Source organism: Miscanthus floridulus, chromosome 8 (assembly GCF_019320115.1).
Source record: "Miscanthus floridulus cultivar M001 chromosome 8, ASM1932011v1, whole genome shotgun sequence".
NCBI classification, from domain to species: Eukaryota; Viridiplantae; Streptophyta; class Magnoliopsida; order Poales; family Poaceae; genus Miscanthus; species Miscanthus floridulus.
In genome coordinates, this window is record NC_089587.1 from 52370404 (window position 1) to 52442492 (window position 72089).

Below are 72089 nucleotides of genomic sequence, written 5' to 3' on the forward strand. Positions count from 1 at the left end.
AACAAGGCCATTGCAGCAAGAACAATAATACTACTGCCACCACCACACCTCACCAAATTGAGTTCACAGCTAATGCAAAGTATCACATTACCAAACTGATGCAAAGTAAAGTTTACAGGAGCCAATTAAATAGCTAATCAACCATATTTCTAATAAACAAAGAAAGAAATACCATAATACCTACTATTTAGCTGCAAAAAAATAGCAGCTTTGGTTTAACTAGAAAAAGAACTATAATCTTAGCAAAATTTCTGATGTTCAAATTAACTGAAATTCAAGGAAGTTAATAATCAACATAGATGACCTCCATTCACACAATTATTTTAGTTTCATCATAAATTCACACAATTATTTCAGTTTAACTAGAAAAAGAACTATAAGTGCATGCTCTGTTCTTCCTAAGTAACCCATCACTACAGGAATGAAGGCGAAGGGGATAAATGTAGGCGAAGGGTTGGGGTTGGGGCATACCAAGGGGTATGGCGGCAGTCAAAGCTCGAGGTCGGAGAGGGAGCACCAGGGGAGGTCGAGGTCGCCGAGGGAGCGCCGGGAGAGGTCAGAGCACGCGGGCCGACGATGTCGTCGGAGATAGAGGTCGGTGAGGGAGCGCCGGTGGCGGAGGCAGAGCGCACGGCCAGGCCGGGGAGCACAAACCGTAGCCCCCGCGAGGTCGTCAGAGCGTGCGCGCAGGCTAGCGAGGTCGAGCATACAAAAATACATGGTCTCTGTTGTTATTTAGCATAATTGACATGTGATGCGTCTCTTATTCACCTTATTTACCCCTACAATGTCAAATACCTCTATTCCTGCTGTTGAATGAGTTGACATCCATTGTTAGCTATGTCAGGACCAATGATGTGTCTGATCATAAATTTCGTTCTATCAAATGTTTTTCTTTCATTTGTTTATGAGTGCTCAACAATAATTGAACCTTTTTTAAGCGTGTGATGATCTCTTGTGTCTATATATTTTTTGTGTAGTTGACTGCACATTCTTCTTAACTCATGTCATATGTCCTCTTTTTTTTAGGGGATGTCATATGTCCCCTTAAGAGTATTTGGGACATGCATAGAGCGAATCATTTGTACTAGCCGGCCGTAACATGATTGGAAAGTTCAGCTAGCAGTGGGATGATTTGTATGTCGTCATATGTCGAAATGAAGAGATAGAAACATGCGCTACGGTCCAATATATTGTACACTGTCATAGTGTCATCTTGTGTTCATAGTTTGTGTCCCCAGATGCTCTGGTAGGGCACCGCGAATTGAAGCGCGCTAATTTTTTTTATACTAGATGAGTGTCCGTGCGTTGTAACGGGTGTAACATAAATTGAATGAGATGTTTGTTAGCCAAGTCAAATTCAAGAATATATCAATTCAATTTTTCACGTGTATTATACCATGATAATGTCTAGAAACACATTCATTATCGTAATGAATCTGAAATAAAAGCTATGTTTGGAGCTTGTTGTCTGGAAGTTACGACAAACATCAGTTGCCTCAAAGGCTGAAAATTTATTGTTAGGCATCGAATTGAATTTATCCATGCTCTGCTTTGCCCAAAACATGTATACTCGGACTTACAATATCTTAGCTCGCATGAGGCATGTCAACAATTTATTTTTTGGGAAAAAAGTATTTGTTGTCAACACGCAACGCGAAGGACGACGAATGAGATTTGGATCACGATCATGATCATTGTGTGGTGATATTCCAATAAATTTCTTTCTCTTTCCATAATTCTCTTTTCGTTTTATTCTATTTTTTTACTTGCCTTCTTGTATCTCCATGCGGTGATTATTTGCCTACAGGTGATTCCATGAGTTTTATTCCATTTTATTTACTTGTCTTCTAGTGTCTCCATGCGGTAATTATTTGTCTGCCGGATATGGATCGCATGAGTGTTTTGGTCCTGCCGGGTAGATGTTGATAATCCGTATGTTTTAGTTGTAGAGATAGAGATTATGCATGTTCACATTGACTTCTCGTCTTATTTTCATAATACATCATTGATCAAGTTTAAGCAAGCACTTCATATACAAGTACTTGTATACGGCTAGCATTCCTATCTTGGCCTTGGACTAAGAGATGGCTGCCCATCCCAAGCTTGCTGCCTTGTGCTGCCTCCTTGCCGTCGCCTCGCGCCCGCTGCTCGCTGTCGCCGGCTGCGACTGTGAGCCCTCCAGCGATGAAGAAAATGACAAGTCGAGGGCGCTGACGCTCAAGATCGTCGCCATCTTCTGCATCCTCGTCGCGAGCTCCGTAGGCTGCGCGATCCCATCTCTCGGCCGGCGGTTCCCGGCCCTCCGCCCGGAGACCGACCTCTTCTTCGCCGTCAAGGCCTTCGCCGCGGGGGTCATCCTGGCCACGGCCTTCGTGCACATCCTCCCGGACGCCTTCGACAAGCTCGGCTCGCCGTGCCTCGTCGACGGCCCGTGGCAGAAGTTCCCGTTCACGGGCCTCATCGCCATGCTGGCCGCCATCGCCACGCTCGTCGTCGACACCATCGCCACGGGCTACTTCCAGCGCGCGCATCAGGCCAAGACAGCGGCGGTCGTCGGGGACGTGGAGACTACGGGCGGCCACGCGCACGGTGGGCATGGGCAGCATGATCACGGCCATGCGCACGGCATGTCGTCTGTAGTTGCGGCGGCGTCGACGTCCAACGGCGACGACAGCGGGCAGCTCATACGCCATCGCGTCATCTCTCAGGTCTCGATCGAGCAGCAGTGCATGCATCGAGCAAACTACTGCTTCTCCTACTACAAATTAAATAGAATTGGAGATTATATATATACATGTTCACCATTCACGCGTATGCTAATTTCCTCATGCGTTCTTACCTTGTGCTCGCATTTAATTAATGTTTTTCAAGGTGCTGGAGCTGGGGATCATAGTGCACTCGGTGATCATTGGGATGTCTGTAGGCGCATCTGAGAGTCCCAGCACGATCAGACCACTGGTGGCCGCGTTGACGTTTCACCAGTTCTTCGAAGGATTAGGGCTTGGTGGGTGCATTGTTCAGGTATGTTGTTGAGCCTGCCATCATAAAGTATGACATATCCAAGTCAAGGTTCTAAATCTCCCGCTATAACGTCGCTATCTCTACATATATATAGCTGTTTGCTTAGGGTAAAGCTATTTGCTTCTGTATACTCCGTATGTTTGATGAAATTATTGCTTAATTGGTTTGAACAGGCCAAATTCCGTCTAAAATCAGTGCTGACGATGACACTATTCTTCTCACTTACCACGCCAATTGGAGTCGTGATCGGCATTGGGATCTCCTCTGCTTACAACGAGAATAGCCCTAAGGCTTTGATCATTGAAGGAGTCCTCAATGCTGCGGCTGCGGGAATCCTGAACTATATGGCCCTCGTCGACCTTCTAGCCCAAGATTTCATGAACCCTAGGGTGCAGAACAATGGAAGGCTGCAGGTCATCATCAACATCTCGCTGCTGGTCGGGACGGCCCTGATGTCTATGCTTGCTATATGGGCGTGAACATCCATGTACAGTGCGTGCTTCTTCAATGTCTTTTTTTTAAGAAGAAGAAGGGTTTTTGGACTTGTTGGGCGAGCATGACATGACAGTTTATCATTTGTTGTGTGTATGTAAATAAAAAGAAGTAAATCAATGTAATAATTAAAAGTGTCGAGTATCCTCCTAAACGGCAAAACAATGAACAATTGTTGAGGAACGCAAAAGATGAAAGGCAGATTGCCAACAGTTGCAGTTGTTATTAGCCTTTTATGATAAGAAAAAGATGCCAACACTTGCCTCGATCAAATCCACTTGATAAAGCAAAATGCTGGTGAGCTTGATATAGGAGTATTTGTACCAACGTGAAAGCATGCAGCTGCTGTCTCTGTTGCGAGAGAGCTTCCGGATATGAATTAGTAGAAGAAAAGGAAACTATACGAAATGGCTAAGTTGAGTAGTTTTTCGAAAAGCCACAGACGAGAGAATCGCTGGGCACATATTGACAGAGAGGAAGAGCAAAATACAACAACGACATACACAAAAAAAAAACATAACACTCACGGTAGAAGCGATAGCTTGACAATACCACAGCAAAACAACCTGCTAAACCACGAAAGCATCTACAGGTAGATACCACCAAGCACGCGGTAGGAAACAAGCAAAGAGCTTGAGGGATTTGGGGGAGTTCTCATCAACGATGACTCCTAGAAGGGAAATGACATTCATAAATGCCGCCAAAGCCAAACAGAGAAACAAGGTGTGTATCAGTGTATGCATGATGCCACTACATTCCACATGTTACTAATAAATCATCAGGAACGATCATACCTGGTGTAGTAAGATCAGAATGCATGAGAGAAGGTCTACGGACGACCTCATGTTAGATGACGCGGAATGGCGACATGATGGCAACATGTCAAAATCTTCTGTATATCTTTTCTTTTAATCGCAAGCTAGCTAAGTCTTCTGTACATGACGTGTTCCACACGGTCCTCAAGAGTTAGATAATCTGGGTTGCTGTACTTCCCCTTGTTCTAGTTTATTTGTTAGGTTGATGGCATCGAGTCTATCGAGGCCACCCTAGAGCCGACTCCTCCGCTATAGTTTAGTCCACGAGTCCCGGCGGATTATTATCAAATAGTAGTGTACTACCAATTCGCTCTATTGTTTGAGGCTCTGAGCTAGCTACTGGTGCAGCACTCTCAGCGTAAAATGGATGGCTCGCCAATCGCCATGCATCTTCGGGTTCGGCCGGAGACGTAACAATCTGACTCGTGATCTGTTTAAGTTACTGTCATGCATGCAGTAAGTGCAGAAGGACCACGGGAAGACGTGCAAAGCGAGCAGGCGATGGGCAACCAAACCGTCAGAAGACCGCGCCTCAACTAGCTAGTGAACTAGCTAGACTCGGCACCAGTGCAACCCTCGCTACTATAAATAGGATTTCCAAAAACAGGCCTCACTAATTAAAGAGGCTGGTATTTCTGGTGCTGCCTCTAGAAATGGCCAGGGGCAGACCGCATGAAAAAAAAACAGACACCTTTATTAATCATTGACAGTGGTAGTCCATTAACGGTAGTAGGTAGCGGTCGTGTTAGGATGCTCGCCTATGATTCGGAAGTGCTTATAGGGATAGGGTGTATATGCGTGTGTTCATATAGGGGGGAGTGTGCGCTCGTATATGTGAGTGTTGCGTCTGTAACTGAGTCTCGCAAAAAATATATATATGGCTTTCTAACAACTATGACCACCTCTGTAAATAAATAGATCATTATCAGAGACGATCATGTTAGTACGTCCATCCCTCATCCCTGTAAAGTCTTTTCCTGCTACCTCTAAAAATGATTCAAGCAGGTAGATAAGTATAGTAATTATAGTACTATCACACCTAATTTTAAGGATAAAATGCAGTGCAAAATCTTATGTGTGCCCAGAGATCAGTCACACACATAAGCTGACAAATTATGAATAGTATCATCACAAGTGTTTATTACATCACAAATAAGACAGAGTTATCACATAAATATAGCAGAAATAATAAAAGATCTCTCACGGAAGCTCCAATTCACAGGGACGTCGACTGGTTGACCACAAGTCTAGTAATCCCCAGGAAAATCATCATATCCATAGCCATCTGTTACCCATCCGGGATTTTTATCCAAGTAATGAAAATAAACAAGCATAAGTACATGTCGTACTCAACAAGTATAACACGGGGTTCATGAGACTCAAAAGGCTTGACATAGGTTTAACAGCGTTCAGTTTTTAGTTGTCACAATTTTAGCATAAGAGTAGCACAAGTTGTTTCAATTCCCAATGCAAAACACATGATCAAATGTAAACATGAATAATTAATAGCATAAACAAGTAATACTTAGTGTTCATCTATTCTATAGATGTTCCAAGGCTGCTCGTGACCATGAGCACGGCTGATATACCAATTTTACACTCTGCAGAGGTTATACACTTTCACTGTGAGTCGTGATACCCATATGCCCGGGTTAATTACTCCCAAAACACTTTCAAGGTGAGCAGACATGGGTCACTATGAAGCCTTTCAAAGGTTCGTCTAACAAGTCAGGGCCATTAGATTCACTCGGCAAACAGATGTAGAGCCCTCCTTCCCGATGGCACATTAACACGCAGCCTATACACATGGAGACAGAGGCCGCTCTATATCTGATTCGTCAAGCCATTCTTACGTCAATAAAGATAACCACTAACAAGCTAGAAAAGGTCCTCATACTGAGCTAAAGCCAGAGCCATATAGCCCTCACAGCTGTACTGTAAGTGTTGGATGATCACTTACAGATAAGTCCTTAGGGAGAGGAATCTGAAGCATTTAGAAAGTAGCTAAATAATCCAGCCCCCTGTTTCCAAGTTGCTAAAAAGTCATATTTTAATGTTTATTACATATACCATTAGTCAAGTTATAAGATCATGGTGTTATTGAGCACTAGCAAAGCTACCCAATGCATAACCCGTAGGTAACAAGGTAACAGTTCAATTCTATAGAATTCCTATCAAGGTGACACATGCAACATGAATTTAATGAATTAAAGTGAATAGGAAACAAGGATGATCCCAAGCTATACTTGCCTTGAGCAAAATACTCCTGCTGGTCCTGCTCGTCAAAGTCGTACCCTTGATCTCCCACGAATTGCTCACCGTCTATACTCGATAACATAGCAACATACAAACATCCAGGAGCAATCATGCAAAGCAAACAAGGCTATAGATTAGAACAGTACACCAACAGCATAAAATCAAGTTGACAAGTTTGAAAAACGAATCTACGTCTTGCTACGAACACACAGACGCGAAGATCACCAAAATCGGAGCTAAAACGAAGAAGTTATGAATTAAACAAGTTTTTCTTTAGTAAAATAATAGATTAAATCTAATCTCGAATTTTAAAAGTTGAAAACCTACTTAACAGTAGTATAAACATGTAGATTACTTAATTACGAACCTAACGCAACTTGAACGGATCAAATCGGAGTTAAAACGGAGATTTTATGGCTAAAACAAGTTGAGTGGCAAAACTGTAAATAGCTGAAAACGTATTTTCAATCTAACTGAACCAAAATATGCTTTCAAAAGAAAGAAACGGAATCCAGAAAGGCGCTAGGAACGGCGGGTTCTAAAATTAAAAATCCGAGGGACCTATTTGCAAAACAACCAGCCGAATCAGTTCATTAGACAGCGGCCGTTGGATTCGGATCTAACGGTCCAAAACAAATCAAACGGAGGGGAGGTGACGCCGGCGAGGTGACGGACGGCGGCGCCATTGCTGGCTCGCCGGAGCTTCGGCTTTCGGCCAAAAACGCTCGGTTCAACGGAAAGAAAAAACACCGGAAGATAGAGGGAGCGACGACGGACTCACCGGACCCAAGAGGAAAGAGCGGGAGGGAGTAGAGGCGGCGCGACGCTCGGTGGTCGGCGACTGTCGCGGCAGCGCTAGGGCGAGGCGCGGCTGTGGGCTTGCGTGGGCGAAAAGCTTGCGTCAAGATGGGATAGGGAGGCGGCCGAGGCGGCTCCGGCTATTTATGAGGCGAAAATTGCTTGGGAGGCACGGCGCTGAGCTCGTGGCGGAGGCGGACACATGGCGACGGCGCGGTCGTGTCCGGTTCTATTACGGCGCGAAGAAGGGGAAGGCCTGACGGCTGGGCCCGGGACGTCAGCAGCCAGAGGGAGGAACGGGCGCGGGCACGGCATCTGGCTGGGCCGGCGATGCTAGGCCGCTGCGGTGCGATGCGCAAGGGAGTGAGGCGGCTGCAACGGGCAGGCCGACCAACCGGCCTTCGGCCCAAGCGGGAAGGAGAGGGAGAGCGACGGCCTGGGAACAAAAAAAGAATGGGCCGGCGCAAGGAAAACGGGCCAACAGGCCAAATGGAAAGAAAGAAAGAAGAATTCCCTTTTTTTCTTAAACATATTTCCAAAGCAAATTCAAAATACGAATTCAAATCGATTTAGACTCCGACTTCAAACCAAGCAATACAAAATATTATGCAATGGCATGAATGCACATACATGATTGTGACCTTATATTTGATTTTATTTTCAATAAAATTTATTATTTTCCTAAATTCAAATTCCCACAAAATGCATAATTAACCATTTTCTCCTATTTCAAAAATATGCAAAATTTAGGGTGTTACAAGTATATCATGGTTGATCATTAACCTCACCATCTATTACATTCCATGCATTAACTGTTGTACCACCCTAGAGTCTAAATGTCCTAGATCTACATATTAAGCTGGGCTTTTATGTGATGGTAAATGGGCTAGGCTGAAAATAGCCCGAAAAATTATAGTTGGGCCTAGGATGATTTGCGAAAGATGGCCTGCTTCATTTGAGAAAAAATAGGCCGATTTGGGACAAAAAATATGGGTTGAAATAAATGCGAACACAAGGTTGATATGTGCCCTTGTGGTTTGGATTTGTGATAAGTGATTGTTAATGTGATTTGCGTCTTGGGTTGTGTCGGGTTCATAAACCCGGGGTCCCTCGGGGACCGGCTTCCATGCCAAGGCTCGGCCCAAGCGAGCAGCACACAACTCATGGGCCGGCCCAAGGACCTAAAACGACAGGCCGAAAGAGCGGTCCAGTCACCGACCGGAAGGTCTGGCTGAAGAGGAACAGCGCCCGCTCGTCGTCCACTTCAGCCCCCCTCTCCTACCGGAGCGCTCGCTTCGGACTCCAGCCACCTCCGGATGGCCTCTCCGATCGGAAGGCTAGCCCAAAGCGCTACTTCTGACTCCGATCCTACGTCTCCGATCGGGGTTCGCAGAAACCCTGCTCACCACTCTTCTCCGACTAGCGCGACCAGGACCGACTGGGGCCATCCGAGCAGGAACGCCCGCTCGGAAGGAACCAGGCGACGAACAGAAAAAGCAAGGCAGGGCGCCCAGAGTCAAGCCACGACACCGGGGACCATACCCTATACGCCTGCAGGAACAATACTCTACAACCGTCCTGACACAAACAGTATTGTAGGCGCCGACATCTCCCTCTACAGTATTGTGGGCGCCATTAAACTCCCATACGATAAGGCCCCCCACATGCCTCTGGCATCAATAGTGTTGTGGGCGTCGAGATTTACCGTACCAGGTAAACGAGGTGGAACTCCTCACATGCCTCTAGGCATCAAACAGTATTTGCAGGTACCGACGTCTACCATTCCTGAAGAAGGCAACGCGACCTCCCACATGCATCTGACATTCTACAATGACATTAACAGTGTTGTAGGCGCCTATCATTATCTTGTACCCGTCGGCATGGGCAACAAAGCTCAGTAGCATGCGTACCCTCACCCTCTCACTTGTAAAGCTATTCCCTTTATCTATAAAAGGGGATGCGCCCCCTCCACCAAACGAGAGAGCTTCTTTAGTCCTTTTGAGAAAGCCAACATCGATCGAGTTCATCCGCTCACAACCACAGAACTGCCGGGTTCGTACCCCAAGCACACGCTTGAACACTTAGCTCATAGCGTAGCTCCTATCGCTCTTGGCCCTTCCGACCGGAGCCGACCGGGCCTCTTGTACACCCTATCTTTCTTCTTCTCATTTGTAACCCCGCTACAAACTTCGAGCACCTGGGCTCAGGAATAAAAGTCACTGACCGACCCAAACTGGACGTAGGGCATGTTGCCTGAACCAGTATAAACCCTGTGTTATTGAGTGCTAGGCCACCTCCGATCACAACGTACGGCAAAACTATAAATATTTACTAGTTGGTCACATTCTGCATCGACAGGTTGAGTTTGTGAACTAACCATGGCATGAGTTGGGTTGTGTAACATGTCTCTTGACTTGTGGTGCGCATGTGTGAAGCTCGGAGGTGGTGGTCGACGGCGAGGTGAAGGTCAAGTAGGGACGTGCCGTGCCGATGGACCGAGAGCGGTGAAGGACGGACGTGAGGCTTGGACTGATGGACCAGGAGGCCGGGTGACCAGCCGCGGTGGCTGACATCTGGGGACATCGACAAGCGCAAGTGTACATAGAGGAGTGACCGTGTTGACCGAGTCAAAACGACGGACGTGCAAGTCGAGTAAGGCTCTAGAAGACTTGGCGCCCGGGCGGTCGATGACGGAGGTGACACACGTCGAGTTGCGGGAGACGCGTATAGAGTACGGTACTCGTGGACGGTTCGGTGGTTTGGGCCTCAAAACCATCGGACGGACGGTTTCCGGGTTTGGGCCCCAAAACCCGGGTGGAGGTTCCGAGGAGGAACGCGGTGGCACGTTGCAGAATCACAGAGGTTGTGTCGAGACGAAGCAAATCTGTGCAGGAAGTGTGGCTGTCCGATCCACAGAAATCGAGTTGGACCATAATGCCCTCAGACTAGGTGGTTCGTCCTAAAATATCTAGGATCATTAGTAGAATTATGTAATAGACCTATAAATAAGATGGAGCTGCCACCACTCAGTCTCAACTCTTGAATATTTTTCATTTCATCCTTTAGTCCCCACCTAGGGTTTGTTGTTGAGGTCCACAAATTTAAAATTTGTGTAAGTAGAGTTTTTGAGTTGGAAATGGAGGCCCGAATCCTGCCGTTGTCCTCCGGCATTCCTCAATGGCGTCTGTGATTTTCGTTTTTCTCTGTGCTGTCTTCTTGTTCCTGTTTTTACCCTTTTCTCGTTCTTGCTCGAATTGTGCAGCCCCGGAGCTTGGATTGATCCCAAGCGATGATTTCTTAGGGATAGGTTTGTGCTAAGCTGAATTGCATCTCGGCATTTTTTGGGTTCGATTCATGGAGGTTTGGATCGGATTTTGGGGTTTCTTGCAGCCGTTTCTTTCCTGTTCTTGAGTTCGTTTTCTTTTGTCTGTTCGTTCTTCATCAGGTGCAGCGATCCAGCAGTCCAAAGGCAGCGCTACCAGCGCCGAGTGGTTAGGCACCGTGCGGGCTCCCTTGAGCAGTGCTTGCCATGGGGCCTCGTGGCTGGCTGCTTGTCCAGGTGCTCATCGCCTCTCCCTTCGTTCTTTGTTAGCGTGCGGTTTCTTCTCTGCTCCGGTCCTTTTCACAGTTCGTGCACGTGCAGACCCGTGCAGGAGCTCAGTCTCTGCACCGTTTGCCGCCGGTGAAGGCTGTGTCGGCTCTGTGCAGTCCCAGGCCACCAGCTGCCGCCCGCACCACCTCTTTCCCTCTCGTCTGGTCACCGGAGGCACCGGTGTACACCGGACGGGTCTCAGGCTGTGCACCGCCAGCACCCGACGGTGACCTTGTGAGGTGTCCGGTGCCTGCGTTCGCTCTCTCTCTCTCTCTCTCTCTCTCTCTCTCTCTGTTCTTTGCTGCAGTTCGTGAATCTTGTTTTTCAGCTCGCTGGTAGCTTTTGAGAAGCAAGTGCTTCAATTCGTGCATGATCTGGAATATTAATTTGTGAGTGGTCGCTTTCATCTACAGGAGCAAATCATCTCTCGGTACACCAATCCTTTTGATCATGTACGAAGTGAGCTGTTAGCACTTGTTTCTTTTGCGTGTCGCTGTTTTCTTTCTCCTGCAGTATTTCTGGCCCAAGCTCTTAGATTTTCCGGTTTGCGTGTTTGAGCTCCATTTTGAGTTCTATTTTTTTGTGTTGGCTTTGTGGTGTCCCTATGTTCTTAGGAAATATCCACCTACTCATTTGGGTTGTTGACATCACGTTGGTTGCTTCGCGTGTTTGGCGGTGAATTTGGAACAGTGGCCAAATATTTTGCGAAAAATTTTACGGCTCCTATTCACCCCTCCTCTGGTTGTCGTTTCCAGTCCTTCAATAAACTAAAAACAAAATGGGCCACAATGAAAAAAATAGCCCAAATAATAGTTGTGGCCCATTACAAGACTGCCTCTCATACAGGCCTTAACAGGCCAAAATTTAGTTTACGACTTTGTGGCCTTTTAGAAGCATGTCTCTCATATGCGTCAAAAAATGAAGGAGTTCTTGTAGTGTATGCACTCCCACGAAATCTGCTTACGCTATTGTCCTCTCTTCACATAAAAGGGTTAACTCTGGGATACTAGTATGGAGTCTAGAAGCCTTATATGTTGGTCTAATCCATTCTTCACAACCAAGGTGGGACTAAATTCCCACACTCACATCAACATACACATAGGGCACATGGGCCAAACCCAAACTAGTCCCGAATATCACATACACCCCTCCTCCTCGAAGGGCCTAACATCCTCGTCGGTCCTGCACACCCACAACGCAACCATGCAAACATTGACCGAGAACATTCCCTCTTGTCTCATGTGACCGTGCGTCTAGTGTCGGCACATGTGCCATGAGATGTGCCACACCAGGCCTGCATGCGCCATGTGCCCATGTCCTTACCCCTAACCCGCACATGCCCATGTTCGCAAAGTTTGGCTCTAATATCATTTGTAATTAACGCCCCCGAGTCCGAATGACTTAGATTACCTCTGCACCTTGAGTAAACCACATACTCCCACCAACCCACTTTAACTTTGGTCTTCGTGTCACATAAAAGAATTAATCCGGGGACGGTGGTATGAACTCTACAAACCTTATATGTTGATCTAACCCATCCTCAATAACTAAGGTGGAAATAAATCCCCACAATCTCACATCAACATACACATGCCCTACTATGGGCCAAATCAAAACTAGGATGGATATCACGGCTACGATGCTAGAAAGTGGCCAAGCAGTAATCATAACCGAGAAGTGTGGCAAATCAAATTATTGTACATAAAGTATAGGGCAACTCAAAACACACGACTTGTGCACCTTAGAGAGTCACGCACGCAACCTTTTCATCACTTGTTCACTAAGGTTGTGTTTGGATTGGAGACTAGATAGGATGGGATGGTCTCCCGTCCCTACTTTCTAAAATGGAAAGGTCCTAATTTGGTGTTTTGTTAGAAGATGGGGTTGTACTTATTTTTTATTTGGTTGCTGGCACCACAGGACATGGGATGACTCTTTTTTTCATCGTAGCACTAAGCATCCGTGGGTCTCACTTGTCATTCTCTCTCTTCCTTTTTTCTCCTGGTCCCATTATCTTCCCTGCATCTATGGCGAAGCAGCCTGCCACCATCAAAGCGGGCGCGTCGGAGCGACGCAGCACTGAGGTGCCAGACAACATGGCACGAGGCGGAGCAACGGTAGGGCATCGAACGCTGGGGTGTCAAGTGGAGCAGCGTCGAAACTGGGGCACGTGGTGGAGCATCGCCGGGACACCATGGCCACCACCACCCTTGCTCAGCTTGACCCACCATGGCCGCCACTATCCTCGGTCGGTTCAGCCTCAGAGCAACATTTGCAGAGCACGCAAGACATGAACAAGTGGAGTCACACGGCGTGATGAAGGGCTCGAACTTGTTTGCCTCTTTCTCAGTGGTGAAGTCATCCCTATCTAAGGGGTATATTCCCTGGGAAGAATGATTCTTCCTTTGCTATCCATAAACCAAACACTGTAGAAACTAAGATCGTTCCGTCCCGTCCCGCCCCACCTTATTCTTGGGTCGTCTTAAATCAACTCCTCGTGTCTAATTGCTAGCATCCTTATCCTTGAAAACTAAAGCAATCTCTGATTGATAGGAACATTCACGGTTTTTGACGTCTCTCCTAATTTCTCCTAAAAATCCTAGAATACAAAGGTATTTAGTAAGGAGAAGTATAATTAACATAACTGCATAATAGTAAAATATGTAGTAGGAAATATTAATTTTCTAATTGTCCTTTCATATAAGTTTATTAAAAATAATATATTAAATGAATGCTGACTCCAACATGGTACCCAAGCCTTTGACACCTGCACCCATGTCTCGGTAACACTGGTGCCATGGGCCATGGCCTATGGCCGCGCCGCCATGACCTCGCCATGGTGGAGTCCGTCAGGTACCTGCATGCGTCGACGTTTATTAAGCTTCGCAGAAATAAAATTGCCACCTTTAATTGGAAACGACGATCACCAACTAGACTCAAAGATTAGAATTATAGACTGTTATGGATCTTCAAAACCATGGATTAATTTGATATTCAACCATAACCACGGAAATTCTGTTAGTTTCAAAAAAAAATTGTGACGTAAATTTAGTATAGTCGTCTTCACCTTGCGTGTTCGTAGCAGGACAACACCCCAACCCACGGTAGAGTATTAACGACATGTTTGACAATGATCAGGCACATGATTCATTTCACTGAATGGTTTGCCGTTTCTTTCAATTGTAACCAAATGATTTGTCTTTTTCCTGATTGGGACAGCTGTCCATCTAGACATGTTTATACATACATGCGACAAGTGTGGTTCACGAAGCGATGTCGGGAAAGCATTCTTTGGACTTGTCACTTCCGTACGTCTTGCGGTGTGTGGTACTCGTGTGCTAATGTGCTTGTGGGCCTAATAAGAGGCCATCACTGTCTTTTCCCGTAATTGTTTTGTCCTCTCGTTATATGTGGAGTAGCATAGGGCATGCTTGCAGCCGGACAGTTTTAGAATTTTGTTTGATTTATCCACGCAAATTGTGGTCCATTGGCTTGTACAACTCCTTAGCCTTATGTTTCCGTATGTATGTTTTACACACAAAAAAATGTTCCATATATATGTTATAGACACATTTATTTGTCGAAATTTGTCATAATTATGGCTTCAATTTTTTTAGCCGTGATTTTTGGGAAAGCTATAATGTGTCTAAGTAAAGTAAGTTGTGATAAGGTTAGATACAAGCCTGATAACAGAACTTACATAAGGCAACGATTTGTTGATGGCAGTAGTATATAGGATAATCACCGACGAGCTCATTTGAGTAGCAAATGATGGCCAGCGCGCGTACCCTATACTACTATACCACATCATCAAAATAGTGTTAGACAGAACACGCTAAAAGAAAGAGACTAGATAAACTATTAGTCGGTAAAGCTTTGCCAAATAACATTAGTAAGTAATTTGATGTGTTATCCGAATAGTAGTTGGTAAAGATATGGGCCTCATTCGCTTCGCTGAAAAAACAAGCCGAAATACTATTTCGGTGGATTTATTGTGTGAGAAAAACACTGTTCCGGCTGAAAAAACAAACTAAAAAAGACAAATTATAGGAGAAGCGAACATGGCCACGTTGGTTGGTAAAACTGTATACCAACGCCACTTACAATCACTGAAAGGAAGAATCGACAAAGATCTATACTGATGGATGGTAAGTCAGTAAAGTGGCTTACTGACTCTAGCAAATTTATTACTTTTGGGCTATGGTATAGTACTAGCTCATTTGGTTAAGTTCTCTATGGTAAACTTGCCCACGCTAGCAGGTTCAAGTCTATGACTATGTACAGATTCTCATATTTATGGCTAATTATTCTTTCCATAATAGATGATATATCGGTTGACGGTGAAACGACTATGATACCATTGTCGATATGATATTGACATTGTTCTTTTTAATTATGTGATGTGCAATGATGTTTATAAGGATAAGTTGTACACGTGGCACCTATTGTTCTTTTTAATTATGTGATGTGCAATGATGTTTATAAGGATAAGTTGTACACGTGGCACCTTACAAAGGTGAGAGGCAGTGCGTGACGTGTATTGTATTTTGAAAAAAAAAATACAACCTTACACCATTTCCATTCAGGTCGTCCCTACTTGCTGCTTTTGCTTGTTCCATTGGGCCAATAATTTATTGGGCCAATAATTTATAGAAAATACTATCAGCAATTCTAAATAGGTATACTATCAAAATATATTTCATGACAAATATAATGGTACATATTTAACATGACAAATATTAGTATCCTTTTATACAAATTTGGTTACACAACTACAAAATATAGAGTCACTACTGGTTCATTTGGAACTGATAGTGATAATACATAACTGTCGATTAGTGGCTTCGAGAAACAGTGATATTACAAACGGCAGGCAGGGAAGGTGGGCTTTTACTAAGGTCCAGTTTAGTTCCAGAAAATTTTGCAAAATTTTTTAAGATTCCCTATCACATCGAATCTTTGGACATATGCATGAATCATTAAATATAGATAAAAAATAAAACTAATTACACAGTTTAGACGAAATTCACGAGACGAATCTTTTAAGTCTAATTAGTCCATGATTGGACACTAATTGCCAAATAACAACGAAAAGTGCTACAGTAACATTTTACAAAAAAAAATCACCATCTAAACACAGCCTAACAGATATTGCCACCAACAGATAATGATATAGTATCATTGCTGGATTTTCACATCAGCTAGCAGAATTCCTCGTACTCAGACATGAAATTTCATCTCAATTCGTTTAAGTTCCTTCACGTCCGCCGTCTCTCTGTCTCTCCTATCCTCTCCCTTCTCTTCCCGTTCTCTCCCACGCACTCTCCCTTCTCTCCTACGTCGTGGTAACGGCAGCCCCAGCGCACGGGCCCTAGCAGCGACGCTCCCCGGCCCCCGCGTGTCGGGCAGCGACCTAGGTGCGTGGCTACTGATACGATGAATCTCCCTCTCTGTCCCCTTGATATGGGAGTCAATCTGTCATTCTATTCGATCTGTGATTTGTTCATGCCCCCCTCTCTATGATGTGGATGAGTCGATGCGTGATGTGTTGATCTCTCCCTCTCTCGATCTACACAGGGCTCAACACGAACACGGCCGGTGGCCACGGCACGGGCAGGGCCTGACACCGGCACGGGGATGGGCGGGGCTGGTGTTTTTTTTTTCTTTTGGAAAAATTAGTATCACTGCCGAGTGAGCCACCAGTAGTAATGATCAGGCCTGTCACTGTTGATTGCCCACCGCCTGATAAAAAAAATCTGGCAATGACGGTCGATTTGGAACCGGCAGTAATTGCCGTTTCTGGGGTAGTGTAATTAAGTTCAAAAAAAAATTCAACTCGAGGCAACCCCATTTCCATTAACATTGTAACGGAAATACAGAGAATTAGACAGAAACAGAGTTAAGATAGTAAAGGAGCAGGCCTAGATGCCTTTGGGAGAGACACGTGCTCAAACCAGAACACATCAAGCTATCGAAAGACAACCACCTACGTTTGCTCAAACCAACTAGAGAAACCATAAGAGCCTTAGCTATATTACAGACCAAAAAGGGAAACGTAGAACAGGTATATTACAGACCAAAAAGAGAAACGTAGAACAGGTTTTCTTCAGAACGCAAACATGTGACTGCTGGAGCTTTTCCAAATCCGCAAGCAAATTGCCTATGAGGAAAGGCAATCAAGCATTCAAGCGGTGTCATCATCATCTTCCGGTTGATCGCCAGGGCCCATCAGACGTCTGTCAGCATCGCTCCTCCGTTGGACATCCAGAAGCTCGTTTGCAATCTTCAGCATAGCGGCGACACCGTCTTCCAACTGCTTCTTCTCTTCATCAGCAAATAAACCTGCCCAGAAGTTCATAAGGGCACATGCATGACAGAATATCTCAAGTGGATTCTTGACAATTTTTCCTTCAAAACATGCTCTGTTACGATTTTTCCAGATTGCCCAACAGAAGGCAGCAACCCCCCAAGGATGGAACCTTTAACCATATGGCAGCCAGGATTCACACCATTTCCAGCATTGATCTAAATTATTCGGAATATTGTTAGCTCCTAAGCCCACCGCGACAATAGACCAAATGACTTTGGCAACCGGGCATTGAAAAAAGAGGTGTGAGATGTTTTCATCAGCCTCACAAAACAAACATTTAGGATCACCGATCCATTTTCTTCTAATCAAATTATCTCTAGTCAAGATTGCATCATTAGTTAACAACCACAAAAAAATCTTGATCTTAGGAGGAATCTTACCCTTCCAAATTCTCTTATGGTATAGACCTGATTCGTCTCTAGACAATCCATTATATAAAGATTTAACCAAAAAATTTCCACTTTTTTCCAGATTCCATGAGATGCAATCTGGTTCATTTGTCAAAGCAAAGGATTCAACATCATTCCAAATTTTGTCCCAACATACAACCAGATCACCATGTAACCATCTTCTAAAATGCACTGAAATATCACCATTTTTTACTTGTGCCACAGAAACATTTTTATTTTCACTAAGCTCAAACAGAACAGGAGCACTTTCTTTAAGAGGGATATCATATAACCAGGGGTCCAGCCAAAATCTAACCGTCTCTCCATTTCTGATAGAGACAGTCCTACCTTGCAGATAAATTTTCTTAATTTTTAACAGATCATACCACATATGAGAATCATTCAATTTATGACTAACAGTGTGAATAGAATCAGTTCTCAAGTACTTATATCTAACAATCTTTTGCCATAAACCATCTTCTTTCTCTAATCTCCACCACCATTTACAGAGCAAACTTATATTCATTTTCCTTAGATCCTTAATGCCCAAACCCCCTTTTCTTTTACTTTTACAAATTTTCTCCCATCTAACAAGATGATACTTCTTCTTAGTACCTCCACCCTGCCAAAAGAATCTTCTTCTAATCTTATCTAAACTCTCAATTTTGGAAGCAAGTACACAAACATATGGTAAATAGGAGAATTATTGAGACTTGCCCTGCCCCAATTAGAATGGACCTCCCAGCTATTGTCAAGTTACCCCCTTTCCAAGCATCCAACCTTTTGTTACTCTTTTCTACTAAAGGAGCCCAGTCACAAATGTGCAACCTGGTAGGACTCACAGGAACACCTAAGTATTTAAGTGGGAAGGAACCTATCTGACAGTTAAAAATATCTGCAAAGGTCTGATCTAAACCTTCTTCATCATTGATCATCAGAATTTCGCTTTTACTAAAGTTAATTTTCAGGCCAGCCATCATTTCATATAAATACAAAAGGAATTTCATATGCAAAGCACCTTGAACATCATTTTTTAAGCACACAATAGTATCATCAGCGTATTGTAATATCGCAACTCCATTTGGAAGGATATGATCAATTAAGCCCACTACAAGTCTATTCTGTTGAGCAGTGTGAACCATTCCTGTTAAGCAATCAGCCACTAGGTTAAAAAGTATGGGTGATAAAGGATCGCCTTGTCTCACACCTTTGTAACTCTTGATATAAGGCCCAATGCTGTTATTAAGTTTAACACTAATGGTCCTACCCGTTACCACCTGTCTAATCCATTCACACCATTGATTCCTGAAACCTCTTTTCTCCAAGCACTCAAAAAGCATTTTCCAGTTAACCTTATCGTACGCCTTTTCAAAGTCCAGTTTCAAAATTACTCCAACTTCTTTTCTTCTCTTTGTTTCACGCAGTATTTCATGGAGACATAAGATGCCAGACATGATATTCCTGCCTTTCATGAAGGCAGTCTGGGTGTTGTGGATTAACATGTCTGCTACCTTTTCGATTCTAATGGTCAAAGTCTTGGTAACTAGTTTATACAGACAATTCAATAAACATATAGGTCGAAACTGTTGAATTTTACTAGCTTCCTTGATTTTTGGCAATAGAGTAATAATACCATAATTTATTCTGCTAATGTCCACTTTATTCTTGTGAAAGTCATCAAAGAACTGAACTATATCATTTTTAATTATGTTCCAACAACTTTTATAGAATTCTATGGGGATTTTGTCAGGCCCTGCTTTTTTTTCATCTGAAACAAAGCCTCTTTCATTTCCTTTTCAGAGAAAGGGCTACATAACATATCGTTTTGTTCATCTGATAACTGAGGCAAATTATCCCAAATACTGGGGTCCATTTGCACATCTAATTCCTGTGTAGGACCAAACAACTCAGCGTAGAAGCGTGTTTAAGTAGATTTTCTTCCCCTTCAATCATGGCTCCATCTTTTTCAAGGCTTAGGATAGTGTTTTTCTTTTTTCTACCACTCGCGCAATTATGAAAAATTTTTGTATTAAGGTCACCTTTCAATAACCATGATTCATGACTCCTCTCAAACCAATATAATTCCTCTTGTTCTAAGCTCTTAAAATTTTCACATAAAAGCCATGTTTTCCTCACATTCTGGTCAGTATCTAAGCCCCACATTTCCTCAATTCTTTCAAGTTCAGAAAGTTCTTCCGAATTGATTTTCCTCTGTTTTCTCAACTCTCCTTGCAAATTGAAACCCCAACCTTTAAAGTATTGCTTAATAAGTTTCAACTTCTGTTGTATTTTATCCAAGGCAGTTTTGGCTCTACAAGGCTGCAGCCAAATTCTTTCAACTTCCTTAAAGAACTCAGGATTTTTTAACCAGCCAAGATCAAAATGGAACTGAATAAAAGGCAAGGCTGTGCTTTTATTAACAGTAACTAGCAGAGGGTTGTGATCAGAAACCTCTCTAGGGAGTCTGTTAACTACAACTTGTGGAAAAAAGATCTTCCCAATCTTGCGAGACCAGAACTCTATCCAATTTAACCAAAGTTGGGTTATCCTGCTTATTTGACCAAGTGTACAGCCCGCCACACATGACAATTTCTTTAAGTTCATAGAACTGTATTAAAGAATTAAACAAAGGTGTATGTCTGTGCACCCCATCCATTTTGTTTCTCTCATTAGCATATCTGATTATATTGAAATCACCTCCTATCAAAATAGGCTCAGAATTTGTGGAACAGAAACTGGACAGTTCAGCTAAAAAAGCAGATTTGTTCTCTTCTTGAGCAGCACCATATACCACCAAAAGGTTCCACTTGACTTTAATCATTTTATCCCATAAGTTCAATTGTAACATGTATTCACCCTGTTTAAAAGAACCTACATCAAACCATTCAGTTCTAACTCCCACTAAAATACCACCAGATCTCCCTCTAGATGGGTTCCACATCCACAAATAGTCTTGATTACAATCAAATTTTCTTAACAAAGAGTTCTCACAATTTTCCACCATTGTTTCCTATAACCCAATAAAATGAAACTTGTGCTCAAAGATTAGATTCTTCAGAAATGTAGAGACACCTTTTTTTCTTAAGGCCTCGACAGTTCCATATCAGTCCTTTTACTGTCATCTTTTTTTTGTTTTTTTCTTTTATTCAGTTTCAGAGGGATCTTAGTGTCCCCTGAAACCTGAATATGCAAGCCAAGATCTTCCTGGTCTTGCTTTCTCCCACCTGGGGAAATTTTCAATTTCTTCTTATTTGTTTTTTTCTTTTTTTCTTGGAAATATAAAACCATGAAATCTTCATTACCAGAAGAATCATCATCATACCACTGAACCAAATGTTTCTCATTCACTTCTATGTTCTCTTGGTGAGTGATTTTATCATCAGCAACATTAGATTTAAGTTGTTTGGCATATAAACAGTGTCTAGCAGCCTCAATATCTTTGATCAAATTAATAGTAGCAAAATTATCATCAGCAATAATGACACCCATGTCTTTAGCTAAACAATGCAACTGATCATCACTAACTTCGTTTATAACAGTGGGTTGATTTGTGTTACCTTTCAGGCACCTTTTCTTGGCCATGGCCTCCATCTTGTCTTGAGTAGTTAGGTGGATATCTCTCTTGAGCCTCTCGCTTCTCCTCCTCTCTGGTTGGACAAGCATCTTCTTTCCAGCAATAGTATCACCAACTGCTGCTGCATCCTTCTCGGCTTCAGGTATCTCAATGACTTCCTCACAATCAACCATAGTGATAGTGCTCTCTTGAGAGTTGATGATTCCCTCTATAGCCACAGTATCTTCAGAGATCAGAGGTGGTATCATAGTGTCAACTGCCTCCGAAGGTGTATAAGTATTATCCTGATTATTGAGTTGTTTCTGTAACTGGCGCTGAACCATCAGATCCATATTAACATCAGTAGAGATATCCTTCATGAACATCACATGATGATTATCATCGTCTTCTCCTTGTTTAGAGCTCTGACCCATATTACCATAGCCTTTCAACTTTCTGATCCTATCACTTAACGTCTCACTTTCAGCATCAGACTCCTCAAATGTGTCTGGAATATGAACCTTTTCAGCAGGGATTTCGTTTGCAGTAACCAAATTCTTCTTAGGGTGCTCCACAACTGTCTTCATCCTATTGTCTTGACCTTGGGTGTTGCATTTTGGGGGAGCAGACGATGTTACTGAAACTGTCTTTGGCTTGCCGTTATTGATGGAGGCCCCAATCTTTGTGTCAGCTTGTCTAACATTTTGAGAAGCCTGGGTCCCTCTCTTCCCCTGTTCTTCAGCCCTGTAGCTTTTGTTAGGATCGGCATCAGGATCAGTGACATTGATTCCACTTGTGAGAGTTCTAACCGGTTCATTATCCTGGATTTCTCTCTCAAAGATAAAGTCCTTGACATAAATACCAAGGGTGCCTTCAGCAGTTTTGGGTACTTTTGAAACATCTCTGCAAGCAATCTTCATTCTGACAAAATCCAGCCTGAATCTAGTTTTTTCATCAATTTCCATATCCTTGCCAACTAAGCCACCCACTTTGGCCAAAGTCCTGATAGATCTCTGATCAAAAGGTATCTCCTTAACTCTAAACCAGGCTTGTTGTAACACACTCTTAGCTCCCACACTGGGTGACCATTCCTCAATCAACACAGTTGTGCTTTGACAGTTTTCATAGTCAAGATCCCAAAGTAGCTCCACTCCTTAACCATCTTAGAATTTGGGAACCTCATCACAAATTTCTGGTCCCCAACCTGTCTTGCATTCCACTTCCAAGATACTGAACTAGCGAGCTTCATAAATTCTTGTTCGATTTGTTTGCCATTAGCTTTCCCATTTATCACTGTAAGACAGCACTGCATTCTTTCTCCCTAGCCACTCTTGGGTCTATGCATTCTTCAATGAAAAAGAAGCTTTGGTCCTCTACTTAGCTGCACACAATTCCGGTCCAGAATTCCAAGGAATGCATCTCTTGCAATCATATGTGACATGATTATGTAGCCCACAGATTTCACAGAAAAGCCTTCTACAATCTTTTGTTGCATGATTGAATAACCCACATATTTCACATGCAACCCTAACTAGAGCATTCTGACCACCTTGACTACCAGTTTGAGTATCAACAATAGTGTCCATGGAAGGATTACCTTGAGCAGCATTCTCTTCTTGTTTACCGTCTTGACTACCAGTTTGAGTATCAACAATAGTGTCCATGGAAGGATTACCTTGGTGTTATCTTCTGTAGCTTGTATCACAGGTTGATGATCTCCAGCACCTTCTGTATCAGCTTGAACTGGTTGGCTGTCAGCAACATCACTTGGTTGTTCATCCCCTGCTGCCTGATCACGTCGGTCCCAAACATTGCGACCTCTCCCCCTACCCACCTGCCTGATTGGTGGACGGCCAGGACCTCTGCCTCCAGCATTGTATCCACCACCACCAAAGCCAGATCCTCCACCACCACCATTCCCGAAACCACCAGCAGCACCACGACCTCACCCGCCAACACCGAATCTGCCTCCACCAAAACCAAATCCTCCACCACCACCATTCCCAAAACCACCACCAGCACCACGACCTCCACCGCCCCCATAGCCCCAACCACCTGATCCGTAACCCCCACCTCTACTAGCTCCGAAACCGCCCCCTCCTGGTCCATACCCTCCCCCTCCATTGTTTTGAGACTTACGAGATCCTTCTTGATTCATGTTGACTCGAACCAGCGGAGCCAAATCAGCACGAACGACAGCAGCAAAGGATCTTGGGGATGCACCCTGCCACAGACGGCCAACGAATCTCTTGAGAGTTGTTCGTTGCAGAGGTGAATTTGCGGCGATTGGTAGAGATGGCGGCGGCCCAGAGGCCAGGTTAGGGTTTAGCGAATCCCCTTGCTGGCTGCTTCCATCTGAATCAGGATGACATCGACCCAGCACCCGGTGACCTGACTCAACCTTAGCTTCTTGTCAACCTCTCGCTCACCTCCCTGCAGATCCTCGACACGTGTCTCATCCGCTGGATGGCGACCAAGGAGACCGGGTACAATCCTCACCTTCGGCGGTAAGCGGAACCAGGGTCGCTGACGAGATGGACCCTCAACTTTCTTCCCCGATTCAACCTGCTTCTCTCCCGCCGAAACTTTCGCCTCGCACGGCCTCTGTTCCTGGAGTTGAGGAGCTTGCAATTCATCCTTCTCCAAGATAGCTCAATTGGGATCGATTTCAATTTGATTCTGGAATTCTGCACCTCCTCAAATGGGGAAATCTTCGCAATATGCTTGAGATTTTGATGGGGATCGGAAACAGGAACACCGAAACCCCTAGCCTTGCTGTGCCTCCGCATGCTCTTAGAGATGGACGGAAACTACTCCACATACCTCCATGAATCCGGAGTAACCGTCGGAAATGATGACGACAAGGTTGCGGTTAGGGTTTGGTCCCCTGCATCGCCAGCCTCCATGCGCCAACCCACCCAATATGCCGGAGAGTGCTCCAGCCCCGGAGACGACTCCCCTCCCACCACCTCCGTCGAGGGTGCCGAACGAAGAAGCCCCGCCGGAGGCCCCGCGGTCGCCTCCCCGGTCGCCCCTGAAACCGCCTCTCTCTCGCTCCCTGTCATTTTCGCCCGTTATTCCCGTAATTAAGTTCAAAATGGTTTGACATACCAGTATATATTAAAGTTACATTCTTTCTTTGAATAAGAAGGGCAGGCCTGGTGCAGTGGTGAGAGCTGTCTCACTGAGTCACCAGGTCACGGGTTCGAAGCAGCTTCTCCGCAGATTTTGCGGGGGGAAGGCTTGCCTCGGTTTTTCTCTTCCCCAGACCCCACTCATGTGGGAGCATCCGGCACTGGGTCTGCCCTATTCTTTCTTTGAATAAAGGGAGTAAAGACATTTTTGTTTTGGGACTGGCCTTTGCGACACGGCAATAAGGCATGAGGTTGTCGTGTGGCCACACCCATACGAGAAATTCATGCTGAAAATATTATCCACCGTGCTCTTGCTGCTCGCTTGGGAGTTCATGTGGCTAGGACGTCGATGGATGACCAGCCATCAGCGTACGGTACCTTGGCCATTCATTTTGCATGGAGATCTGGGCAGCTGATTCTGTAACTGTCTCTGCGTTGTGGTGCCTGCATGTAAAGCGTTTGTACCTGGCAGTGAATGTATGTGTTGCGTAGGTATATTGGCTGATGAGGCGATGAGGAGTCTGGGCCCTGGCGTCGAATGGCTGTATATATAGTGTTTCGTTCTGTTGTGGTGTGTGTGACCTGCAGAAAATGACATGAGTTACTGGGGGGCTGTTTGTAACGCAGGAATTACATAGGAATTGTGCAATAATTTCACAGGAATTAGGGCCTGTTTGGATTGGAGTATTTGTAAAGGAATTTTGAAGGAATGGCAATCCTTTGGTTTGGTGACGTCACACGTTGTTTGGAATGTAGGAATGCTCCTTCCGGTTCCTCAGGAAGGGCTCCCTTTTGAAACGACCTGATTTCCGCGAAGAGAAATCCACATAGTCGAAGTGTAATAAGACCGTTGTAGATCATATTACTCAAATTTTCAGTCGAATATCATATCCATACAACGATAATATCAGAGTACAAATAGTGTGGAATTACATGATTTATTACATCGCCGCATTGGCGGAATCAAAAGTAGCATTCATTCAGAACAGCTTGAAGATAAGATCGCCAACTCGAGCGTAGGAACGAATCCCTCAACCGTCAAACTCCTCGGAGCTATACTCCTCAGCAGAACCTGTATGCCAAAATTTATCAGTACGATTTGTACTGGCCACTCCCACCCTATGAGCATTGCTTTGTGGAAATTGGATGCATGTTGGATATAATCAAAAGGAACCTATAAGGCTGGGGTTTCCTATGTAGTAGCATATCAAGTATATAACAATAGTTGGTCAAGTTTTAACACCATTCCCACACACCTTTCACCCCATTCCCTTTCCCGAGCCAGGTTTCGATCCAGGGATCGATATACCACCATCTCCACCAACACCATACCATCGCTCAGTCGACAGGCCAACTCCCTCTCAGCACTGCCTCAAGGCCCGTAGCCCCTGGCTACGACCGACACTCTCTCACGGGGGAAGAAGAGGACTCATCTCACTATCTAGTTTAAGTGAAACCCAGGAAAGGTCCATAGCTGACAAGTCGGCACATGTATCGATCGATCAACCATACACTCTGCAGAGGTTTCACATAACCACAAGATCCGCCTTCCTCGCTGACCGTCGTCAACTAGGCTGATTCTGGCCGCTTGCTAGCCTAGGATAATGTCACTCTACCATTTAGCCCTGGTACACCTCAAGTCTAGTCTGGGGTGGCTGAAACTGTGAGTCATGAGCCGGGTCCACAAGGTCTCCATGAAGTCTCGGAAGGGTGTGGGGGAAATCCTCCGCGCCCCGTACCTCCTTACACTGTCTGCTATCAACCTAGCAGTAGTGGCAATATCCTACCAAGTAGTCCGGCCGTCCCGCACCATATAGAGCGAGTGGTATGTAAGGCTTCCCGGTGAATCTGAGTACTAGTAAGTCCTTAGGGTTGACCAAGCTAGAATGTCTTCATCAGGGTTTCCATTCATCGTGCCACCACAGCACCTCCACCCCGGGCTCCTCCCATCACAGGTTCACACCCAGGGCCACCTCATATACCATTTACCCACCACAGGTATCCATTCTAGGGGTGCCCAGGTAGCACCCCATGGCAAGACTTGCCCCAGGCTCGTCGTATACTCCAACTTGGTCGACACAACCCTCACCCTCCACACACCCAAGTCACACACACAGCACTCGCCCCATAGTCTAGATAACACCAGTTCCCATCATGCATTAATGTAGTATAAGCGTAGTAGAAGTATAAGCAATAAAATATAGCAGTAAGCGTGTGTCTAGCCTAATAGCAGGGTATGCAGGGGGGGTAAGGTTGCGTCAAGGTAAAGGCCATCAAGTAAGCATACTACCATGTAAGTCCTATCATAGTCTGATCATAGCAGTAAAGTAAAGCAATAGCAGTTCTATATTAGCCATGCGTAATAGGTGCTACGAGATTGGGTGGGATGTGGCACCTTCAGTGTAGTCATCTCCGTACTCCTCACGGTACTCACGATCCTCGTCCGTCTGGTTCTCCTCCGAGTCTGCATCGATCGCATTATAGTCGCGTTAGCGACGTCTATAGAATAGCATAAAGAAGCAATGGAAATTCAAAAGAGCCAAATGCACTCAAACATGGGTTCATTACGTAGAGCTTGATTTTAGATGAATTTCGGTCCTGGTTTCGTATTTTTCTGAGGTCGTATGAATAAGTTATGAATTTCCGAAGTTTAATTCATTTCTGAAATTGGAAAAGGCTGAATTACTCCTAGGCTGACACGTGTCATGCTGTGACTGGTCCACGTGGCATGCTAACGTCAGCATGACGTCATTGGCTCGGCTCTGAGCTGACAAGTGGGGTCCTGCTGACGTTAGCATGACGTCATCATCGTCATCGGTCCGACAGGTGGGACCAGGGACTCTTGGGTCACTGACATGTGGGGTTGGTCAAAGTCAACGTCAAGTCAACGGGTGAGTCAATAGTCAACGGATCAAGGTCACTGACGTGTGGAGCCAGTGCTGCTGACGTCAGCAGCTGATGTCATCGTGACGTCAGCATGCCGTCACCCTGGCTATGTTTGTTACTGACAGGTGGGTCCCGCGTGACGTCGACATGACGTCAGCATGACGTCACTTACCGACATGTGGGTCCCGAGTCTTTGTGACACTGACATGTGGGGCCAGGTCAACTGTCAACGTTGACCGGTCAACGGTCAACTTGGACTGGGTCTCAAACGGGCTCTGGCAGGCTCGGATTGGGCCGGTCTAGGCCGGGCCGACCCGGACACGTGGCATGCTGTGGCGCTGCCACGTCGCTACCATGGGCCTCCATTGGGCCTCGTCTACCATGCGGCCCGCACTATGGTTCATGGTAGACTGGCGTTCACGTTCCATGGACCGCAGACACAGTCTGTGGTGGGCCGTGTCCACGCTACTGTCTCCTTCGCCTGGTTCACGGTGGACCGAGCGTAGGGTTGCGCTGCCCATCTCACCCCCTCTCCTCTGTTTTTCCCACGGCGGCTTACACGCCGGCGGCGGGCGCCCGGTGAGCCATGCCAGCGACGTTGGTGCGCGATTGATGCGGGTGAAAGCTCCGCCGAGCCTCGGCGTCCTCGTTGGTGGGGTTAACGCGGTGTGCGGGGTCCTGTGGTGTGCCGGCCACGGCAGCGGTCTTTCGGGCACGACGGCGGCGTCGGTGAGGTGGCTACGGCCTCGGAGAGGTGTCTCGGTGGTGCGCGTGAGCTTCACGAGGCTATTGCGGGCATAGTGATGTTCTAGTGCTGCCCTGGCGGCCTCCGGTGGTGGCTGTCCGCGTGCACGGAGGCATCGGCAAGGTCTCAAACGGCGGCGAGCTCGTACCGATTGGCTGGGGAGGGGTCTCAGCAAAGTGCTCACCGCGCAGTGCTCGGCGAGGCTAGGCGATGCAGTGGCGGTTCGAGGTCGTGTAGCTCCGGAAGCAGTGCAGCGCTGCTGTAGCCGATCATGGCGTCGTCTCCTGCTCCGGCGGCTTCGGTGGTGCTCCGATGGCGCCCCCTTCTCCCTTCTCCCTCTTCTCCCTATTCTCTCTTGGCTCGGGTGCGTAGTGGACGGCCACAAAGTGGCGCCGGGGCGATGAGAGAGCTCTAGGGCACCCGAGGCCGGGGCTTTATAGCCGAAGCTCGGCCATGGAGCTCGGTGAACGGCGGATGGAGATCGAGGGGCGATCGGAGGCGCGTGCATTGCATCCAACGGCTTACGCGTGGTTGCGTGGGCGCGGCGCCAAGGGGACAAGGCCATGCCCCGAGCGTGACTCCCCTGGCCCGCTCCTGCCAGCGTTGTCGGCCTCCGGTCGCACGGCAGTTGAGGCGTGGGCGGAGAAGATGAACAGGAGGGCTGACGGGTGGGGTCCAGTGGCAGCGGCAGCAAGCAAGGCAGACGGGCGCGCGGGCGTGAGCGGCGTGCTGGGCCGGCTCGTGGGCCGCGTGCGCGCGCGCTGGGTGGAAGGCGGGCGCGGTTGGGCTGGCTGGGCCGCGAAGCCGAGCAGGCCTGGCTGCTGTGAGGCTTCCTTCTTCCTTTTCTTTTTCTATTTTGTTTTTCTTCTTCTTTGTTTTGAATTCAAATTTGGTTTGAAATTTGAATTCCAAATTGGTGTACCTTTTAGATATGTGCCCATATCATTATTATATTTATATTAGGAATTTATTTAGCTATTTTGTATAACAAAAATAGGTGTAGTTTTGTTATACATAAATGGAAATAGTTTTCTTTTTAAACATTTATTCTTTGATTTGAGTAATAATTACTTTATGGTGTGTTTCTTTAAAGGAGTTTTTTTTAGGCATTACATAAAACATATGAAAATCCAATCACCATTTTAGTTAACATTATATGCTATGTTTCTTTTGTCAGCATTTAGATAAACATGATTTAACATATGGCATGCCATGCTTATGTGTTGACTTGGGTTGGGGTTAGACCTAATGCATCTCTTTGGTTGGGTTCCTATACATGACACTTATCAACACATGGGAGTTTTTGAGAAAAAAATTATAGTTGATATTTTTGGTGTATGGATTTTTGGGTTGTTACACCTTTACTTCACAAAATACAGGAATCTAAACCTCCACTCTCCATCCATGAAGTCCGAGGCGCACGCAATGATGTGTGTGAGAGAGAAAGCAGCTTTGGGGAAAGGACGAAGACTGAATAGGAAATAACAATGGGAGTAATGATTCAAACAATCCAAACACCTCAAAGTATTAATTCCTGTGTTGTAGAATCCCGTAGTTTTTCACTTTTCACTCTACTCTATTCCTGTGGTTTTTTTCATTCCTCCGTTTTCCATTCATTTGTTCCAAACAGATCCTTAATTCATTTTCACAGAAAAAACGCAGAAACGGGAAAAAATTCTCGCGTTCCAAACAGGGCCCCTGATGGCGAAAAGAACATCGATGGCTAGCTTGTTACATGTCGGCAGCTGCAGCTCTGCGTGTTTAAAACGTGAAGCATATTGATGCCCAAAAATGCGTGCATGACAGCAAAGAAAAAAGGAAAATTGAGTGGTCATGGACCTCGCACGCTGGCTATAAGAACACAAAGGATCGAGGTGCTTGCCATGTGTATCTGCGCAGCTGGTACGTTGTGGGTACGAGCAACAAGTAGTAGTACTAGCTAGTAGCAGCTAACCGCCATACATGGCAACCGAGGCAAAGATGGAGATCCATCCAGCTCCACAGAATGAGGACGTGCATCGTCACAAGTACCACTCCACCATGTGGGGTGATTTCTTCCTTCATCATGTCCCATGCCCTCCATTGCAAGTATGTAGTTTGTTGAACACAACTCCATCCTCTCATCACTCCTTCTCTATTATTACTAGATTTTTTTAGATAATCCCAACCTAGCATTAATGCTGTATAATCAGAGTGTGTTCAGTTACTATTTCTCTCTCCAATATCTTAGCACACATTTGTGACTAAATAGCTATATAATCATGAGATGAAGAATATGCCCGTCTAATTTAGACCAACCCCGGCCCATGGAACAAAGGATTAATAGTGTTCAACAACATTGGATCAAATAGTGTGCTCGTGCATGTGCCCGAAGGCCAGGGTATGGCTGAGTGTATGAAAAATCTGATGATCGACTTGGCCGCCCTCCGGCCTCCATAAGGTGGCATGGTATGGAGGAAACAAGATATGCACCTATCCCATTTTATATATGACTTGCTTTATTTTAACATAACTATATACTACCCCAAATGATTCTTCCTTATATGATTATATCCTTCTGTAAGGCCTGCAACACTAGAGCTTGCTCTATCTCCCTTCGTCATCTTCGAGACAATTTCCAACAGTTTCCAACAAAATATTCCGAGAATATAATGTAATTCCAATATACATGTTGTTTTTATGTTACTAGGATAAATAATTCGTTCATATTGGTTTCTCTAGTTCACACTGACCTCCATATCAACAAGTAGGTGTCTCTTCGAGTAAAACATGGCTCGTTGTGTTGTGCGTATGAAAGGGTTCACACATTGACTTTTACACTACAGACAAGATTAACTATAACATTACAAATATCTTTCTTGCGGTATTTGATGATGAAGGATAAGGTCGAAATAATGAAGGGGGAGGTGAAGAAAATGTTACTGGATGTTGATTCTTTTGATTTGTCTGATAAGTTAGATTGTATTGATACACTAGAACGGCTTGGATTGGATTATCACTATACCACAGAGATTGATGAATTAATGTGCAATGTCTTCAAAGCTAGGGATCAAGGTCTTGATCTTCCTACAACATCACATCTTTTCTATTTGCTTAGGAAGCATGGATATCATATTTCTTCTGGTAAGATTCCAGACAAATTTTGCTATTGTAATTGTCGTGTATTTCTTAGTTGGAACTTCAGGTAACCTCAGAAGAACTTTTATGGTCTACACCTTCCACCGAAGCAACAAAGAGGGGTTTTATTACTTGAAATAGTGTGGCGATACATATGCTTAAGTGTTAAATGTAGTATCTGCTTATAAAGAGGACACAACTTATAGTATTGTAATTATATTATTCTAGGGTAAAATCCATTTTCCAACCTCCAACTTGCACGGCTGTCCAATTTTAAACCCTGAATTATGAAATCAGATAGTAGACAGCCTCCAACTGTTGAAATTGGGCAAATTTGGTCCTCTAGCTGGTTTCAAAGATGGTTTCTATTTTTTTCTTAAAATGATAAAAATCTAGTTTAATCACTAAAGAATCTTAACTAAGTTATTTTAGATTAGGTAAATATGTAAGTATCAGTTTATTTTCTAAAAATGTCATCTATTATATTAGTTAATGATCTATTTAGATTTATTTTGAACTTATTTTTTTCTACTATTTTATTCATTGTATTGAAACATGAAGAAGATGAATAAATAAGATTCAAATAACTACAAAAAGAGCACCAACATATAGATGGCATCTTTAGAAAAAAATTGTACATGTTTCACATTTCTCTGATTTAAGATATAAACTACTTCTAATTTTTAGAGGTTAAACAAGTATTTTTTTTATTTTCAAAAAATAGAAAACCACCTTTGAAACTAGAGAGAGGACCAAATTTGCTCGATTTCGGTACGTAGTTGGAGATCATCCAGTACCTAGTTTCATCCTTCAAAGTTGAAAATCGAATTACCATTCAAGTTGAAGACTAAACAATGGACTCTATATTATTATTCTGTCGTTACCATCTCTTACAATTGTTTCGTAGTCTATACTTCTGGCCAACAATATAATTGATGTCTCACGTGTTTTTAATGTCACAAATGTATTTTTGAAGTTCAGAGATGACAAAGGAAATATTGTAACAGTTGATGCAAGATGTTTATTGAGAATGCATGAAGCGGCACATCTTAGAGTGAAAGGGGAAGAAATACTTGACAATATTCTTATTTTCACCAAGAGTCAGCTTCAGTGTATTGTAGACGACCTCGAACCGCAATTGAAAGAAGAAGTGAAATATGCATTGGAAACACCTCTCTTCAGAAGACTCAAAAGAGTACAAGCGAGGCAATATATCTCAATATACGAGAAAAGTACTACATATAATAATATGCTCCTAAAGTTTTCAAAGTTAGACTTCAACATTTTGCTAACCCTATATTGTGAGGAGCTGAAAGATCTTACATTGTAAGAACCATCATTAATAGCATATTGATGTTGTACTAAGTTCTCTCATTACCATTACTTCTGGATATCTTCTCATACCCTATATATATTTACAGCTGGTGGAAAGAGTTCCAAACACAGGCTAACACGTCAATCTACGCACGAGATAGGATGGTGGAGATGCATTTCTGGATGATGGGAATATTCTTTGAGCCCCAATATTCCTATTCACGAAAGATGCTTACACAATTGTTTATGATTGTGTCTATACTTGATGACTTGTATGACAATCATTGCACCACAGGAGAAGGCAATGTCTTCACTGCAGCACTGCAAAGGTTTGCAACACTTCTGTTCATATTTCATTATGTTGCTTATAGGGTTATAAATTTATATAGTCTTAATTATTTATTTGTGGAAAGCTCATGTCTCTAGAAGTTCTGTTTTTAATACATATGGTAATAAAATCATAAATTTCATAAATGACAGGTGGGATGAAGAAGCAGTAGAGCAATGCCCAACATACTTGAGGACTTTATATATAAATATACTTATACCACCATAAAAGCCATCGAGGAGGGGTTGAATCTTCAAAACAACAAACATGCCAAGTTGGTAAAAAGACTGGTATGTCTTACTGAAACAACAAGATTAAAATGGAGAAACAATTGTTTATATCACTAGGAGGAAAATTATCGTGATTGACATATCTAAAAGTCATCAAGGTTATATTATGTGTGTATGTCTAAATGTTCATTGTGCATCCTTGTAATCGGCATATCTATAATCTTACTATGGCACAATCCAATCTAAAATTAATTTAGAGCAATATGATTGTCATTGTTTTATTTTATTCGTTGTCATTGTTTCATAATCAAACAAGTGTGCAACATCTAAACTAATCTAGTTCTAACATTTTTTATTTGCATGTGTAGTAGATTAGAAAGTTAACGTGGGTGACTGCTTGATCTAAGATTAACTGCTCCATCCAAAATTTAGGGCTTATGATTATGAAAAGTGTGACTTGAAAAAATTTTGTTCAACAATTATTCAGATTATATGCATGCATAGTAGATAAAAGTTGTATCAATGGATCCACATTCCACACGCCTTTCAATACAAATTTGTTTTTATTGAAACCAATGATATCTTATAAGAGTTTAGTGGTAAGTAAAATTTAAAAATACTTGTCTAATTCTCAATACTCCGTACAGAAAGAAATAGATCAGTGAATATTTTTTTTCAGACAGAGCAATAATTTTGGCATTACTTTAAACTTATATGTGTTTGAGACTTTGGGTGCACATAGTATATGCAAGTATAAAGAATAATTAATGTGTTCCAGACAAAATGGCATTTGCTAATAACAGTAGTTAGAGCTCCCTGAGGCTTCTATTAACAATTTAAAGGTTTGCCCGGGTAGTTTTCACTTTGGAATATATTGAGCTTTCACACTAATTTTACATGCATTTTAGATAATTGACATGGCCAAATGCTACAATGCTGAGACCCAATGGCGTGACAAGAAATATGTGCCAGCCACCGTTGATGAACATCTAAAAATTTCAGCACGCGGTAGTGGTTGTATGCACTTGGTGAGCCAGGGATTCATTTCAATGGGAGATGTGGCAACTAGCGAGGCTAGCTATTGAGTGGGCTTCTACCTATCCTAAAATCATTCGAGCTGTCTGCATTATCCCACGCCTCGCTAATGATATAATGTCATGCAAGGTGCTACCAGTTGATTATATATTTTCTATGTGTTAATAAATGATAAGCTTAATTATAGAATCGTTCCTAAACTTTTCAATGTTTTTTCTCTGCAGCGAGAAGAAGCATCAAAGAATATGGTATCTACAGTGTAAACTTGTGCAAAAGAATATGGTACCACAGTAGAACAAGCCATAGAAAAGCTTAGAGAACTGATCGAGGAAGCGTGGATGGACATCACCGAAGAGTGCCTGTGACAGCCACACAACCAAAGGCTCTTCTAGAGAGGGTAGCCAACCTGGCTCGTACAATGGATTTTCTATACAAAGATGTGGATGGATACACTGATTCACGGAGTATCAAAGGCATATTGGATTCATTGTGTGTGGATCTAATCAACTAAAATTATTAGGCGACGGTGTGGCCATAATAACCAGCTGGACAACAGTTCAATATGCTCGTGTTTGTCGTGTATATATAGTTTGTATGTAGTATTTGCATATGTATTATGTTTCTTGCAAGATCTTGCAGATACACTTTAGTGATGTTTTTCTATAGGAATATGTTTACTAGCCGGAACCGTAAAATCCAAACCTTACTAGGTTTCTAAGTATGGCCTGTGGGTTCATAACTGTTGTACAACTCGATGTAATGATTGTGAATTAATAAAATACTTCTTTTATCAAGAAAAAGTATGGCTTGTTTGGCAGAGTTAGATGGAATCATTTCCGGGCACTAGAAATTATTGAAATCAGAGCTATACACATGGATGACAATTAGTTGAGCAATTTTGTTATTATTTTTAGATAAATACAGATATTCAAACCAACTTATTTTATTCTACAAACTCCAAATCATTTATGGTCTAGGAGTTAGAATTACGCTAAATAGTATGGAGCTAGAGTTGTGCGCTAAACCTGCCCTATATGACCGAGTTGGGCTGGGCCTGGCTAGTTTGTCTCCTAGACTCCTACCCTATTCTGTACTAATGCTGGCTGGGCTAGAAGCTAAGCCTATACTTACTCCATTTGTCTCTACTTAATTGTCCCAATGAAAAGCGTGATGGTCAAACTTTCTTAAGTTTGACTATGTTTGTTAAAAAAAATTATTAACAATATTTGTATCTCCAAATAAGTTTATTATGAAAAATAGATTCAATGATCTATCTAATGATACTAATTATGTCTTATAAATATTAGTATTTTTATATATATATTTAGTCAAAGTTGAGTATGTTTGACTTCTCGGAAAACGAGAAAGGCACTTGGAAAGAGATGGAGGGAGTAAGTATATATCCTTGGGCTTATTTCTTTCTAACGTTGATTTGGTTGGAGCGATCTTATATGGAAAAAGTTCATCTAACCACCTTCAACTATTGTGTGAGTCCGATTAGCCCCCTCAATCGGAGAATCAGACTTTTAAACTCCCCCAACTCTTGAAACCATTCGACGCATACCGAGAGAGAAAACAAAAAAAAAAACCCTTCTATGGTGCGGGTCCCGAGGATGTTGCTGCACGTTCCTTCATGTGAGGCTTTTCCTCCCATGTTGTATAGGACAGTAGGTGTCTCCCACAACCATACAGATGTGAGGAGGGCATTGTGGCCCATGCTTGGTGAGGCTGGGTGTTGTTACGATGCTGGCAACGGCACGACTACTATCATCCTTGGAGTTCAGCGGAAGGTTTCGGTTGCGCCATCTAGTGCAAGTATATGGTGTTGTGGCGAGTTTCCTCCTGAGGACGATCTAAAGTGGGTCGGCAACCACTGTGTTGGCTGCGGTTCATGTTGACTGGCGCGGTCGCGACTGGGCATGCATGCCTGTGGCCGGCTCGCCACCGCTGCGACACCCAATGGAAGGTGGCTCTTCATGGACAGTGGCTTTGTGAGGAGATGTTTATTGCTTCTTCTACAAGCTTGAGGACAACAATGTGCAACGACGAAGGATGCACTTTTTGCGTGATACAGGACACAAGTTGTGGCTTCTCGCGGTGGGCGGTGCCATGCAGGACGACGGAGGTAGATCTTGTAGGTTGGCATGGTGGCAACAGGTCATGTATGCCAGTGACTTGTATCACGTGGCGGTGGCAAGTTCGACGCGGCCACGACAAACCATGGCATAGCTAGGTTTTGGTCTAGCGTGTAGGGTGGTATTGGCCAATGGCCTTGCCAACGGTGATGCTTTTGGTGGTACACTCCTTGTTAGAGGTGCCCTCTTCCCTTTGGGAGTTTTGTTTGAAAAAACTTGGTTTTCCAATCGGCATTGATGGCAACTGTGGATATCATTTCTCTACCTGGAGCCTTCGCGGTGCAAAAACTCCTCCCCCTTCTTAGTTTACATTGTTTGTTTCTTGCAGCATGCATGGAGCAGTCATGGCAGATGATGCTTCTAAAGTTTGTTGGTGTTGTGATTCTTATGGTGGTAGTTTTGTTGTTGCCTCCTTTGCGAGTATATATGTTTTTGTTGTTGGGTTGTTTTTGTTTTATACTGTTGTTTGCTTCTTCTCTAATGATATTTGATAGGTATGTTCTGCCGTTGGCTTTTTGCAAAAAAAAAATGAAGAAAAAAGGACGGAGCAAGACAACAAGTCGGGGAATGGAAGTTAAAGTGCTCGGGTAAATGATTTCTTCTGCTGGCAGGAAATTAGCTTTTTTTCTTCTTTTTTTTAGAAAGCTGGCAGGAAATTAGTTTTTTTTAGGAGACCGCTGGCAGGAAATTAGTGGCACAGTATTTGCAGTCTTCCTGGGGCTTTCCGGCCCTAGTGGCTTGCGTTCCGGTTCCAATACGGCAGGGCTTTGCCCGTCAGGCCCATGTTCGCGCGGTGTGTCGGCCTCTTCCGCCGCACGAGCTTTGCCCGTCAACAAGGCCTATGCCCTCGGGCACTCGCCTGATTCTCCGCTTGCACCCGACATTTTCCCGGACGCAAGTCCATTGCTCGCTCATCCGAACTGGGCTCTTAGCCTGCCAGTCCTGGGCTCCTGGCGCCCAGCCCGTACCTGCCCTGTCGCGGTGTCGGGGATTAGGATCACGTCCGAGGAGAAACTGAGATGAAGCGTGGGCCTCGCACCGTCGGTCGCAATGCACTTTGCGGCCTCGATGGCCAGGACGCGCTCACGTCTCCGCGCCCGTGTGCGTTGTCGAGCCGGAGCTGACGACGCGGTTGGGAAGGCCGGCGGCGCGCGCACACTCGATACCTTGGATGTAGCGGTTGCCGTCTACGACCGCGAGCTCGTCGCACCGCACAACCACCGCGAGGCCTGCCGCGGAGCGCGATGCTGGCGAGGTGCACATAGAAGAGCTCCTTACAGTGGCGGAGGATGGTGGTGACGATGAATCTCGTACATGGCCAGCACCACACCCTACTGCAGGCGCTGCTCTCCCGAGGCCCCCCTCTCTGAGCGCGACTCCGCGCCGTCTACGCCGCTATCTCCGGAAAGACCCCGGTAAGCTATCCGCCTGCCTGTATCCTACTATCGCCACTCGCAGCCCAACTGCTCGACGAAATGCTCCTATAGCCTGTGTAGTTAGCCTACGTAGTCATGACATTCTGTGGCCTTTTCCATGTCCACTGAAATACCTCGGCAACAGATGCAAAAGACAAGGACGCAGTAGAAAGGTTTAAGAATTCCTCGGTAGCAGCCCAAGTTGATTGACATGTTGCCCGACTGACTGTCTTTCAGATAAACAACCCAAGTTGATTGATTAATACTCTCCTTTCTTATGGATAAGCACACATGTAAACTGCTAATTTGCTTGATAACTTTATTACGTTTCTGAACTGAATTAGGTCCTCACGAAAGTTCATAAAAGTTGGCTACAACCACTGCAGAACCATATTTGTATTTATGTTGACTACTTTCTGTGGATGTAATAATAGCAGTTATCCTATATTTCTGCAGTAGCTAGCGTTCCTATCCATTTCAAACTGTAGTATTGTAGCCAGGATGTATGCCCGACTGTACTCCTGGACTTAATTCTTAATATGTTCATCTAAGCTGCAAGCCACATGCATCGTCGTAGACATGAGAAAAATCCAAGGACCCGGTGCAACGCACGGGTATTTTTCTTTTTTTTTCTTTTTTTTGCTTCTTGTATATGTATATATATGTTTGCCTCTCTTTTTTTTATGTTTGGTAGCTGTGAGGTTCAAATTTGGTGTCCTGGTGTCTTATTTGAACTGGCCAATTAATAGGTAATTTTTTTATATATAATTTTTTTGGTTCTATGTACTATAGGTTTATGTGACTCTGTTTTTCATTTGGAATTTCATGCAGATATTGTTGATTGAAGTATTTGTCGTACTGATTATGAAATAGTAAGTTGCTTCCTCGGAAATATTTTAGTCAATAACTATTTTGTTAACATAACCATCATATGGTTAGATTTTTATGGATTTCCTGCACTTGAAGGCATTATAATCTGTGCATGCGTATAAGCAATCACCAAGGCTATGCTGTCCTTTTTCATTTTGTTTGGAGTGTGGTATTGTCTAAGGATTAATTAGGTGGATTTTTAACCTTTATTCTAGAATGGTTGCAAAGTGATATTGCTGGCATCAGTTTGAGTCATATACTTTCTTTTTTTGTGAATTACTGCCTGAACAAATTAAGTTTCTGGAGCTGGAATATCCATTTTTGCCAACTAGGCTTAGGTGTTTGCTTTGGCTTTTTGCTTGACGCTTGCATATGTACTTGTCTTTTACAAATAGTTAGGTTCAACATTGTGTTCCTTTTTGTATTTTATTCAACCATCAATACTTTGTGTTACTGTCATAATGGTGATGCTTTTTCTTGTATAATTTTTGTTCCCATGTGTCGCTTAATCTTCTACAGATACAATGTCGTGCCAAACTGATATGTTTGTCAATTGTTTGCTGCTGATGTACTATAAGAACAGTAGGGGCCGTAGCTATCGTAGGCAGAAGCCATCTACATTTGTTATCCTACATTTTTCTGTGATACAGTTTGGTGATTTTTCTTGATAGCTCATGTTATTTTTTGGTTACTTCTGCATAATCGTAGATGGGTGAAGCTATAACCAAATTTTTCTCATGTTCAGTGTCAAATGTTGACGATTGTGGAATATTTTCTACTTTCATTATGGCTACCACCTGTGTGGTACCTTTTTTTCCTGAACAAGGAGTATGGAAGCCTATTTTTGTGTATAACCACTGGGTTGTATCTCACTTTCAAGTTGACATCAGTTGTGGAAAAGGTGCTATAGTCATTCTTTTATGTTTAGTTTTCATTTTTGTTCAGTTTAATTTTGTTCAGTTTTCAGTTTCATTTTCAGTGATTCTTTTATGTTTAGTTTTCAGTTTTTTTTGTTCAGTTTCAGTTTTTTCAGTTTTCAGTTTCATTTTCAGTCATTCTTTTATGTTTAGTTTTCAGTTTTATGTATTTGCAGTTTTCAGTTTTAGTTTTGTTAGCCAACAAAAATGGTGGCTTTGAAGACGTTATTATGTAAGTGTCCCTGTTGTCAGATTGATCCCCCAGGCCAGGCCTTGCTTTTTGTTTTGCTTCTCTTTTGGATAACCTAGCGAGCTCTAGACCTGTAGCTCTATCTCTAGGGGTGGTCCATGTCCATGGCGAGGACTAGGAGTAGCCGACTAGGAGGTTTCTTCTCTGTTCTGCTCGATCGGCCATATTTTTCTGCTATGATTAGGGTTTATTAGGTCAGGTCCATGTAGCAGGGTGGTTTGTGCTTACCATGATTGCTATTGCTAGTATCTCAGCTGGTTAATTTACTATCATTAAGCCGGCGAGCCTCGGCCGTCGCTCAGGGTGCCCACGTCGCCACCGTCGTTTACAGCCCTAGGATCTTCGCTTTGACATCCACGATTCGTTCCGTCCACTGTTCTGGTCTGCGTGTTCTCGTTCCGTCCACTGTTATGGCCTGCGTGTTCTGGAGCCTTCGTTCGTTCGCTTACTCTCCGTCTCGGTGTTGTGCCCGTCCTCATCCTCTCGCCTGTACGCTCCCTCTCTCGCTCGCGAGTCGCCACGCGACTGAGGCGACGGCGCCGGCCGAACTCGGCGGTGAACGGCCCTCCGCGCGGCGGCGGCCACACTCCTCCTCCTCCTCCTCCTCCACCACCACTACCACGACCACGCCACTTCCTCCTCGCGACGCAAGTCAGCAGGTCGCGCGGCCTAGGGTTTGGCCCCTCCGTCGCCGGTCGTCCCCACGGCCGCGCGCCCAGCCAGCTGAGGCCCTGACGCGGCCGATGGCTCTGGCGGCGGAGGGTCCTCCGTGGTGGCCGTGGATGAAGACGGGGAGGTCACGTCAGCAACCTCGGCGGTGGATCTGAAGCGGCCGCTCGCGGGACCCCTCCCGGCGGCGGATCTGAAGCTGGACCACGGCGTCGACCTCGCGCCGGCAACGGAGGTGGTGGATCTGCGCCGAGCAGGCGGATCCGGCACGAGGCCTCCCCGTGTCCACTGGATCCGGCTGCATGGGCTCCACCGTCGCGCTGGACGGTGCCACACGTCCGCGACCTGGCCCCCGCTGCCCCCCGCAGGTGGCCGCGGCCGTGCCTGCCACACCGACGCGGCTTCATCCCGCAGGTTCGCTCCCCATTCAATCTATGCAGTGAATCGGGTGAAAAAAACCCCTTAATCTCCTTTCCTACCTTGCCGGCGCGCGCGAGGGGATGGCATGATGTCAAGTTGTTACCGGTGATGAACTATGCACATTGTCACTGTTGAGAATTCGTCGATTCCTGATTTATCCATTGTACATACTAAATTAGCCTACACATCTTGTGCTGTCTGTGGAGGTATGGACGATAGGAACCTAGGCAAGTTCGTCAGGTCTTACAGACCTACCAGATTGGGTTATTATTTACTTATTCTTGACACTTTCTGTTAGAGGAGTCAAGGGTCTATTGGGCCTTAGCCCATTAGGGTTAATTAGTCGCTTGCTTAGGGGCCAAGTCAGACCTCTCTATATAATGAGAGGAGATGTATCAATCTATAAAAGCAAGAGATTAGAAGGAAATCCCTTCTCTCTTGCCGGCCGTGGGCGAAGCCCCGCGGCCGGCCTCCCCCAGCGCCCGTGCAGCCCTAGCCGCCGCCGCTGCGAACAGTACCCGTGGGTACTGTAGCGCGCGGGTACTGTTCACGCCAACCGCCGTCGCTCCCCTCGACTCTCTCCTCTCAATCCTAGCAACCACATAACATCTGGTATCAGAGATCTTTGGTTCGATCATGTCCAGCCCGTCGTCTCCCGCTGCCCTCGTCCTCACCCCGGAGCAAATGACGGCCGCAATCCTGGAATTAGGGCAGGCCGTGGCGGGCATCAGGGCCTTCCTCGCTGCGACAACCTCGTTCCCAGCCGCGCCGCCGCCGTCCCAGGGCGTCCCCATCCAGCAGATGAGGTTCCCGTCGTCGTCGTCACCACTTCCGGCTTGGATCGCCGGTTCGTCGAAACCCATCTACACGGCGCCTAGTACCCAGCCGCACCTACCGCCGCTCCTGACCAACGGGGCTATCATGGCGCATGGCGGCGCCCCGGCTCCGGGCGCCCTCTACGGCGGGGTGGACGGCCCCCTGTTCCACGGCGGCAGCCTGCTGCCGACGCTCTCCGCCGCGTCGCCCTCGCTGAACAGCACGGGCGCGGCGCCCTCGGCCGCCGCACAGGACCCGCCGCCGCCCAAGTTCTACAAGTTGGAGTTCCCGATGCCAGGTTCCGATGAGCCACTGCCGGATCCCTTCGCGGGGAAGATGCTTACCCGCCAGGTGTCGGCTGCGGTGCGGCTGCAGGCTGCGGCGCGTGGCCTCCTAGCGCGCCGGCGGCTGCAGAAGATGCGCTCACCTATGCACGAGGCGACCTTGGCGGCGGTCGACCTCAGCATAGGGGAGCGTAACCTAGCATGGTCGGTCGACCTCGCCTGGTCGGACGGCTACCAGCAACCGCGCCGACCTGCTGTTGTCTTCAGGCGCAAGCATGGTGTTTTTTTCGTGGGCGGCGAACTCCAACTCTACGGCACCGGCGATATGGGAGCAGCTTCCCTCCTTGTCACCGGCGAGGACGCACTGCCTAGCGCCATCGCATTCCGCCACCGTCCGCCACGAGCACGTCTCCGCTGGTTGCTGTTGCCACTAATTCTAGGTGGCCATACCCGTGCACCCCTCTCGTTCCGATGGTCTCCATAGGATCCAGGTGGCTACACACATGCTGGTCCAGCAAGCGGAGGGTGCCTGCCATATCTTCAGGAGTCAAAAATAAAGAGTCGTAGTCTTCTTCAGGTCAATAAAATAAGCCGAGATGTAAAAGGCTTATTTTTAGGTGTTAGGTTTGTGTCTAGTGGAGGCATCGTTAGTGTCATCGTTAGATTGCAGCTCGAGGACGAGCTGCATGCCCAGGTGGGGTGTAGTGTTAGAGGAGTCAAGGGCCTATTGGGCCTTAGCCCATTAGGGTTAATTAGTCGCTTGCTTAGGGGCCAAGTCAGACCTCTCTATATAATGAGAGGAGATGTATCAATCTATAATCAAGCAAGAGATTAGAAGGAAATCCCTTCTCTCTTGCCGGCCGTGGACGAAGCCCCGCGGCCGGCCTCCCCCAGCGCCCTTGCAGCCCTAGCCGCCACAGGCGTGAACAGTACCCGCGGTACTGTAGCGCCACGGGTACTGTAGCGCGTCAGCCGCCGTCGCGACCCTCGGCTCTCTCCTCTCAATCCTAGCAACCACATAACACTTTCATATTTGCTGTGTTGGCTTCTTGTTTTTTTACATGTATGGTTCAGTGTGCTTTGAATTGACACATGCATATATGGTGTGCCGGATTTTTGTTTTTTCTATGATTTAGTGTGCTTTGCACGAAGAAACATTGGTGTTGTTGCATCAACTGAAAAAACTCTTACCAGTTTCCCCCTTTTTTGTGTAGCAGGGTAATAATGGAGTACCCAAGAATATACTAAGCCATCATCAATGTAAGTATTTTGCATCACTTCTTATTTCAGAGAATTGCTGCCAACCATTTTTTTTTCACTTTCTACTATGCATAGGCCTACTTTGGCAACCACATCCTAAACCAAATTCCTCGATCTGTTTAAGGAGTAAGTTCTGTCATGTTGTTCTCGCATTGATTCAAACTCTTATCGGTTTCCTTCTATTTTTGGTCCAGTGAGGTAAAAGTGATTACCCAAGAATGAGATACTCAGCTATCATCAGTATAGGTATTGTGCATCCCTTATTATTTTAAAGAATTGCTGACAACTAACTTTGATATTGACACAGTCCTGCCAACAGTGTTCTCCAAAAAGTATCCTATTTAGATCAATACGCTTTATGGTTCGAATTTCGATACCTATATTCTCTGATTAGATGTACATAATATTGGAGATCTTTTCTATAATTGTGATGCCTTAATAAACATGTTCGCAAAGGAAATTGGTTTTGCACGACATTAAATTTGGGGTGTTATATTGATTTCCTAATTTAGTCCAAAACATGCAAAAAAAAAAAATTGGGAAACATCAAACGGAGGTGTACCAATCTGTTATGGGAGTTGGGAATTCTATTATGTTACCTGCTTCATCGAATTATCTTGTTTACACCGCTCCATTGTATATTGCGGTAGCTACATTCTCTAATTACTTCTGCCTATTGTTCGAGTTTTTTTTTTCCCAGTTAGACTTCCTGCTCATCCAGTTTACTGCTGAGCTAACAGACATGGTGTCGGATCTTGTTTAACCTAATCCACTGTCTATTTTGATTCCTACATTCGCTAATTCGGTTTGCCTATTATTGGACATTTCCTGTTTAGTTAAACCTTCCTGCTCATCAGGTTAATTGCTGACCTTAAAAACCATGTGTCAGGTAACGTTGCCTGGACCGAACCACTTTGTCCTCATCCCTCGGTATAGCCCATTTTATGCACACATCTTTCTTTCAGGTTGCGAATTCTATTAGGATAAAAACATGGCCAAGCATTCGCGAACTTCATGCCTTGTGTTTCTTTACAAGATCCATTTTTCCTTTTCAAATGTAGAATGTGCACTGCTGATATAGGCTCAGTCTCACATAGCCTGTCTTTTCCTAATTTCATGATGGTGTCACTAGATAGATGATCTATCCCTACAAAGTACATCATGTACCGACTTTGTGGAGATTGATTCTTATGTGTTTTGGGGCCTCTTACTGTAACGCTAACATTTTTTAAAAAAATTGCTCGCCATATACCAATTTAGTCTTGCACGATGTTGCCTCTGCCGCTATATAGGTTGCTTCGTTCTAAGGTTTGCTGCTCCACCTATTTGGCTATTTCAGACCAAGTACATTTCTTGCTGTGCAGACGCTGTGCCTAATGCAAGTAGTAAGCACGTTTAGTCCTTCCTTTACATTGCTGGGCAATTGACTAACAACGCTAAAACACCATAGTTTTTCCAAGATGTCTGAACAATGTTCTTCTGTGTCTTGCAATGTTATACAATTTGACATCGCATCATTGCAATGACCATTTCTTTGTACAGGTGTACAAGCTATCCATTGCTGTGGCGTGTGCCCTCACATGGCCACCAGAACGTATTGTAATACAAGTCTTGGATGATTCCACTGATCCGATTGTTAAGGTAGGCCTTGGTTTCAGGGACATAGCTTATCTTGATTGACTAAAAGTAGAAATATTCATAAGCTTTTGGGTCAGATTGTGGTTGATGTGGTGTATTTTTTAACGTTAATTGTGACTTTAAATTGTAAAGGAATGATCAGTTTCTCATTATCAAATGGAGCATGTGAATGTTGATACTGATTTGCTAGGTTAGGTGTACTTGCTAATAGTCGGTGATGCTTGCTAGCCCTGCACTATGATGCCTACCACCTGTTTGTTAAGAGTAAGCAAACAACCAAGCAGTTCATACCTTTTCCCGACTTTTATAAAAAACAGAGATAGAATGATCATATATATGTACATACCATCCTCATGCTACGACCCTGAGTATTTGTCATGTCGGTTGCTAAAGATTAGATGCGTGTTCAATCCTACGATGCATCTTTGGTTGGATAACCAACGTGCGCAAGGGCGCGCGTGATGCACTAGTGGAGCATTATATCAGGTTGCTGCGAGAGCTGCACCGTTTTTGAGTACTAGAACTCCTAGTTATGTTTGTCGATCACTGTCCATTTTTCTCTACTTTTCTCCTACTGTATGACTGATAGCTGTGGTGAGGTTTACGAATAATGGCACTGTGTATGTCAAGGTGACTGGAGAAGAGGATGCAAATCTGATGGATGGGAGATCATTTGAGGTTGCAGGCGAAAGGATGTCGTTCTATTGCGTTCTGAGTATCAGTGTTCGTCCAGTAGAAGAAGACTCCTACCAGAATGTTAGATGCCATTAGATTTTCCCTTTTAACTTTTCTTGAGTAGTATGGCTTCTTCATATTTTTTGAAGAAATGCTTTGAAGTCCGTGGTTTTTTTGTTGAATTGTCTAGTTATGTTTGTAATAATTGAACAAGTTTTATATCTAGAACCATGTTTTTGATAAATATTAGTTCTATATGTTTTTTTAATGTTCTTTGCCCATGCTGTCAATGACTGAGATGGAGTAAGTTGAACTATTTACCTTTTTTTTTGTTAGTGTATTTGAAATTTCCTTTTTGCTGTATTTTACACTAATCTGTGCTGTGTAATTTCATTGGCAGGTTTCTTTTCAGTACATTATATTCAGTTTCAAATAGTTGTAAGTATTCTTCCTTGTTCAACTTTTTTTGTTTTCTTACATTTTGTATTTCTGCTTTTTCCTTTTTTGGATGTTTTTTTGCCTTTGAAACACCCATTTGGCTGGAAGCCTGAAATCTGGTTGTTTTTTGCATTTGGAACAACCGGTTACTGAAAGAGAACAAAGCAACCGCTTTTTTCTTTGTGTTTTTTTTTTTGTTGTTTTTTGCCTTTGAAACAACTTTTTTGTTTGACTTATAAGCCGTAATTTTTCAACAAAGCGAATGAGGCTAAAATAGACTTTCCTGTTCGCTTGACTTATAAGTCGTACTTTTTTAGCCAACGAACAATATTTTTCTCACAACGAATCAGCCAACAATACTCTCAATCGTGGCTTATCATCAAAGCGAAATAGGCACTCGCTGTGTCTGATGAACCCACCGGGCACCGTGAGAAGAACTGTGGGTCGAAAAGATAATGCTGACACGTGGCGTCATTGGTCCCCACAGAGGAGTGACTGGGAGGAGTCCACGGATACAGCCGAGGATCCACACACGTCTCCCCAAGACGTTGCTGCATGCGCTCCACGTTGTAGCAGTGGGGCCCACAGCACCAGAGGGGGACCCACAGGACAGGCACCCACCGAAGAGAGCGTAGGGTTGCCGGAGCCTCGCGGCCGCCGGGCGCCGGCAAGCGCGGCCAGCTCCTCTGGCCACAGCATCGCGGCGGCTGCGGCGGTACCGGGAGCGGGCTCAGCTGCCTCGGCAGTAGCCAACTCCGGGTCGGTGGCGGCGACGGACGCGCAGAGGGAAGGCCCGACTTAGGCGAGCAGGGACGTGGACCGGCACCGCTCGGCCGGATCCTGCCCAGCCACCGTCGGGACGCTCCCGATAATTTCCACCGCCTCATCTCGAAGGTCGGGGCAGCAGCACCGGAGGTGGAGTTCCGAACAGGAACGGCGAGCTAGGCATGAGCCCGCCGGATGAGAGAGGGAGGAGACTTTATTTTATTTTTTCTCACCTGAAGCCATCGGAAGTTGGCGAAAGCATCGACTGCAAGACCAGCGGCGCCGCCAACAAGACCGATGGGGATCAGGGAGCTCGAAACGCGACCAAGCGCGACAGCCACACCGGCACAAAGAAACCTAGTACTATGGATTTACAGCTATACTATGAATCTACAGGTACGGGAGGTGGGATCCCTCCCTCTCGGCTCCGGCAAGGACGCCGGCTACGGAGAAGGAGGGGGCCGGCGGTGGGCTCGGTTTCTCGCGAGGTTGTTCCCAGACTTGCCCAGTTGAAGCCGTCAACTGTCTGGCCGCCGGAAGCAGCAGCCACGCGGGGGCCGAATGCGTAGCGTGCACCATGACCGTGAGATTTCGCGGCACGCCGTTCCTGCTGCTCCTCCTCGCCGAACCCGTTCGCTGGTGTCAGCGTGTTCCGTTCATCCTTTGTTGTCGACCGAACCACTGTTTGCTTACGCTGAAATCTGACGATGCTTATGCTGATTTATCGTGAGAGAAGATACTATTTATTAGCTGAAAAGTAGTGTTGAATTGTGGACCCAAGCACATCGGGCCATCTGATGCCGCCGGTCGCGCTACGTGTACGACGACGATCCAGCGGGCACGCCCTTGACGTGCAGACGCCGGCGCCCGGGGGCACGTCTCGACATTGCCTGGCGCGGGCATGGCCGTCACCGCGGGGCCTGATACGAACGCCGTCGGCTTCGGCCACGCCATTGATGTGTCCGAAGGCGTGGCCGAATTGGGTTCCGAGCGTCTCTATGCCACCAGTACAGTAGGAGCGTCTCCATACCCTCACGTACTGCACTCCCCTTTCGCTGCTCAAGTAGCACTCTTTTTCCTTCTTCCTGGACGCTGGCGAGATATGCTTGCTCTGTTTTTGTCTCTGTTTGCCGCAGTCCACCTGACAACTGACATTTCCTTGTCAAATCCGCTCTCCCTTCTTCAAATTCGATGCCTACATTGGTGGCATGCCTACGGTAGGCCATTTACGGAATGTTTGCGTGTTTGGGCAGTGGTGTTCCTTTTACCAAAATACCTACTGGAGTGTACTATTATTTCGTTGTGACCTGAAGATAACTCAAAAGGTCAAAAAGTTCACCATGTATTGCGCGCTTAAGACGTGGCACGGAGTTGTAAATTGCACTTACCTTTGTTCATTTATTCCTTGACTAAAGGTCCATTTGGAGAGGGCTCTCTCTGGCTCGGGTTTTTTTTACGACAAAAGAAAAATTATATTAGATAATAGCTGGGTATATCAACATGTTACAAGCACGCTGGATTACATAAATATTTAGAAACTGATTTTCATTTAAATTATACCCATGCTGTGAATAGCTCCAGATCTCAAAACTAGACCTATACGACGCTTTGCAGTATAGATGACCGCACAGACAAACACTCGGCAAAAAGCGGCCCAACGAACGGCGACCAACATTTATGTAGGCGGAATTCATAAACTTCTTCTCTTTGCCAAAGAAGAATAAGAAAGACTGATCTGAAACTTATTCTCCCTAGTCCTTCATTGTAGCCAGATCTAACAACAATAAAACAGAGAAGAGACCGGAAAAAATTATTTCACGGCAGCGACACCATCTCCTCCTTGATGTTGCTGTCTGGAAAAAAAAGTCTCCATGTTGTCATACTGGTGAGGATGCTAACGCCCTAGTTATCGCCCTCATCTTCAATAAAGCCGCCATGAAGAAAACGATTCAACCCTACCCTCTCACCGTTGCGGGAGAGGAAGAGGAGGAGATACATCTCCAAAACCAAGAAACTTGACATAGATAGACTCTAACCCTAAGGACTCGATCTATTGAAAAAACTTATTAAAAATGATGGATCCCCACTCTCTTCATCCTCCGGCGATATGCAGGAGAAGAAGGGAGGGGGACCAGCGGTGGTAAAGGCGGAGACAGCGGCGCTACGTGAGTGCACGAAGGGCTGCGTGCTCGTAGGTACTGGCTCGTGTTCCTTCACGATACTAGCAGAGTCGGGATGTGCCTCAAATATGCAACTTATTCAGCTCCTCCTATTCTTAGTTTATTTTTAGTGGGAACGGACCTGTTTTTTTCTACAGCCGCAATACACTACAGTAACAAACCATGTTGTATAGTGCTCACCTCAAAACCGCAACAAACGGGGCCTAATAATCATCCGCCGTAGTTGAAATATTTCCAGTTTCAGAGAAAGATTGTACGAATCTGGTGTGCCATATACTAGAATTTCAATGACAGTGCAACATCACATTATAGAATATGTGCTCTATAAAAAATCAATGAGGCTACGCACTTGCACTATTTATATTTCAGGAGTTGAGTACTCGTGCATTTGCTACGGGCATACATAAAATCTTATGGTGTAAGCTACACGGGTAAAACATATGTAAAATCTCATAACATGTAGTAAATGTTGAAAATTGGATCCATATCGAATAATTTTGTTAGCAACTTTAGGCCGGCCCTGTTCGGCTTGCTGAATCTTGGCTGAAACTGGCTGAATTGTTGTGAGAGAAAAACACTGTTCTATCTGAAAAAACAAGCCGAACAAGTCGAATATGGGGTAAGCCGAACGGGGCCATTGGGCCTTGCCTTGAACGGAAACCTATTGCAAATTTGTTATAATAGATGTACTGTAGATTGCAGAACACTTGTCTCTCTGATTTTCAGTTGGGTGATGTAACATACTAGATGCTAAAAAGCAACTAAAATTATGATCATGAGCATCATCAAGCATAAGCATCAAGTGTCATGCCATAAATGCATTTCACGTTGCAATAGTAGCATTCTTATGTTGCATTTGTTGAGTTATATGTGTTGCATGAAATGTTAACAACAATATTAATTATGGAAGTTTGTGATTTATATATGTGAAATTCCTTAAACAATTAAAATTTTGTTAATATATGCTTTGTTGTTTAAAGTATGCCTTTTAACATGGAAGTAAAGATAGGAAATGGTTTCAAATCAAACATGTTTGAATTTGAGCTCAAAGATTGAATCCTATAACTAATTCTCATAGTCATTTTTGTCTCTCTTTTATTAGTTATAAAGTTCAATGTTTGGGATTTTATTAAAGCATTTTTTATCAATAAATTTATACAACTTTTGTTCCATTGATTGGACCTATACTTGAGCTATGAAACTGTGAAATGGGTTGAGGTGTTTGATTATTGGTTGATCCTAAATTAATTCCCAAAATAGCCAACTCAAAGCAATTTCCTAAACCCTAACTGTTTCTCATCTTCTTGTTTCAATGTGCCTATTTTGAAAATCAAAGATCTTGCAAACCATCATGTTTTTTATGTTGGGCTCTTAAGCAATGTTGAAGCTCTCCAATCAAGGTTTAACTTTGCTTAAGGTCGATCATCGAGTCGTGTTGCAAAATCGCGAGCAATTGAGAGCTGAAGTGGAGGTTTCAGTCGGCTACAGTGGTCACCGTCGTCCAGTCTGCCTACTCGCCGCCCGTGGCCCTCGCTCGCTGTTCTCTCACGTCTGGACACGCAGCAGCTCGCGTGTCACGACCAAGCAGGAGGTGGCGAAGCTGCAGAAGCCGCCCGCGCCGTCTTAACCTCGCGCCAGCCGCTGTCTTCCCTCTTCCCTTTTTCTCCCTCGCCGACGGTCACCTCTGCGCCCTGACGCAATTCATCACCGCCATCACGCCCCGCCCGTCAGCTCGTGTCCATAGCTTCGCATAGCCCCCATGCTCCTCCTGGACCCGCTCAAGCCACTCCTCGCCAGCGAAATCGGCCGCAGCGCCGGTTGCCGCCGCGATCACCCCACCATCGCTGCCGCGTCCACCTCACCATGGCTGGGTTGTTCCAGAGCCTCCCTAGCCCCCTTATTTGCTGTTCGAGGTTCCTTAGGATTGGGCTATGCTCTCAAGCTTTGCGGTTGGGTGATTCCTTAGCTAGTCGCGTCGAAACGCGTGCTCGCCGCCGGGTTCACGTCGCTAGAGCCGTCGGAGCCGACCGCAGCGCCGCCTGATCAGTCTCCTCTTCAATTGTTTAGCCGTCGAGGTCGTGGTGAGCATCCTAACGCTAACCGCCCCCCTCCTTCTAACCGCTACCGCGTTGTGGTGGCTAGAACGCGTCGCGCCGCCGTGTTCTATTCTGCCAAGCCGCCATGGCTGTGGCCAAGTTCGTTTCTGGTCATGGCTCGATCAACCAGCAGCTGTTTTGAGTTCACGTGAGCATGAGGAAGCTATTGGTGTCCTCCGCGTCGCTGCTAACCCCGCCGACGGGCGTGTTCGCCACGCCGGAGCACCGCCGTGCCGCGCATGGCCGACGTCGAGCTCACCGTGTTGCTTTACTTGTTCAACCGATAGCTTAGATGGATGTGTGAGGTCAAGGAGATCATGTAGGTGCAAGTCCCGCCGCCGGCGAGTTCTTGACGGTCAACGGCGGTGTCCGCCGCGGTCAACACGGGGTACTGTTCTGCTGACCTAGGGCCCCTCTGTCAGTCTCAGTGGCTAGCAGGGGTCTGGGTGCAAAATGTTTTCCCTTCGGTTTATTATTTTTAGAAAAAGCTAAAATGTGCTCAATCTTGTTTAATTCATAGGTAATTCTAGAAGCATGCTAAAATTGTGAAATTTTGTGTGTAGCTTTGTTATGAGATTCCCTACCATGGAAAAATATTAATTGGTCTTTTTGAGTAGTCTTGGTATGCTTAAAAATTACCTCTTTTAATTATTAAATGGACCTTGTATAATTTTTATAGGATAACATAATTATGCTTTAATCATGAAACTTTTTGTGTATGCTTTACATGCTTAGACCTGCCTTCATAAAAATTATGGTACTGTTTTGATAGTTCTAAATTGGTTAATTAATTTAAGTGTGTTTAAATGCCTTTTCTTTAAGTAAATAAATACTAAAATAATTTAGGAAAATACTTAAATGGCTTTGGTGTATTTTGAAGTTGATTGTAGACCTTGGAACACTACTCCCTTTGCTGTTCCTTGGCAACTTAATCCTTTCCATGTTATGCTTATAATTAACTTGTTAGTTAATAAATAAAGTAGTTTACTCAAATGACTAATTAGTAAATGCATGTGATTAGGTCATGTGATGATCCTTGTTTACCCTCATGGTTGAACTTATGTAATGTTAGTAATGTACATTGCCTTGTTTGACTAGTATAATGTGATAAGTGTTGCCATCTTAATAACCACATAATCAACTTGTTTATATAATAATTAATATGGCTTAATTATTAATTTCTTATAATGATCATGACTTAAGATAGATGTTAATCTTTTGCTAGTTCATGTTAGTTCCTTTCACGATAATAACTAATTAACTTGATAGTTAATGAACTAAGATACTTTTATAGTAATAACCCTAGTTCCTTAGTGAAGGAAAGTTGTACTCAACTTTCTTAACTTTGTTTATCTTTTGTTATGCATTTGAATGTCTCTTATCATGCATCATGGCATGTAGTCCATCATGTTAAGCAAAGCATTATTTATTACGTGTAGTACAAACGAGAGTGAGAAGACTCGTGTTGATCAAGTTTCGGAGAAAGTTCATCCACCATGGTGTTGGTGCCAAGATTAACCTCTGGATATCTCTGTGGAACTTTCTCTGCAACGCAGGCAAGCCCCGGAGCATACTACCTTCTCTTAGTATTTACAAAACTATATTACACTTAAAGTCTTGTGAGATGTGCATTAAGAAATTAGGAGTTGGTCGAATACCGTTACTGCATGATTACCTTGATCTTCAGGTATCCTTAGTCGTACCCTGCTAGTATATGTAGGTCGATATTTCAAGTGCTTAGTAATGCTTAGACTTTGATAGAAATCGAGTGGTGGTTTCATCGTTCGTAAAGAATAGGTTTACCTCGGCTCTACTTCTGGGTCGTGAGAATACCATGATATGATAATGTTAAATTGAGACCGGGAGGGACTCGATGTTATGATAAGTGTTCTTGGGCAGACAGGTTTGCCTGGTCGTGCTCGTCCCGCCTGTGTCGATTGAGGACCGCACCGTTGTAGACCTGTCGTATTCGAGACCTTGCAATACTGGCCACATACTCCGGTAAGCCTGATACCTCGGCTATTCCATTATGTGAAAAGACAACTGTGCACTAGGAGTGGGAGATGGCGAGAGTAGCGTGTACCCATCCTATGAATCTGTCCGGGACGACGCAGGGAGGTGGAGTACTGTATTGTCGGGTAGCGCAGACCGGTTCACGTTTTGGAGGATCCGAGTGAAAGTTGATATACATAGGTCCGGGACCTGCGTATGTTGTGTGGTAAGGAAACCCCAGCTGGGCCTAATTGATTCGAATTGTCATGCTCCTCGGTTATGGAGACTCGGTCCCCCGATCTACATCGTAGTGTTAATCAATGGAACATGGTTACTGGTGGATAAGAGATGAACATGAGATGAGATATTTAATGAAGTTGCTTTAGACCAGGTGCAAACTGGATACTACAGATAACTTAATACGAAGCTAAAACATTGAAAGTAAGGATCCACTGGTAGTAAGCTTTTCTGCAAAAGTTACTTCTTACTTCTATCTTTCCTTTAAGCCTGCATACCCTTCGAGTCTTTCCTTTTAGTTGGGTAAGACTTGCTGAGTACCCTTAAGTACTCAGGGTTTGGTAAACCCCTGTTGCAAGTTCTGACTCGAGCTGCTAATCAAGGTCATGTCGGTGGGCTCGACATGATCTGGCTGTCTCTTCTACCTTAGGTGTTTCACCTAAGTCGCTTCCACAATTCTACTCACCATTTGGAACTTAGTTAAGTTTATACTTATGATAGGTGTTTTGTAAACTAATGTTATAAGTCTTCCGCACTCTGATGTACAATATTCTTGAACCAACTGTTGTAATATTATGGCAACTCCATGTTGATCATGTATGAGTTATAAAATGTATATGATTCGGGGTTCCCCGAGGATACCCGACAGACTACCTGAGTTATCTGGCTCTCATGTGAAGCAGTCAGAGGTCTTAAAGATAATAACAGGTGTATGTGGACCATATAATTAGGGTGGTTCTGCCACAGGTGAATCATTGTTCTAAGCTTTTCGGGATGCCGTGCAAGAATTGCAGGAATTACTTATACTCAAATGTACTCAGGTTTGACAACGTTTCAAACGGAGAACAATGTTACTCAATCCCATACAAGGTAGAATAGAACTCAATTGCAAAGAAAGTCAATAGATAACCTTTAATAGATCTCCAAGAAACTGAGCTATTGTAAGGTGTGCGAGATAGAGGCTGAGGTAGAGTCTTTCCTTTATTACTTTGTGGTGTAAGATAATTGGGATAACCTCTAACAACTGAACCAGGACAACATATAGAAGAATCAGTAGCAATTTTCGACAAAATTGTGGTGTCGAATTGTCAACCTCAACAACTCCAAGACTCAAAGCTCTGAATTTCCGCTTTTGGTAGTCATTTACGTGCTCCCACAAAAGCTTTTACAATTTCAATCGGTGAAGAACCAGTGTCATGCACCTAGAATGCCAATAAAAGCACAAGATAAGAGAGAACAACAGAACAAAAAAGGAAAGATTCTTATTGTATTGCTTAAGCACTGTACACATATACAACACTCTAGCACACTCTCTGTGACTATAGGGGGGAGAAGGAGAGATATTAAAACTAGTCAGCCCCCCAACACGCGTGAGAATAGCAACGGTAGGTAATTGTATCATTACATGCCTTATAATATCTTAATTGTTGATTAAGATTTTAGGATCATAAGAGCTTCATTACATCATAGGATCATGGCACGTCAATTTAGTAGGTCTACAATTCCATTTCTGCTCGACAACTCTGAACCCGACAGGCTGCTTGGGTTGGGCAGGTCTGACTTGTGGATCTCTGAACTTGGAGATGCCGCCTGCCACGTAAGGGGTTTGCTGAACGTTGCCTTGCTGCCTCCACCAGCATCCTTCCCGTTCGATTCTTTCTTTGTGTTCAGGAAACGTCTGTCAGTGACTCGTGGGCAACGCAGTGAATGCTGATGGCGTGACTCATGGAGATACGGCTGCATCACGTAGCCAGCAACATGTAGTGGTAGAAGACGACAGAAGACATGATGCATGCCATGGTGATATAAGTCATTCAGTCAGCAGGTGACAATTAAGTAGTTCAATTAACAGTTCTAGATTTGAGGGCGTGACTCATGGAGACAGCTGACTGACATAAATGCTACTAAGAGAACAGAAGATTTGTTGCATGCAATGGTGATGTAGCAGCAGTCAAAGTTGACAGTTAAGGTGTTCAGCCAACAGTTTGAGATGTGCAAAGTACCTTTTGTGGCTTTGAGCCGCTTGTTTTCCCTCTGCTTTGGCAGGGGCACGACGTCAACGCAGAATGGCGTCATATTGCTTATTGTTCACTTAAATTGGTGCTTCTGTTGGCACATTCAGTGGTATAAACATACGTGGTATAAACATACACGCTCCAGGCTGCGCTTACAAACACAAATGCTGGAAGATAAGCAATAAGATGTACTTATATATATTGTACAGATTTCCTACTTGAAAATGGAAGCATCAAGATTTCTTTGCAGATTGTCGTTTATTAGAAAGCAGGCCATGTAAAAGATATTGCTTCAGCATAGCATTTATAAAGAAATGTCAGATTATAGCCATTACTATTTGTGCCCACTTAAAATAATACAATTTTGAAGTGGTACAGTGTTAGTTTTTTTTATATATTTTTTAGATGATAATATTGGTTCTCAGTTAATCGTATTCCTTTCGTTCCATAGAGCAATTACAGATGCATTGATCCTTGCGAAAATGGGGTCTCAATTTAAGCAGTGCATGACACACAAACGCTACAGCAAAAAAGATCTAGCAAGCAAATGGTATTAAATGTGTTAAAAACCATGAATATTTGCAGCATAGGTGAAATGCGTGGAAAGTATATTGTTAGAGTATGTCAGGGGCCTATTGGGCCTAGGCTGGCTGTATAGCCCGTTAGTGTTAGGGTTAATTAGAGATAAGGGTCGCTTGCTTAGGGGTCAAGTAAGCCTTGCTTGGGAGTCAAATAAAAAGGGCATACCCAGTGCAGAGAGCTCCCACTCTGTGCGGGATCTGGGGAAGGGTGTTAGTGGCCAGCCTTACCCTCGCCTGTGCAATGCGAGGAGACCGCGACTCGAACCCGGGACCTTCCAGTCACAGGCGGTAAGACTTTACCGCTCTATATAAGGAGAGGAGATGTATCCATCTAATCAAGCAAGAATTAAGAAGGAAAACCTTCCCTCTTGCTTGGCCATGGTCAAAGGCCCCGTGGCCGGCCCTTTCTCGCCCTCGCAGCCCCAGCCGCCACAACTCCGAGCGTGTGTTTTCCTTCTTGATACATCTCCTCTCCTTATATAAAGAGGTTTACTTGACTCCCAAACAAGGCTTACTTGACCCCTAAGCAAGCGACCCTTATCTCTAATTAACCCTAACACTAACGGGCTATACAGCCAGCCCAGGCCCAATAGGCCCCTGACATACTCTAACATATATATTATTGCCGGTACTTACCTTGGCAGCAGCAAACATATTCGCAACATAAATATGAAAATCCCCTGGAAGCCAAAGAACATCATTGTCAGGTTCATGGAAGATCTGCAGCATGGTAATATGGGAAACAACATCTTCATCAGATAATTGACTAATGCTATTAGCACCGACACCAGGTGGGAAGAAAAAATGTTTGTTTGTTAACTTTAACATGCAAAAGAATTAGCCTAATGTCATGAGAAGAAGTGCTGGCACCCTGAACTTTAGTCTGTAACTAAACAATTTTTTTTTTTGGCGGGGGGGGGGGGGGGGGGGGGGGGGGGGGGGGGGGGTGTCGGTCCATCAAATATCGAATATTTAATATTAAGTTTCATTGATCATAGGTACTTAAACAATAATAGTTGGAACACAACATTAATACTGGGCAACGAAAATATATGGGTACCTGCTATTTTATATCCTTTATTAGTAGCATGTTAAGTATAAAGTATACATTGTGAAGCAAATGAGTGCATCCCAAGACTGAAGACCAGAGAAACATGCAAAATAGAAAAAGAGGAGGCATAGCATACCTAAACTCGGCGGCCAACTTTATAGTAATCGAAAATAAGGTAACCGAAGAACATGGTGACCAATTAAAACTATTTTGCTGCTGGTACATGTGAGGAAACCTTGAGTGCCAATATGTGTAACGGTAAAGCTGAAGGTTTTGTAAAAATGGTATGATGTAACATTAAGCGATACATTTTATTTTGCAGGGAAAAAATGCTTATCAGACTGTAAAGCAAATACACAACAACCTAGAGAGCATAGTTGGAACACAATCAGTCTGAGGAAAGCACCAATGCATATATGACTATATCATTCACGCGGTTATCATTCATCAGGTAGAGATCATGTGGAGCATCTTATGACTCTTACTTGAAAGGGGAAAAAGCGTCACTAAACTATTCAGTGTTGGATTTCCTCTCATTGTAATCATAGAGCACATATTCAGGGTCAGAGTTGTAATGGGAAACCCATAATGATGATGAAAACAATTCAGTTAAACATATTTTAGAGATGCAGTGAGAATTGGAGATTGTAAAAACTCACATCATTCCGTAAGCCTGAATGGCCTAGGATTGGGTGATTTCTCTGAGCTCTCCTTGCTCTTCTGGTTCTGCATTTACCTACTTGAATTGGGAAGATAACATGTTAGTTTGTTAGTTCCTAGGTACAGAGAAAAGCTCCCTTTTTCAACACTGGCCATTACTCCTGATTCTGAGCCATTGGACTGATCATCACAACAGAGTCTCATAGGATGAAGCGGTCCTCCTTGACCTGCAGTATAGCAGAAACACAGGGATTTTTTTATATACAATATATATGCTGTAATCTAATGGGGAAAAATGGTACAGTTGACAAATTTGATAACGGAAACATGTACGCTAGTCATTTTCTGTGAAAATAATAAGGCAACCTATTATGGATAGGAGGTACCAATCTGAGCAATGTATTGAAATTAAAATGTGACTAAAATTGGCAATCGTACTATTCAGTATACGTAGGAGACAATCAACACAAAAAAAAAAACTCTAGGAGGGGGAGGGATAAGGAGAGGAAGGGGAACCAGGCGCAGGCACAACCGAGGAGAGGAAGAGGCGGTGCGCCATCGTGGTCCGGTCCATGTGCCGGCAAGGCCGGCGACGGATCAGATCTGGCACCAAGAGAGAGGAAGAGTCAGCGCGCGGAGCAGGGCCGGCCGTGGAGCAGCGGAGCGCGTCGCAAGATGGAGGCGGAGAGGGTGGGGGGCGGGCTCGCGGCGCCAGCGGCCTGACGGCTACCAGCACCGGCGTGGCGACCTCCGGGAGGGGAGTAGTACAACTGGAACTAAAGAGAGCCGGATTAAGAAAAAAGACCACACAAGGGCCCAAAGAATGAATAGTGCATATTATATTAGTTCATTTCAATTCATAATGTTGTCTTGATTTGTGTAGAATTGAGGACAGAAACCAAAGTGATGAGGAGTTGTGAATACATATACGATCTTTTGGTTATCAAATGCTCTTTATTTAGTATTTTATTTTATATCCTTGATGATCTGCATAGAGCTTGAGCACTTTAAATTGATATCATCATTTGTGTTCTTTGTTACATCTATTAGTTTTAACACTAGTATGATTTTTAGCCTTATATTAATTTAACCTCCCCTCTTGGCCTATTTTCTAGATCCGCCACCGTGTATTCACTTGAGAATCTAACCATGTGTTTGGTTTAGGGACTAAGAGGATTGGATCGGACCCAACCCAGTTTTTATGGCCGGGTCGGACCCATTTCTTGTTTGGATAGGGGGTTAGGTTCATCCCACTTTTTTTGTTTGGTTAGAGGATTGGGTTGGGAAGGACTGACCACTGATACATGGGGCCCACATGTCATTGTCTGGGTCTTCTTCCTCCTTGCCCTCTTCTCTCTCCTCTGCCACAGCCATTGCTCTGCACCGGCGCCCGCGCCCTGCACCGACCGGGGAGTGGTGGTGGAGCACCCAGAGGCCCGCGCGCATCAGCGGGTGCCCTCGGTTCGCTCCACGGCGGCCCGAGGCTAGCCAGCCACGCGCACAGGTACCGACGACGGGGCGGCTTCACGACGGCAAACGGGAGCACCAGCCCAATTTTTTGCTATTTGGTCCTTTTTTGAAGAAAATTTATGTTTGGCCTCCTGGGAGACGTAAACTTATCTTTGGACCCTAGGGGTCGGCGCCAGGACTTATGGCTCCGAGGTAACACGTCTCGGCGCCACAAATCTTGGCTCCAAGATGCCTGGCCGTGCACAGCAGGGCGTCCTAGGTGGCATTGACGTAGCCTATACCTCGGAGCCACAGATCTTGGCTTCGAGCTCGGAGCCACAGATCTTGGCTCCGAGCTCGGCGCCAAGATCTGTGGCTCCAACCTCGGAGCCGTGGATCTCGGCTCCGAGCTCGGAGCCATGGATCCTGACGTTGGGCATGGATTCAAAACCCACAGCCAAGTTTCCCTTGTCGAGGCTGCTTTCCCTCCACCGCTCTTTGATTTTGAGCAGTGGACAAGGAGATGATGGAGACGAGACAAAGAGAGGAGGCTCTTGAAAAGGAGCACAAGGAAGAGGAGGAAAGGAGGCATGTTGCTGCGTATAGGGATAAGAGGGAGAGGAAGCTTGAGCGTGCGCTCCGAGCGAAGGCAGCGATGGAGGAGAATCTTGATGCTCAGAGAAAGGGAAAGTAGCTTCGTTGCACTCAGTAGTCTTCATAACTTGCTAGTTCTATGGTTTATTCATGAACAATGTTGTCTAATCTTGGACTTTGCATTGTGTTGTCATGTAATGCACTTTAAGTATGGACGTACCTAGGGCATGTTCTGTGTTATTTAGTTTGTCGTCATATACTTCAAATGTTGTTATGTTGATTAATGTGCTCTATTATTGGATCTTTCATAGTGTTATTGGTTTCATTATTTGTTGTCATAATATTGAGTTTAATATTGCATAGGTAGTGAAACAAGCTCACGTAGTGCAAATAAAACGTAACGAAGTAGTGGATTACCTAATTCAACACACACAACACATGAAATGGCATGTGATAACATGTACCAAACTAGGGTATAGAGGTCATAGACTAAACAAGGGTACATAGTTCCTTCGACTAACCCTAACATGCCTTAGGTGATTAAACGAAAAAAACAAACACATGGATGTGGCCCGTTAAAAAGACTGGTTTGTCCTAGTAGTGTGGCCACATAGCAAATTGTGTTGCACCTTCTTCATAGTATCCTCCCATTGTTGGTGGTGGCGGCGGCGAAGGCCCCTTATTCCTATGATTAGAGCAGGTATAATATGGATCATTGTAGAGTGCCTCCTATGAACTAGCACCATTGTTGTTGTCGTCTTGTTCGTCGTCCTTGTAACCGCTGCTAACTTCTCTTTCTAGATCAAAGATACGGTCCAGCAGGTAGTAGATGTACTCTGCATGTGGATAAATAGGTTGAGGATCGACCCACCTAGTGAACCCATAGTTTTCTTTGGCCAAGAAAGACTGCAATAAGTATGTCATGTAAGTTGTATAGAAGAGGAACATATTAAAGAAATAAATAGTAATAGCAATTACTCATGCTCGTGGGCATTTGAAGAAGCGATGACCTCCATCTATTCCCTCGGTGAACATCTGCACTAGGCAGTTCTCACCATGCATGCATTTTGGCCACTCTCTTCTTTTCGTTCATCGTATCCTCTCAGTGGTGCCTCTTTGGTGAAATCACTTTTACTTTCAACTGGGAACCTCTCATAAAGAGCTTCCTCAAAGAAATCAGGACTAAGAGAACCCTCCCACACAATGGTAGTTCCCTTCCCCTTTTCTCTCCCTCTAGACGACCCTCTAGGCATTGGTACTGCAACGAAAGAAAATACTAGTTGGGAAGTAAGTAGCAATGCATCCAACATTGCGTATATATAGGCGGAGGCATGTTTAGTTGTCGTTTCAATGTGTTATAACTGGTCACATCTGCCAGTCAGTAAGACAGGGCAAGTACATCCATGATGCGGTGTCTCTCGTCCCATCGGGGAACAGAACACAACCAAAAAGGTGCATGATCCATGCCCCTGCAGTAGTAGGTAACTATCTGCTCGTGCATGATCAGGACACTGACCAAAGTTCTGCCTCAGCCAACTAATGAGTACTCTAGAGGAGCGGGTACTCAGTGTCTCTGGAGGAAGCTCTCTTCCAAGGAAGAGCTCCACTCTACCTCTCTAACCAGCAGTAGTGCAGTGGCCAATAACTAGGCGGCCACTTATACGGACACCAAGGAACTTCTACGTGTCTTGAAGAGTAACGGTCATCTCACCGCAAGGTAGGTAGAAGCTATGAGTCTTCGGCCACCATCTACAAAACAAGAAAGAAGTACTACAGCTATATGCACATCGACAACCAAAAATATAAATGGAAGTGAATCAGTTCATACTTATGGTACCTGTCGACTAGAGCTAAGATTGTCGCGAGGTTGAAGGCAGACAACCCACGGCGAACCTGGAATGATACAACGTCAAGTCCAGCCCTCTCAAGGAGAGGAGTATACCTATCATCGTACCGTATGTCCTTGAACTTATCGTGGGTTCAAGGACGAAGAGTGTACAGTTCCTGCAAAGAATAGAAAATATTAGATTAATTCATGAACACAAGTACATATGCAGAGGAAAAATAACAAGCAGAAGTAAAGTCATTACCTCCCCCTCCGCGGTGAGTCATCCTCGGTGGTTCTCCTCGTAGTATGGCTCTAGCAGGTGGAACGGCTCCATCCTACAAAATATAATGAGAAAGTACAGATTAGTTTTATATGAACAAATAAATAACTTTTTGGTACTAGTAAACATGCATGTGAAACATTAGTTATTTTCACCTAACTAAGTGGCCAATGGCATGTACATGAATTATGCCCAAGTCTACCACATTTGCCACATTGGTTCTGCTCGGAGTCAGTAAGAAAGGGGGTTGCTCTCCCTCGCCTCGTTCTACCGGAATCCTGGTCCATGACCATCTTGTGTCTCGTCCTCTTCTGGGTTCCACGTTTGTCCCAATGTGTACCTGGATCTGCAATGTATTTCGGCCCAGTGTAAGGTGGCCACTGACCCTCGTCTAGGAAAGGCTCAAAATAGGGAGACCAAGTCTATACAAGGCTGACAACACTGAACTCCCATGGTATCTGGATCTCGTAGACAAAGTTGTGATGCTGAGATGCTGCAACATAATGAGAACAAGGAAAGTTGTATTGCCTGGTTTCCCCATATTTGCATGAGAAATCACTAAGTACCACAATATAATTCCTTGATGGCCGAACCTCACCATCGAACATTGTACCACCCCTTTCTGTGACCTGGTACTTGCCGATATTGTGGTCAAAGCAATCGACGTCATGTGTGGCAGCCCTTTCCTTTGCCTTTGTCAAGATGCTTCTTAGGTTTAGGTGCCCATTTCTTATTATTACTCTATAGTGCCATTGCTTGAGCGTGTCTCTCATTAAACTATGCAACTAGCCTATAAAAGGTGAATGATACAATGGCATTGACGGGCATGGCACGTATACCCTTGAGTACACTATTAAATGACTCCACCATGTTGCTAGTCTAAAACTCGTACCTCCATCCACCATCGTCGTAGGCTCTTGTCCATTTCTCAGGTTCTCTCATTAATCCTCTCAGTCACTGCCTACCTTCTGCATTTGTTGCCATTTTTAGTCGCTCCAACTTCTCCTTGAAGAACGGCACCTCAAGCATGTGAGCAACCTCCTCGAATAGAGGAAAGTTGTCCTTCGTACCATCCTTCTAAAGTAAATTCTCGGCAAGGTGTCAAGTGCACCAACGGTGGTGCAAAGGTGCATACCCCAGAATCTGCTCCTATATAGCTCTGAGTATGCCCTGGTGTCTATCAGATATGACACCAACCTCCCTATAAGGGCCAACGACATGTATCCTAACAAGCCACAAGAACCATCCCCAGCTATCTTTGTTCTCCCTCTCCACCAAAGCGAAAGCCAAAGGAACCAATGCGTTGTCTGCGTCACACAAAATGGTTAGCAAAAGTGTGCCCATGTACTTGCCAAGCAGAAAAGTACCATCAATGGATAACACTGGACAACAGTGCCAAAAGGCCTCGACGCACTGGGGAAAGCACCAGAATGCACAAAAGAATATCTGCCTCCTGTCCTTCCATTCATTCGGCTTCGGGATATACATGTAATGCATGCCTAGATTTGCTGCTTTCATTGCATTGAACATTATAGGCAACTGCTCATACCCCTCCTCCTAGTCCCCATATATCATCTTCCAGGCCCGTTGCTTTGCCCTTCATGCTTTCCCATACTTTATGTCATACTTAAATATCTCCTTAGTCATCTCCATAATTGTCCTGACCTTCAAGTTGGGCTAACCCTTCAAAGTTGTGTATAACTTTCTGGCAATGAGGGTAGAGGTCAACTGTCTATGCTTATGTTTTAGATCTGTCTGGGCATAAGTGTGTGGACCTACAATTTTGGTGATCTTGAATTTCCCTGTGGCCTTCTGTTTGCAAGCACAGACCCTCCAATTGTAATATGCCATCTCGCACAGCACCGTGTAATGACGCTCCATATAGGAGTGCCTCACCTTGAATGGTCTCTTACGTCTCACAAAATATTCCTATAACCACCTTCTTAAGGTGGGCAAGTCCTTGAAGACCATGCCCTTCTAAATTTCCACGTTGTCACCGGCCTTAGGAGCCTCTAGCAGCTCGTCATCTCTTCCTTCTCCATAAGCATGTTGAGAATGACTAAGGTCGTTGAATTCATGAACCAGTGGATCATGATCAGGACATAAGCATCTGATGAGCTCCATTTCTTTTTCACTCAAAGCTGCAACTAGGCGGTCATCATCAGAATCAATGGCCCTTGATGTGCCATAAGGCTCCTCATCATCCGCAATATCAATATCTACACTATTAGAGGCCATAAACCCTGGGTCCACGTTGGCTGATGGAGGAACAGGAGCACAACCATCATTATCAGGATTGTCTCCTGCATTTAAAGCACAAATATGGATAGCATTGAGACAAAGGAATGGAGTGAACAAAAAATAAGAAAAGCCAAAGTGTTACTAAATCACTTACTAGGATGATTCTGGGTCAAAGGGATCTCCTGAGGGGCACCAACAACATCATCAGTTCCACATTCTACACAGACACTAGGACATACACCAACCTCATTCGGGACGGATTGAGCATCGTGCACCATAACCACATCTTCCACATCCACCTCATGGTTAGGTAATAGAGGCTTAGAGGGTGTTGGATTCTCTGGTGCTGGCAACAACCCATGAGGGGGTGAATACCTATGAGAGGTGGGATCATTGGACAACTTCCGCACAACCAAATCCAAACATTGAAACTCATTCTTCATGATAGTTTTGACATATTTGTCTTATTGGGCCTCTGATGCAATTGGGACCAACCGCCTCAAAATTGTCCCTGACCTGCCATGGTGAAGTACCCCCTCAACTAAGATGGTATCTTCATTTGAGTTGCATTTAAGCTTATCATGAGCCCTACCAAACAACTTAGAAAACAATGGTCGATCATTGAATATCACTGGCACCCTTTGCATTCCAATAAAACTGACATTCCCAAACTCATCTTCCTTCACACTTCCTCCATGATACAGGGTGACTATGTTGTCCATCTAGTTGGTATGCACAACACCAAAGTTGTTACAGGTTTAACTAATATGGGTATAACTAAATTACATGCATATAACAGTTTTTGACTCTCTACCTAAATAAATAAGTATCTAATCTAAACCACCTATCTATCTAGCTACATCTACTACAAGTACTACCTATATAACTAACTTACCTAACTATCTATCTATCTAAATTAGCTAAATAAATATCTACCTAAATTAGCTAACTAAATTACATCACTAAATAACTGTAATAGCACATCAGCAGTAGAATAGAACTAACAATCTAGATCAGGTAAGGCACAGTAACAATCAAAGCTATAGCACAACTCTCATATCACATAGCCTCTCAACTAGTGCCCTGCATGGAGCAGAAGTAGATTGTACATGATAGTACAACAGAACAGAAAGAATGGCGTCAAACAGGGACAGACGCAACTACTACACCATGGATTCATTCAGTAACAGCAGCATCAGATCAGATCACAAATAAACCAACCTGATTGATGCTCACGACGAGTTTTGGGTTGGCGGTCAGGGGACATTGGTCAGGTGAGGGGCATGGAGGAGGACACCTCAGCCTTGTCGAGCCGCCACAGCTGCCACGCGCGTAGCGTTAGGAAGGCACCGAGGATGACCTGCATTGCGATGGCCACGCTGGCGAAGGCGATCCCAAGCCGCTCCCCAAAGTTGAGCCACCGCCGCCTGGGCGGTGGGGGCGGCGGCCGGTGCCTCCGGTGCCAGTAGCGGTGCCGCTGCATTGGAAGGGGAGGAGGAGACGGGGCATGGGAGGTGGACGTGACCTACCGCTACGTGGCGGGCACCGTCGGCGATGAAGAGGCAGCGACAACGATGGTGGCGGCGGCGGCAGAGGAGGAGGAGGAGGAGGAGGAGGAGGAGGAGGAGAGGGACAAGGAGGCGACCGGGGCATGGGGGACGGCGGGCGGTGGCCTGCTGCAGTGGAGCGAGCGGTAGATGGCGGAGGAGGTGCGGACAACGGCGGGGCTGGCTGGCAACAGTGATGAGAGGGAGAGACAGAGAGCATGACAGAGAGGGAGAGAAGAGCATGAGAGAGAGCTACGGTGGCCATGCGGTTTTGTATCTCAGCGCTAGAGTGCATGGCTCCGAGCTCAGAGCCATAGATCTTGGCTCCGAGCTCGGCGCCAAGATCTGTGGCTCCGACCTCGGAGCCATGTATTCTAGCGCTGAGGTAACGGCCACATCAGCGCCACCTAAGATGCCTAGGTGTGCGTGGCTAGGAACCTAGGCGCCATAGGTACTAGCGCCGATACGTGTTACCTCGGAGCCATGAGTCCTAGCGCCAACCCCCAGGGTCCAAAGATGAGTTTATGTCTTCTAGGGGGGCAAACGTAAATTTTTTTCAAAGAAAAGGACCAAATAGCAAAAAATTGGGGAGCACGGGCGTGGTGGTGCTGGAGCTTCATCGGACTAGATAAGTGGTTATAGACCCGGAGGCATGCTGGGAGGCGGAGGAATAGCGGAGGAACGGCGGCAGCGGCTCTGCTCAGCCATGGCGGTCGCGTCTGCGAGCAGCAGCACGAGAGGGAGATCTCAGGCGTCCTAGGCAACTCCGCATCACATGGAGAGCCAGAGGTCGTGCCCCACACCGGCGTCGCACCAACTCTGTGCCCTCCCTCGGCGTCCACGTCCCTCACTAGCTCCGCACCCCAGCCCCATGCGCCCCAGTTCATCCACACGGTCCGCTCGATTTGGAGGGATGAGACCAACCTGCATCTAGGAGCACATTCCCTGCTGGGTTCGACCCAGTTTCACCCAACCCACAAACCAAACAGCGCGTCATCTGGGTTGAACAAGGATATCCCAGTCCAACCTCCAAACCAAACACACGATAACCTATTTAGCCTATTCCAACCCAACCCATTAGCAACCCTTGCGGAGGTATAAACAACTCAAATGTTTCTCTGCCCAGATCTGGCTTCCGTTGCGGCGATAAGATGCAACCATTCAAATCATGAGAAGGGAAACAAAGAAATATGTATTTATTCACTTATTGAAAATAAGAATTTTTGAAACAAATCCGAAAGAAAACCATCTATTATTATAGTAACATGAATTGCTCTCGTATGCGTAATCGCATATACCATATCTTTAGCACATATTTTTTTATTTAGTTTGCCTGCATATCCAAATAAGCCTTTAGCAGGCATGTTAAATAAATTGTATTTAACATAAATGCATGGCACATTTTTGATAAAGTTATGGTAAAACATATGGACACTACTGCAAAAAGTATTTTTAGGGGCGGCTGGTAACCATTTGTAGGGGCGGTTTGGCCAGCCGCCCCTACCGAACCGTCTCTACAAATCATGCATTTGTAGGGGCGGTTCCCAGGCCGCCCCTACAAATCGATTTGTAGGGGCGATTGGTGATTGAGCCGTCCTTACAAATCGATTTGTAGGGACGACTGGTATTACAAACCGCCCCTACAAATCGATTTGTAGGGGCGGCTCAATCACCTACCGCCCCTACAAATCGATTTGTAGGGTCCAGCCACCTCTATAATACCTATTTGTAGGGGCGGTTCAATCTAGAACCGCCCCTACAGTACGTTTTCTCACAAAAAAATTCAAATTTACAATTCAAATTCGACCAGAACTGTTTGTTTCCACGTATTCCATCCAGCGTTCGCGTTGCCGAACGCTCCACGACCAACGTTCCAAACCGCGTTCGCGTTGCCGAACACCGCGCGACCAACGTTCCGAACGTGACTACCAGCACAATAGTATTATATAAACTACAATTACAAGTCCAATTCATAAGGATATATACAATCCATCATTTAATATACAAATTCCATAAACATTGTTATCAATGTCCTAGAGCTAGCCTTTCAGTCTCATGAAGGTGTTGGTACTGAGGATTTCTACCTAAGTCAGACTCTTGGTCATGGTAGGCGCCTTTGACGTGTACAATCTAGTCCAATATGAAGTTGCAAAGGTCACCGACGAGCTCTAAGAGTTGGTCATCCTTGTATGGGTCTTTTTTCATTCCTTTCTCTTCTCTCCACTACAAGAGAACAAGTTTTGGTTTAGTATTTCATACCATGTACGAAGTTTTTATACTACTGATGAAGAGGTTCAAACTTACCCTTAAGGGTGTCTCCTGTAGGCACTGGTGTTACTCATCATAGAATATATATAGTATCCATAATGTACACTCCCAGGCCTCTGCTTGGGACACTGTGTGTTTTGCATATGAAAATGTTAGGTAATGCTTTTGACAGCCATGTAACGAAGTACGGAAGAAGTAAGTTACACTTACCGCACATAGTGTTTTTATAGCCAGCTTTTTCTTCCTCGCTGGATCATGCCTTCCGTGATGATGAGTGACATAGAACCTAAATGCCATGTTCGAATTATTTTAGCAAATACTAACTTGTTAGTATCCATAAGTGAACGTTACAAATATGTATACAAACATATAAGCTAATGAGGATTGTCGATATGTATACGTCTTGAGAATCGATATGAAGTCTTTGTATGTCACCGGGTCCTTATCTATTGAATCAAAGACCCATGCCATGCTCCTCCCGACATCGACGACTATACAAATCCAGTTGTTGCTGCATGGATTTAATCATAGAACTAGATAAGCTCTTTTGCATTGAATAAAATATATCGAACAAAGCTTTAAGTATATAGTTGAACTTACTCGAAGTTGTATGGTAGCCATATAGTAGAGTGTTGTTGTAGATTTTTAAAAGCTAGAGCAATGTATGCCGCAACCTTAAGGGACTCTTCCTTTAGTTTCACCGTACAGACGCGCTCTTTCTCCTGAAGAGTCTTTGCAGCAGCTAGCTCTTTGGCATCCACTGTCCACTGTTTAGGGTAATTAAAATTTAGTTGGGCTATAGCTTGAGGGTCTACATACCCAGCTTTCAGACTTGGCATTTGTTTGATAATGTGCACTTGCATTCTACAAATCACAGCATTGGTTAGTTACAACAAAATTCAAAGATTACATTCATATCATATCAGGAGGACAAGGACTTACAAGCACCACGTGTGAATTAGATTCATCTCCATTTCTCCCAGGTGAAAGCATGTGTGCATGTCATTGAAGTCAAAGACAATTTTCCCGGCTGGGCTTCCAAATGTGCCGGTGGGGAAGCATGCTTGTACGAGATCTATACTCGTTGGGAGAACACGCAAGTACCAATCATGGAACCTTCTCATTCCAAGTGGTAGGCGCCGGATGTCCCGGTTTGTTATAAAGGGCTTGCCTCTTTCATATGTTTTCAGGGAATCCTTTGACTATTTGATGTCATCAACATTTGGATACTGCTTTGCAATTTGGTGGAGTTTGCTAGTTACAGCCTCCTTAGAACCCTGTTCTAGGACTTATTTAACTTGGTTCTCAGGCTTGAACTGGTCATATGAATACCACTTGGACACCGACGAGACGTCTTTCACCGGAACATAAACTGGCCTTATGTTGATTGGAATCTTCTTTCGAAGTTCCCATTCAGGCACGTCCTCGTCTTCTTATGCATCACCTTCTTCAAGAGGTACTCGTTGTTCATGTATCGGCTGTGCTTATTGAGAAGACTATGGCATCTCATCATGCACTTGCTTGGTATGAGCTAGAGAAGGTTGTGGCATCTTAGCAGGCACATGCTTGCTAGGAGGCGGGGAAGAATGTGGCATCTCAGGTACGTGGTGGTCATGAGATGATGAAAATATCTCCCCAACCTCAACAACTGGCTCCAAATTTGGGAGAGGGGGAGGCGGCGAAGAAGTAGTCAATATAATGTCCCATTTGTGCCAGAGGATGAACTGCCCAATAACGTCTCCGAGTAACACCAGCCCCTTGGGAGTTGCGTAGTCTATCCTCCACTGCATGAACTCGGGCTTCACGGTATACACCTCGACCCTAGTGTAGTCCGGCGGTATCTTATTATTATGGTGTAAGCCACCGAGAGGATGTGCCACACCCATTGCCACCTTCATTATAGTGTTCTATCGGCCGCTTAGAAACACCAAGGTGCAACTAGTTGGTTTTTGTATGCGATCGACGGGGGTTGAGGCTGCAGTGGAACCTTGGCTGCTAGGAACTTTCGGAGGGCTACCAACTAATGCCAGTTCTCTCAGCGGCGTCACTAACATCTGTGGCTCCATAGATAGTCCTTGCTCCTCCAGTGCCTTCGCAACTAGAGCCTTCACTTAGAGCTCAAGACTAGTCTCCTAGTCTTGGCCATGTTTCTTGTACATGTGCCTATCCTCTTCGAATCCTTGCTTCTAGGTCATCCTTTTCCCTAGCCCCCTGGTGCGGCCTATGTGCTCCTTGTTTCCCAAGCCAAGGCTAAGCTTGTCTCTCTCTCTAGAAGGATTGAAGGAGCCCTTCTCCTTGTCTTCAGCATATTTCAGTATCCTTAATACCGCCTCTTGGGTCTTCGGCTTATCAAACTTAAGATTACTGCCAGATGATTCTGTACTCCTCGCATATATCTAGTTCCTTGAGCGTACCTTCAGATTCATCACATCGATATTCCCAGCAGCTGTGGCCTCTTCGTCCATCTTCCTAAACTGCTCTTCCTTGGCATAGTAGCCACCAGGGCCTAGATGATGGCGGTGTTTGTTCCTCTTCGCCAGCTCGGTGTTATGGGCACTGAGCTCCAATGCCTCCGGTGAAGTCTTCTGAGCCACGAGCTCCTCCCATTGACTAGGAGTTATTTTGCTGAACTCTTTGAAGGGAGTTAACCCCTTTTGGATATACTTCGTGTTGAGCTCCGACCTCCAATGTCGGAATACCTCTCCCATCATACTGAAAGCATTTTTTTACCAGTTCGTACTTACCCTCTGGAAATCTAAAATTGACCCTCAGGTGCCTATCCCATAGTTCATTCTTTTTTGTTCTCTGGTACCTCTTTCCAGTTAGGGATTACTGAGTTCAATTTATCTCTTACTAGGGCCCCAATCGCATTACGGAATCATCCTCTTAATTCCTTTGGCTCAAGGACCTCCCCTGCTGGCCTGACCTCTATTATCACATAGCATGCCTTATCTGGATATAGATTTCCTTTTCTATCCCCTCGTTTCCTCTTAGGCTTGGTAGTCGTGGTTGTGTCTTTAGGTTGTGGAGCAGAGGCATCGTGATCCATCTCTGTGGCTGTTGCCTCTGCTCTCCTTTCCTCTACTCCGTCTTGTCCAGCGAGATGTCACGGACGTCGATGTCGTCTTTTCTGAGTTTTAGGAGGGACCTGTATATACGACAGGTCAAAGTGTTAGCAGAGGTAACACAACCAAAGCTTTAGCAAAATTTACAAGCTAAGGCTTTTTCCCTACCCCTCGTTCGGGTCAAAGTCCTTGTCCAAATCTTCCTCCATTGGCCTCCTTCTGGCTTCACGTGGGAAAGGATCCTCGGGACTTACATATCCCTCTTCTGAGTCATCATCAGCATCATCCTCTTCTTCTTCGCCTTCAGCAGCCTCTCCTTCGGGGCCTTCCTCCTTGTCACACTGCTCCTGAGTAAGCATCACTTCTAGATTATTTTGTACCTCCTTATTGAACTGTTCCTGAGTAAGCTGGTCCTCTAGTGCTTGCTCCTCAAGGGTTGGCTGCTCATCATGCTTGGGGCATCGGGCTACACTGTCTGGTGTCCGCGACATTATTTTGCGCTTTGTTCTAATAGATGCAAGAAAGTGTACTTTAGGTACGTGAGAAGGTATAAGAAATTAAAAAGGTCTATAAACTAAAGTAGTCCTATAAAACAACAATATATAAAAAATGAGAAGTAGCAGTGGTAGAGGCCTCAGAAACATGTCAAACATCATCTGATCTTGAACTTGGAGCATCAAGGCATCATAACAGAGAAGAGAGAACGTAATGTAGGGGCGGCTGCTAATGATGCTAAGTTCCTCACAAGTTCTTGATCATCAGCTCATATTCCATATAATGTATGGACTTACATGATTTCATCATCGGCAAAACAAAGGAGAGGAGAGGAGAGGGGAGATTTGGCAAAAAAAAAGCAGGTGCTGCTTCCAAAACATAGAGGATAAGAAAGGTGGCAACAAATAGAGGAGAGGGGAGATTTGGCAAAAAAAAGCAAGTGCTGCGTCCCAGAAAAAGCAATATGACAATGTAAGACCATCATATGCTTAATATCTTCCGAACCTGATAAGCAGATCGGACAATCAGAAGTAGTAGACAGTAGTAGTAGGGAAGTAGTAGAAGTAGAGGAGAGTAGTAGTAGAAGAGGAGTACAGAGAAGACAGCAAGTACAGAGAAGATTAGTAGCCACCGGCCATAATAATATAAACAAACAAGTGCAAGACTACAAGCATACAAATGACAATGTAAAAAGAATAATATAAATGCAAGGATTATTTCTACTCAGCAGATATTTATTCCCAAAAAATGAAACTAGATGAATCGAAGTCCCACTAATTAAACAAACAAGTGCAAGGCTACAAGCATACAATGAAAGAACAACTAGGATTAATGAGCTAATGAGCTGTTGCAAATGGCAGGAAATGAGTACCAACAGTTC

At 44.8% G+C, this 72089-nt stretch overlaps 2 protein-coding genes, 2 long non-coding RNA genes and 1 pseudogene across 10 annotated transcripts; 3 read left to right on the top strand and 2 right to left on the bottom strand.

The window, feature by feature from the left end:
• The first annotated feature begins 2087 nt into the window (after window positions 1-2087).
• On the top strand, window positions 2088-3503 carry LOC136472029 (zinc transporter 9-like). Its single transcript, XM_066469771.1, has 3 exons — window positions 2088-2711; window positions 2875-3024; window positions 3198-3503. The coding sequence occupies exons 1-3, from the start codon at window positions 2088-2090 to the stop codon at window positions 3501-3503; spliced, it is 1080 nt and encodes a 359-aa protein (XP_066325868.1).
• Window positions 3504-16800: 13297 nt separating this feature from the next.
• Window positions 16801-24927, bottom strand: LOC136476380 (uncharacterized). Its single transcript, XM_066474197.1, has 2 exons — window positions 21294-24927; window positions 16801-17319 (listed from the first exon to the last, which is right to left on the bottom strand). The coding sequence occupies exons 1-2, from the start codon at window positions 22252-22254 to the stop codon at window positions 17162-17164; spliced, it is 1119 nt and encodes a 372-aa protein (XP_066330294.1). The 5' UTR covers window positions 22255-24927; the 3' UTR covers window positions 16801-17161.
• Window positions 24928-29754: 4827 nt separating this feature from the next.
• On the top strand, window positions 29755-34823 carry LOC136472030 ((E)-beta-caryophyllene synthase-like; annotated as a pseudogene).
• Window positions 34824-37281: 2458 nt separating this feature from the next.
• LOC136472031 (uncharacterized) lies at window positions 37282-45688 on the top strand. 4 transcript variants are annotated; one of them, XR_010762201.1, is made up of 7 exons: window positions 37282-37628; window positions 38323-38377; window positions 38460-38500; window positions 43069-43114; window positions 43309-43360; window positions 44657-44755; window positions 45383-45688. It is a non-coding gene; the product is annotated as an uncharacterized lncRNA (long non-coding RNA). The 4 variants fall into 4 exon arrangements; XR_010762200.1 differs by having other exon boundaries at window positions 43072-43114; XR_010762199.1 differs by having other exon boundaries at window positions 37282-38377.
• An 8680-nt stretch (window positions 45689-54368) lies between these two features.
• On the bottom strand, window positions 54369-58163 carry LOC136472032 (uncharacterized). 4 transcript variants are annotated; one of them, XR_010762205.1, is made up of 4 exons: window positions 57442-58163; window positions 56368-56451; window positions 55139-55241; window positions 54369-54872 (listed from the first exon to the last, which is right to left on the bottom strand). It is a non-coding gene; the product is annotated as an uncharacterized lncRNA (long non-coding RNA). The 4 variants fall into 4 exon arrangements; XR_010762202.1 differs by having other exon boundaries at window positions 55139-55296; XR_010762203.1 differs by having other exon boundaries at window positions 55139-55317.
• Window positions 58164-72089: the final 13926 nt, after the last annotated feature.

Bases quoted from the DNA above. Each gene is read 5' to 3' on its own strand.
- LOC136472029 (XM_066469771.1), top strand. From the start codon at position 2,088: ATGGCTGCCCATCCCAAGCTTGCTGCCTTGTGCTGCCTCCTTGCCGTC. The intron at 2,712-2,874 runs GTCTCGATCGAG...ATGTTTTTCAAG, and splicing joins GCCATCGCGTCATCTCTCAG to GTGCTGGAGCTGGGGATCAT. The intron at 3,025-3,197 runs GTATGTTGTTGA...TGGTTTGAACAG, and splicing joins TTGGTGGGTGCATTGTTCAG to GCCAAATTCCGTCTAAAATC.
- LOC136476380 (XM_066474197.1), bottom strand. From the start codon at position 22,254: ATGGAAATTGATGAAAAAACTAGATTCAGGCTGGATTTTGTCAGAATG. The intron at 17,320-21,293 runs GTAACACAAATC...ACTTCTGGGCAG, and splicing joins CAAGAAAAGGTGCCTGAAAG to GTTTATTTGCTGATGAAGAG.